Source organism: Cibotium barometz, chromosome 17 (genome assembly GCF_041138505.1).
Source record: "Cibotium barometz isolate CiBa-2024 chromosome 17, ASM4113850v1, whole genome shotgun sequence".
NCBI classification, from domain to species: Eukaryota; Viridiplantae; Streptophyta; class Polypodiopsida; order Cyatheales; family Cibotiaceae; genus Cibotium; species Cibotium barometz.
Genome location: NC_141062.1, coordinates 48,489,281 through 48,561,369, shown reverse-complemented (window position 1 = coordinate 48,561,369; position 72,089 = coordinate 48,489,281). Strand labels below are relative to the sequence as shown.

The 72,089-nt window shown below is 41.8% G+C and overlaps 1 protein-coding gene across 2 annotated transcripts; it reads right to left on the bottom strand.

Annotated features, from left to right (window-relative positions):
- Positions 1-46,666: 46,666 nt before the first annotated feature.
- LOC147630115 (uncharacterized) lies at positions 46,667-69,844 on the bottom strand. 2 transcript variants are annotated; one of them, XM_086811736.1, is made up of 7 exons: positions 69,554-69,844; positions 68,698-69,361; positions 68,115-68,399; positions 67,938-68,015; positions 67,797-67,862; positions 67,643-67,708; positions 46,667-47,897 (listed from the first exon to the last, which is right to left on the bottom strand). In XM_086811736.1, exons 2-7 carry the CDS (start codon positions 69,358-69,360, stop codon positions 47,052-47,054), a joined length of 2,004 nt encoding a protein of 667 aa, XP_086667862.1. In that variant the 5' UTR covers position 69,361; positions 69,554-69,844; the 3' UTR covers positions 46,667-47,051. The 2 variants fall into 2 exon arrangements, with proteins under 2 accessions (XP_086667862.1, XP_086667863.1); XM_086811737.1 differs by having other exon boundaries at positions 68,698-69,376; positions 69,554-69,730.
- Between the last annotated feature and the right edge of the window lie 2,245 nt (positions 69,845-72,089).

Below are 72,089 nucleotides of genomic sequence, written 5' to 3'. Positions count from 1 at the left end.
AGCTCCCATTGCATAAGATTTATGATTGCCCTTACATTCTGGTAGTGCATTGTGTAAAAAATGAATGGATAAGATTTGTGTGGTAGGAAGAAATTGTGAGAAATTGATTGTGATGTTGTGTATGTGTGTGGCGGAGTGGTCTTAGGATAGAGCTACACTGTTTTTTCTTGTTAATTTTGATATTTGCATCATTGGAAGCACCAACGTGAACGAACAGGTCGGTATTCTGTTTTTCTTCTTTTTTTAAAAATTCTCAAAAATCAAAAACATAAGGAGCCATTGATTGTGCCAAGAACTTGCATTCCATTCCTTAGGCGTGGTACAATCAATTTGGGATCAATTGGATAAGTATTTTGCACCACCCAAAAACATAACTTTCGACGTGGGAAGTTCCACGTGAAACTATAGAAAAACGTTCATGCCATGAACTTTTTCTATAACTTCACGCCGTGAATCGCTCCTGAAATCAGCGTCGCAAATCACGGGTTTGCCTTACCAAAAATAGGCAACCTTATCTTGACACCTCTGAAGCCACAAAGTCTGTCGAAATTTTTGATCACGTGAAAGTTCAGAAAAACGTTCACGTCGTGAACATTTTTCTAGAAAATCTTCACGGCGTGAACCTCTTTGAAAATATTCATGGAATGAACCCCTTTGAAAATCTTCACGGTGTGAATCTCTTGAAAATCTTCATGGCGTGAACCCCTTGGGTGTTCGCACGAGACAACGAGAACTTTTTCAGCAGACTCACGGTTTATTCCAATCTAACGAATAGTCAAGCCAAGGCTACGAAGGTCGGTAAGGGAGGACAACCTATAGTAAAGAGAGGGGGTCTAACCCAAAAAGCAAAAATCTTTGAGCACGTGAAAGTGCATAATAACATTCATGCCGTGAAGCTTTTTCTAACACTTCACATCGTGAACCATTCTCTATAGTTTCATAGCTTCAGAAACAGAGGGATAGAATCAGAAGCAAAATCAAATTGGGTGGACAAAGTAGCTTATCAAATCGTACATACATGCACTTAAGATTTGGAAAACTCATTGGAGACGATCTTACACCCGATGATAGTGCATCAAATCACCCAGGATCTTCCTATCAAAGAAGTGTGGGATCAGGACATTCTCCAAGCACACACCTGAGTGTGTTAAGAAACCTAACCACCACTGAAACTGGTAGCAAAGAGTCCATGAAAGAAGGGATAAGATACGCTGGGTTTGGGAAAGAGGAGAAACCACCCTCCCCAACCAGGTCCAGTGGTATCATTGATATTGCTCGGGGATTTTTTGGTTTCCAAACCAGTCATGAACGAAGAAGCGCAATCTGCGGGCATGGGTCCGTCAACCAGCACTGGACTCGGTCAAGGTCAAGAAGTGCCCATCCAAATGTCGAATTCTAGGCTGTCGAATACTGGCACTCCTCGAATGAGATGGGACATGGAAATTGTGGCCAAGACGGGTCAAATATTCTTCCCCCACCTCTGAGGAAGTAGAGTTAGATCTTAGAAGGAGCGAGGTGGAATATTCTTTCCCCATCTCTGAGAGGAAGTAGAGTTAGATCTTAGAAGGAGCGAGGTGGAATGACAGCTATGAGAATTGAGCTTAAGGAAACAAGAGCTTGATACTTGAAGGGCGAGAGCTGAGCAAAAGGAAACGGGAAGTTTGAACCCACTCCAATCATGAGGTAAGGAACCAAAATTGGCTATGGGAAGAAGTGAGGGAGAAATTCCAAACTTGGAACCCATAAATGAGGAATCCAGAGCAAAGGAAGGTTTTACTACCATAGAAGAAGAGGAGGATAACCTAGCAAGAGTGGCGGCCGAAGTAGAGGACTGTCTGTACACCAAAAAGGATATTGAGTAGATGACCAATCACCCTATGTTCCTACAAGACATGGAACTGCTGATTCAGCAAAGACGTACAGAGCTAACTAATGATGATGAGCCACTCCAAGGTACAGTGGGCAGGACCATCCCATGGACCAGAAATACCTAGAAGAGCCAATATAGGAAGGGGACGAGGTCTAGGAAGGGGGGAAGCACTTCCTAAAAGGCCAAGGATGGATCCAACCATGGACCTTAATGCAGCCACAAGGACAGACCTGCTAAATATGGCGGTAGAAATGGGTCGAGGAATGGTCAGAGAACTAGGCACTGCTCTAGAATCCCGACCCTCCTAGATGAAACCACATATCATTTCCAAACTTGTCTAAAAATTCTCTGGGGACGGAGATCCTATCCAACATGTAGAGATTTTTGAATCCACATGTGAAACCTGCAAGCATGTCAGTGATGTGACAATGATTCATGCCTTCTCACCTTGGAAGGGAAAGCTCATCAGTGGTTCCGAACCCTCAAGCCTGAGGATAAGGTTACCTTCGTAAGACTCAAGAATGTTTTTGTGCCCAGTTTTGCCCAAAATGGTGACAAATGGAGCCCTGTGGTACAATTACATAATATCAAACAAAAGAAAGTTGAGTCGATGAGAGACTATGTGTCTCATCTCTTAAGCACTTAAATTCAAGGTGCAAACTTTGGGAGAGGTTAACTAATGATCAGTTATTGCCTTGCTTTCGGAGAGGGGTTAGAGAGACCAAACACCTCTAACTTGGTCTGATCCATTGATTAGGGTCGAGATGTCCAAACAGATGCTTGATGACATGGAGTAGCAGATGCAGTCAATCCGCAAGGATATAAAAGCTACCCACCAGGATAGACAGAAGCAGTATGCAGATAAGAAGAGGTCAGATAGAAAATTCGAAGAAACAAATATGGTCTTCATTCGAGTACGTCCCAAAAGAAGTTCTCTATCTCTTGGGAAGTACAAGAAGTTATCCCCCAGATACTGTGGGCCATATCTGATTACAAAGAAAGTAGGTGACTTAGCCTATGAACTTCTTCTACTTCCTCATGTCAAAGTACATAATGTATTTCATTTCAGCCTACTTAAGAAGTATGTACCGAGCCCAAATCATGTGCTTAATGAGATGAACTCTTAACTTCTTCAACCCAAGGACGGATGGAACTCCAACTTGAAGAAATCCTTGATGTTCGAGAGAAGGTTCTCAAGAACAAAAATCTGAGAGAATTATTAGTCAAATGGAACTTCTATCCTTTTGAAGATGCCACCTGGGAGAGAAAGAAGCCGAACTGATGCGGGATTACCCCCAGTTTGCGAGATGAGGTCATCTCACGTTTTTCAAGTGGGAGATGATGTAAGATTCCTCCCCAGCCCCTCAAGATGTCTAGTTTCTTCCCCTGTAATCAATCCCCTTTTCAGAATAATAAAAGGTCTTGTTTCTAGTTGTTTTGGCCTAGAGAGAGAAAATATTCTAGAGAGAGATAATTCAATTTTTAGATATCTTTGGATGGAAAAATATCCCTTCTTATTAAAATAAATTTTCCCGAAACAAAAGTTTAAAAAGAAATTCCTAAGGTGCATTAGAAATAAATTATAATGTGCACAAAAAGGCCTTAGCCTAAGGGTCAAGATTTTTTGAAAATTTTGGATTAAGGTTCCTATGGACCAATAAGATTAATCCAAATGTAAGGAGGAGATAAATTGAAGAATAAAAGGAAAGCCCCTAAAAATGAGTAAATGCTCACATAAGATGAAGAGTGGACTAAGGACCAAAGAAAACAATTAAAAAAACTAAATTTTGACACCTCAAAGTGGGGATCTCCCCTCATGAAGTAGGCACCTTTTTCTCATCATTACCCCCAATTTTTAATTAATAAAATGAGATATTTTCATCTCTCCTCTCTCCTGTTTCAAAACTAGATCCAAAAAGTAAGCTGAACTAACCCAAAAATGGTCAAAAATTGACCGAACTGATCTGGAAAATTCTAGAATCAGTTTGCTTGGTTAGAGGCTCACTTTTCCTATAAGCATCCCCCTTTGAAAAAGCTTAATAGTGTTCATGCACTGTTACTCTACTCTTATCTTGAGCCATCTACATTGAATTTCTTAATAATTCAATTGTTTTTGGCCTAATCCTGGCCACTCTTGTTTCAAACAAGAGTAGAACCCTCAATCCCTCAAGCCAAAGAAGAGCTTACAAGCTCCATGTAAGCTAATTTTCTTACATGTTTAATGAAAAATGTATGGTTTTCTTAATTTTTATGTTTTGCAAATGTTGAATTAAATTCAAATGCTATGCCTTTGATAAAAAAGGCCACCCCCTTCTCTTCTTTACATTCTGATCTTTCTCAATCCTAGAAAGATTAACTAAGGGATTAATTACACTCTTCTTATTGTTTACACTCTTGAATTTAGAAAATTGTGTAGATTAGAGTTCTATAAATCTAATTTAGGTTAATTTAAGTTAAATAAAGAATGATAAAAATGAGAAATGGTCAACCATACAAAGGAGATTATGGTAAATTTTTTTAAAATTTTATGAAAAAGAAAGTTTTTTTAATGTTATTCCAAAAGAGTAATTCCCACCATTTTTGCATCTAAAAGAAATATTCTAATTACTCCATGTACATATTCACCTATGAATATGCATGGATATCACTGATATTAATTATTAAATTTGATTCTATGCATAGAAAGATGCATAATGGAATTTTTTTATTATAAAAGTGTTATTCTTATTAAATTTGATTTCTATGCATAAAGGAAATTTTTTAATTATAAAAGTGTTATTCTTATTAAATTTGATTTCTATGCATAGAAAGATGCATAAAGGAAATTTTTTAATTATAAAAGTGTTATTCTTATTAAATTTGATTTCTATGCATAGAAAGATACATAAAGGATTTTTTTTTAAATTATAAAAGTGTTATTCTTATTAAATTTGATTTCTATGCATAGAAAGATGCATAAAGGAATTTGCTTTTTTTATAAAAGTGTTATTCTTATTAAATTTGATTTCTATGCATAGAAAGATGCATAAAGGATTTTTTTTAAAAATTATAAAAGTGTTATTCTTATTAAATTTGATTTCTATGCATAGAAAGATGCATAAAAGAATTTGCTTTTTTTATAAAAGTGTTATTCTTATTAAATTTGATTTCTATGCATAGAAAGATGCATAAAGGAATTTTTTTAATTATAAAAGTGTTATTCTTATTAAATTTGATTTCTATTTGGAAGCTCCACTCCTCCAATCTCCACCTCATGCTATCACCACGGAGTCGCTCACACCATAATGCAAGGCAATCTTCCTCTCACTCTCCCACCACACACATGCATAGAAGAGGAACATGTACTAGAGTAGACTCTCTCTCTCTCTCTCTCTCTCTCTCTCTCTCTCTCACACACACACACACACACACACACACACACACACACACACACACACACACACAAGACAAAGCAAGAGTTCTCATAGCACAAAGGGGGATTGTCCGTTTCCATTATGAGAAAATGCCTTTTATACAACTAGCCCTTATTCATACTTGGGCACCCAAAACTTACTAACTAAAGCCTTGGTTGGCCGGTATCTCATAATGTAGAACCTTTATAGTGCCTTTACATAACACTTATTACTTTCCTCAAATGGAGGAGCATCTTTGTTAATCCAAAATGGGATTAACATCCCCCTACCTAATGTAGCTTCTATCCTGAGAACCTTTACCTAGGTCAAAAGACATGGTCATGTTGAAATATACAAGTGAATAGGGTGTGTGCGGGAACAAGCCCTTGGTTAGAGGCTGTAAAAGAGAATGTGTAAATGTGAAAGAACCTGTGAAAAGGTTAGAAGAATCTACTGGGAGAGAATAAAGGATAGCATGAGAAGATTTAGGAAGTGTGGAGATATTCTGGGAAGTGTGGAGATATTCTGGGAGATATTCTGGGAAAAGTGAAGAGGTGGAGAGAATCAGGGAAAAGAGGTGGAGTGAATCATGGAGAAATCAATGGGATTTGATGCTTGATGTAAACTCTATAAATTGAGGCATTGCCCTAATGAGAATTTGCTGGTTTTTGAGTATCCATGCCTACATTAATCTATTTGCTATAATTACCCACTAATTACGTCTTAATTACTTGCTAATCACTTTGTTAATGATGTTGATTCTAGTGTTTGATCCACCATAGCTCATCACATTGCTCAAATTTCAACATGGTATCAGAGCCATGCTAATTTGTGAGCCAATTATCTTGCTAATTAGGATTAGTAGAAAATTATAATTTTTCTCCTTTTTTCAACTCACCTCTGTACCCCCAGCCAGTGGAGGAGCTCCCCCTCCTTGCACACATAAAATTAGCCCAAACCCTTCTAGCCATAGATAGCCAACTCCTTGCTACTCTAGCCAATCGAATCAGAAGCGCAAACTGCCAACCGAATGAAGAGAAATCGCATTTTTATCAAGCTACGTTTTTCTGCAGCAAATCAGTAATTTCCACTTCATCAAATCAAATTGCTCTAATTTCTCTTAGCCCTAGGGGTTTTCAAGCATGCTCTACAAGCTGGTGAAGACAGAATTTAATTTCATCAAGTCTATGAGATCCAAGCTTTTCATCAATCAAATCTGCAGGTGACTTTGGTAAAATAGAGATTAAGCTTTCAATATTTGGTCAAATCTTGTGTTTCTTGGCTTAATCCTCTACTAGACTCATTGCTATTGATGGGTTTGAAAGCATTTGAGTTCATTTGAAGTCTAAGGCACCAGATCTGGACTCCCCGCATACTCTGTTTTTTGCACACAAAACAGTGGATTAATTTACTAATCAGTGATTAATCAGTACTAATCACTGTATTTTGGTACAATTGAGGGTTCAAGTTAACCATTAGGTATCTGATATAGATCCCTATAACTTCATATTGCAATTCGGAGTTGGTTTGATACTCCAACCATCCCGTACAAATTGGTTACCCTTGATTTAATGTAATTTCTGGTAAAATTGTGCTGATAAAATTGTGATAATCATCATTTTGCATTCAACCCTTGGTTAATGCCTGTAAATCTCAATCAAAATCAAGATTATTCACAGCGAGAGTTGCATTTGGGAATGTGCATGAGAATGAATGCTATACGCATTATGTATTGGGCACATTGCATCAGTGTAAATATGGGATCAGACACTGCCCTTGTCCAGAATAAGGCAAGAGGTAAGACCTCCCGCATAAATTTGGGTTTGCATTGCATAATGACACAAGATGAACATCAAAAGCCCAAAGAAACTGTCAGCAAATCATTTGAACATGTTGCTCACATGGAGCAAAAAGACCTTTCGGACGAGCTCATGGCCCCAGCCATGAAAGAAGAAGAATATCTCTTTCGAAGAAGAGGATCCACACCAAGCAAATCTAAAGGAAGCATTGAAGGAAGACATGGACATGAGAAGAGAAGATTCCCCAAGAAGACTGAAAGAAGGGAAAGACATGGACGCGTGGAGAGAAGATGCCACGACAAGAAGACTGAAGACAAGAGAAGATGTGAGGCTCCAAAGAGTGAGGAGCCATGTGAAAATCTCTGAGAGAGAAAGAGAGAGAGACCCCACAACCCAATGTAACCTGCCCCAATAAAGTAAAACCACCTCTGAGCCACCGATGATGTAGGTCACGTGGTAGATGTATGTGTGAGCACTTTAGTTAAGGTCGCGGGCACTTATAGTAGCCTTGGACACATAGAGAGAGAGAGTGTCAAGGACTATGGAGTTTAGGGACTTGAGGCACTGGTCACGGGCTATCAAGTAAGAGGGAAACTTGGTATAGGGTCCAGGTGTGCTAGGATTATTCACTTGAGGGGAGGTGCTGAAATATACAAGTGAATAGGGTGTGTGCGGGAACAAGCCCTTGGTTAGAGGCTGTAAAAGAGAATGTGTAAATGTGAAAGAACATGTGAAAAGGTGAGAAGAATCTACTGGGAGATAATAAAGGGTAGCATGAGAAGATTTAGGAAGTGTGGAGATATTCTGGGAAGTGTGGAGATATTTTGGGAGATATTCTGGGAAAAGTGAAGAGGTGGAGAGAATCAGGGAAAAGAGGTGGAGTGAATCATGGAGAAATCAATGGGATTTGATGCTTGATGTAAACTCTATAAATTGAGGCATTGCCCTAATGAGAATTTGCTGGTTTTTGAGTATCCATGCCTACATTAATCTATTTGCTAATTACCCACTAATTACGTCTTAATTATTTACTAATCACTTTGTTAATGATGTTGATTCTAGTGTTTGATCCACCATAGCTCATCACATTGCTCAAATTTCAATAGGTCACTAAACTCATGCCGATAGAAGTTGTGGCATGATTGAAGCTTTTTTAGGGTTCTTCGGAATGCTGAGTGTGATATCTAGAACCCGATGTCTACCATGTCTTCAAATGTGACATGCATATAACCTGACAGGCACCTGGGGGGGGGGGGGGGGCGAAGATAATAAAGCATCATTCCGCGTTCGTTTGGGCCTCTATTCATGTCGAAGCATAATTGCTCTGCCTCATATCCATCATACATTTCCTTTGGTTGATTTGATAAGGATTATGATCAACTTTAAAAATCTGATGGGCAACCACTGTCGGGATCTAGTATTCTGTGTCATGCTCTTATCCATGTCATCATCTGATTTCTTTGACCTTGTAATATCCTAAAATGTTGATGGTGAGAATTGAGGAAAGTTATAGCAAATGTGGGAATCCCGTTGCTTTGCCGAGGGGGTTTCACAGTTTTCATAAAGTCATGAAGGTCAAAGATTTCTTCTGGGACTATAGTGGGATATGCAATATGTTCATGATGAAAATGATAATTAACATTAGTAAGCATGGCCTCCAGATGTTTGTGTATCTTTTTATAGAGTTTTATGATACCCAAGATGGCATGTCATTTGGCATGAACAGGTCGAGTTTGTTGATGCTGTCATCCAGAATGACAGAGCAGACTGTTGTCGTAACACCCGACACCAACTACAAAGGTTGAGCACTATGGGGTGTAGGTAAAAAAAGAATATGTTAGCTGGGTTAGTAAGAATGATATTACCTCTTAATATTCCCATGACCAGTGTTGGGTCTGCGTCCCTTTTAGTATTTTGATGTATGAGAATGATATCTCCTAAGCTGAGGTCTTCTATTAGATTTATCTCATATTGAAGAAGAGAGAGGGTTAGTGTAAACAAAAACAAAGTTAGAGTTTGAGGGGCCCAAGGAGTCATCAGCAAAGAGCCCATCTCTGAAGCATGCTCGATGAGTTGTCGTAATTCATTAGATTGGTCCTCCCTTTGAGGCCGTTTGTTGGAGTGCCATCCTTCACTCTAGTTCTTGGATCTTGGTATCCTTCTCATTGAGGATCATAGAGATGGCTACCTCACGTACTTCCCTAGCTACTCCGCTAGTTCTGCATATCTTCTGTCAGCTTCCTCATCATGAGCTATCTCAGTTGTGGTGGCATGAGTGTGAGCTTCCTTGACTTACTTTAGACTCTCCTATGCCAAGGTTTGGCTACTGGTGAGTTGTCGATTTATATTCAAGTACCTGTTGGTGGTGGCTGACCAACATTTGTTCCATTTCTTGTGTCTTGGCACTGATAACCTCATTGAGGCTTCAAAACTTCTCTGCGTGTGCCTTGTTCAGTTGCTCCCTTTTTTCCTGGAGGTTAACCACTTTATGTTCCGAGGCAGCAAGGGCTTTCTTGAGCTCGTTGATTTTCTATGTATACCCATCTTCTTTATCTTGGAATGTGGTGTGTGCATCCCTTAGCTGTTGTGTGTGTTATACCTCCTTCTCTTTGGTGTGTGCCACCTCCTTTTGGAGCTATTCCTTTGCTTGATCAACTTGTGCTTTGAGCTCTTCATTTTCCTTGGTAGTTCTAACTATGGTCTTGCTTCATATCCAATTACGCTCCTCAATGCTTTGCATCCTTACTTCACGTTCTTCGGCTGCCTTTAAGCTTTTAATGATGCCTTCTTTATGTGTGGCATTGCTGTAGCTATTGATCTTTGAGAGCTTGTACCTGGTCTGTTGTGTCTTGGATTTGCTTCCACAACTCTGTGTTTCTATCATGCAGCATATGAGAGGTCAACAGGTGACAATGCCATACCCTTTGTTCCTGTGACCATATATTCAAACTTGTTGAGGCTCAGCCTTCTGAGTCGTGAAATTGGTGTTATAGCAGCATATCCAATCCTTCCATGCTTTCCTCGAGGAAGGTACCTGCATCCGTGGGGCATCTTTATATAATCAAAGAAGGATCTTGCACCATTGATGTTTTTGGAGTTAAGTCTCTGTCTCTTACTTGGGTTGGGGCCTTCTTCAATCCTTTTTTGCTTGTTAACCTCGAGTACTTGCTCTTCTTGAGTAGCTTATGGATGTTGTGATGAGGCTTCTTTGTCCTCTTGAATTATTGTTCTTATGGAAATTATTGTTCTCTTCCTTTTCTTGGGGCGCACCTGTTTCACTCGAGGATAGCATACTTGAGAGTACTGGGTCATGTAGAGGTGAAAGGTTTTTGAAAACCAAGGTGGCGGGTCTAGAAGGTGGTGTTGGGAGTACTGACTCTGGAACCATGGACTCCGAGGAAAATTTCTTTGTGAAGCTTATGCTTTCAATTCCCAATGGTGGGGGGTCAAGGGTGGTGGTTACCTTCACTGGTGTAAGGTGTTCTGCTATAGCGCTGCTTGATATGAAGCTATGTCTTTGGCCACCTCCTCTTCCAGGCGCTTGGTCTCTACTTCCACTTGTTGGAGGCTGCCTCTCATCTTCTTGGGTTTCCGTGGCTTCTTAACAAATTGGCTTCTTTGGTTATTTCCTTTAGGATCTCTTTTATGTCTTTAAAGACAAATTGTCCTTCCTGGCAACTCTGCTGTAAGGTGTGCCAGATCCGCCAAGACCTCTTGTTGTGCTTGGGCTTGTGATGCTTCCTATTTTGGAGTTCCTTGGGGTAGTGGAATGTTTCTTGCATGGCTAAGTATTTTGGTGAGAATGTATAGGTTGCAGACCTTTGAGACTGGTGTGACAAGGTAGTTTTCCATCTCCCTATGGATATATCTTTCTCCTTGTGGACCTTGGCAATTCTGTGAAGTGGTACCCTATTGTACTACCTGTCCCTGACTTTACCTGCAAGGTCATTGACATGGCGTGGCAAGTTCATTCATCTGCTTCTTCCTAGGATGTTTTCATATTCAGCCCCATTTGAATTATATGCAATCTTCTTGAGCATGTCCTCCATTGGCATTTGGTCTATGGGATGAACATGTGACTGGATGGGGGGGGGCAATTGCAGTGCCTCTCTTATCATCCCCTCGATGATGAGTACCTATCCTGTAGATCCATCTAGCTTTGTTATTGTTCCCCTCTTTGTATTCCTATCACATGTCTTGAGGAATTTTGCACAGAGTGATTTGTTGAACGCTCAGGGTAGTACCTCTGCCATCTTGCCTAGCCCCAACTTTTCTAGCTTATATATTACACGTCTATGTCATCTAGAATCTGGAGGCACTCGAGGTTGTGGTATTGGAAGAGAATCTTTCCTTGATCCATTTGAAAGTCTACCCAGAGCATTGTCCCCTTGAAATCCTGTGCATATGGTCCAAGGTATGTCAGCTTGGTACCTCTTGGTGCTCACTTCTTCTTTGTGGTTGGAGACCCTGTAGAGCGGTGGCTTGAGTGATGGTTGGTGGGTTTCCTTCAAACTTCAGGTCAGAGTTTTCTGAGGATGCCATTTGTAACATTATCAATAGAGCATCAGTCATTGTTGATTGGTAGGAGCTCGTGTGTGAGTGGTCAATTAATTAGTGATGTATGATGGGAAGAGTGTTAGTAAAGTGAGTAATGACAACATTTGAATGATGTGGTGAATTAGCAGGGTAATTAGTTTGTGTCGTGAAGCAGCAAATTGTAGTTCACGATGTGGAACACGTGAAAGGTTAAAGCATGAAAGGTTTAAACCATGAAAGGTTAAATTGTGAACTAGCAGATTCGTGAAAGGTTAAGCCGTGAGAGCTTAAAGCGTGAAAGGTTTAAACCGTGAACTAGCAGATTCGTGAACAAGCAAGTTATAGTTCATGGCTTAAAATTTGTAATGGTTGTTAGTAATTTTCTCTATTGTGTGAGCTACTTATTAGTAGGAGGTAGATGCAGAATCATCAGTTTAATATGCATGAAGTGCACATGAGGTTTTGATACCGTAAAAATAGCAGAATGCTATTTCACATGTTGAAAGCACGCATTTGTTTCGTGATGAGTGTAAGTGGACGAACTAATCATATGGGGAGAATAGCACATGGGAGGGGAGAGAATTGAAGGAAATGCATTTACATGTTCAAGCAATGCATGCATAAACTCAAATCACCGATGAGTGAAGCAAGTACAAGGCATTGAGCTCCTACTTGAGACAATTGTGGGAATCAGTATATGCGAAAATCTGGAGGATGGAGAGCACACGATGATTGCGAATTGAGCTATGGGGCGACAAAGAAGACTTGAAAATTGATGATGAAAATGCATGAAAGAGGGAAAATGTGGTATTTATGTTTAAGCCGTTCGTCACACCGGTGGCCATCTTTATTGGGCATGCCATGTGTCTGGGTTCGCGGAAGGTTTTTTTAACCATTTCACAGCATGAACTATCATGAGGCAGTTCACGACGTGAAATAGCTTGAAGTGTTTCATGACATGAAACAGCTTGAAGCGGTTCACGAGATGTGAAATAGCCGCATTCCCTTATGCATGCAAATGTTGATACCTTATGGAGTCCTATATGCTCAAACATTCCAAGGCCACATGATATGCATTTAGAAGAGTAGAATTGTACACGTGAAACATATGAACAAGTTGCACGGCATGAACTGCATAGCCCTTTACCTTAATATACCCATTTGGAGTTTTTGTTTGGAGCTAGGTACTCTTTGTGACCCTCCTTCTTTTGGGAGCTAGTGGATACGTGTTGTTGTAGCCGCTATAGTTATGAGTCAAAACTTCTAATTTTTCCTTCCATCTAGTGTAGGATTACATTTACCGAATCCTGGTGGAACCTATTTTGTTTCACGTACATGTGGGTGCACATCTACATTACCATGGTCCATAACTCGGCTCAATTTGATATCTTTGGTGGGTGACATTGGAGGTGTCATACTCCTTTGTTTGCTTGGTTGATAAGTTTTCTTCTTCAAACCCATTTTGGTGCTGTCTTTTCGACACTTGATTTCTCCTAGTCTTGATTCTGCTTGTGTTGATGGCTCCTCCTCTGTAACTTTGGAGGTAAATGCCACATTGGATCTTGTGTTGGTTTTTGGTACCCATACTTTTGCATTTCCTTAATAGTGTCCCTGTGGTGCTGTTTTAGTAAGTTTTTTCTTACCCACCACCACCTCTTCTGAATGCCAATTGGTGTTCAGGCGTGCTTGGGTTGCAGATCCCTCTCCCTGGTTTGATCCCTTTGTTTTTTGCATTTGGCTTTGTGTCGTTGCAATATCCATGAGGTTTTGTCACTATCATACTATCCTTGGGCTTGAAGCTGGGATTTGGGAACCCACTGTTGTCTAACTGGATACATTTGCTACCTTTTGTGTGGTCCTCTTGAATGGCAATGCTGGCTTGAGGTGGAGGCTTGATCTGTTGATTCTTTATTTTTGCTTGGCATTGGCGGCTCTATGTCACATGTAATTTTCGGCTTTCCCTTATTCAAGGGACTCCATAATAGGATGGTGATGGTGTCATTGCCATCATTGAGTTGTATAGCCCGTTTTTCCCATTGGATGTGACAGTTGCTGGCGCAAATTCAGGATCGTCCAAGCATAACAAATACCTTTCCAACCAAGGAATTGTCTCTGGTGGAGATGTTAACATTCAAAAATCCCATTGTTTGCATAACTAATAAATGCACACTATGAACCTATGCACTAGTTGCTTCTAGGTGGGGTTTGTTTAGAGCTACCCATGTTTCATAGGAAATCAAGTTATGACTTGATCTTGTATACAACAATCAATGCAATGCTCTTTGTGTGACTACCCTTTGTATAGCAACATTTACATTGAGGCATGCTGGCTAAATATCCAAGTCATCCTCTTCAAGCAAAGGTGAGTGAAGCCATGTTTACATGTAGCATTCTCTCTTGGAGTCTTTGTTTTGCTTTGGCTTCCCTTGCCTTGGATTCCTATTGAGCTTGTTTGATTTTTTCCTTAGCTAGCTCTTTCTTGTGTTTTAGAATATGCTCTTGTTCAAGCATTTCTTGGGTCAGGGGTCCATAATATTTTTTGAGCTTACTTCCATTGATGTATCCCTCCATTTCTACCCCATCGATGATTTCAATTCGGACTGACCCTTGAGGGTAATTTCGGACACTCTAAAAGGTTCGAACCCTCTGTATTTCAATTTCTTTTTCTTGGCACTTCCTACACCATACATGAGGACAAGTTCCCTTTTTCCAATTCTTTGTGTTTTAGGTTATGGTCAAACCAATGTTTTCTCTGTAATTTCTCGACCATAAGCCGATGCGATGCAATTAAGTAGGTTTCATCGAGTTTTTCTTAGTCAATCAACCTCTCGGCTAACGTATTTTCTGTAAGTTTTTCTTATACCGCAATACACAGGATCAGAACCAAGAATTCCATAGGCATTACCACATCAATGCCATGAGCTAGACAAAAGGGAGTGTATCCTGTTGCCACCTTATACAATGTACAATAGGCCTATAGTGCTACAGTAGTGAGCTTATGTTCCCAATCCGTGCCACTGGCTTCTAAGGTCTTGGTCAAGATAACACATAAAATCTTATTAGTGATCTCAGCTTGGCCATTTGCTTGTGGATAATAAGGTGATGATTTTCGATGGACTACAAGGAATCCCGTGAGTAAATGTTCAATCACTTCATTGATGAAATGTGGACTCCAATCATTGACTAATTCTAGTGGGTGGCCAAATCTGGAAATGATTTGTTCATACAAGAACTTGGATGTAGTTTGAGCATTAGCTTTTTTAGAGGCTCTTGCCTCTAATCATTTGGTGAAACAATCCATGGCCACGATCACATAACAAGCTTGGGAGACGGATGCACTGCTGGACTAATGGGTCCAACAAAATCAACACCCCACTTCTCAAAGGGTTGTCTCACATTTACAGGGGTAAGTGGCATTCTATCCTTCTGTTGTAGAATAGCAAATCGTTGACATTCCTCGCATCTTCTCACAAATTCTATGGCATCCCGAAATAACGTAGGCCACCATAGGCCTACTTGGAGTACTTTGCGAGTGGTAAATTCTCCAGCAAAATTTCATTCGGCTATTCCTAAGTGTGCTTCTTCTAATATCATGACAAATTCATCTTCTCGCACACATCTCCCAAGGATATCTTTGCCCATCTTGTATAGTTCTCCCACAATCAATTGATATGGTGTGACTAGCTTAATAAGCCAATGCATCTTATCTTTTCTCAAGGGCCGAGATCTTGTGGAAAACCATGAGCTAGGTACTTTGATATTTTCTTGCTCCACCCAGGCACCATATCAATTTTTAACAAACATGCATCTGGGAGGTCATCAATCAATTGCAGGTTCTCTGCTATTTGGGATTCTAGACATATGGTATGCCAAAACATGTTGTGTTCCTTTTCTCACTGGGAGGTCATCAATCAATGCCAATTGTAGGTTCTCTGTTTGGGATTCTAGACATATGGTATGCCAAAACATGTTGTGTTCCTTTTCTCACTGACTGTAAAATTGAATTCCAGGAGTAAAAGCAACCATCGTATGATTCTCCCAGTGGTGCATGGCTTATTCACTAGATATAATAAGGCATGGTGATCAATAAAGAATACAAACTTGTTTGCCAACAAGTAATGTCTATATTTTTTAACAGCATAAACCATGGCCAACCCTTCACACTTGTGGTGTAGTTTATTTCTCCATCATTGAGTTGTCGAGCAAAGCAAAGTGGGTAATCCAATTTGAATTCCCCAGGTTGTGCCAATACGCATCCTATAGCAAAATTCGATGCATCAATGTGTATATGGAATACGAGGTCCTAGTTGGGTGGTCACAAAATTAGTGCACTAGTTAGTGCTTTCTTTAACTTATCATATGCTTCTTGGCATTCTTCAGTCCACTCAAAGACGATGAGTAATCTATAGAATATGATGAATCTTTGATAATACCCAACGTGTCCCATAAACCGTTGCATACCCTTGTAGTTTGTTAGTGGGGCTAATTCCAAGATCAACTTCACTTTGCTCTCATCAATGAAATTACCATTCTTAAACATAATGTGACCTAAGATTACACCATGTTTGACCCAAAATTTGCACTTTAAAGGGTTTAAGGATACGCGATATAATTGACCTCTCTCAAATACCTTCCTTAAGCAAGCTAGGTGTTCAGTCCATTGTGAGTGTGCACACAAATCATCAATGAATACCTCAAACCACTTTTTCAAGTAGTCCTTGAAGGCTGTGCACATTAATTGAGGTCAAAAGGCATAAGCTTATAAGCATAGGTCCCCCACATTGTGTTGAAGGCTCTCTTGTGTTGGTCTTCTGGTGTAATGGTTATAGCCTGAAAACCTGTCTAAGAAGCTGTAAGCTTCGTCCCCTACTACCCATTCTAATACATGCTCCGTATATGGTAAAGGGTAGTGGTCCTTTCTCGTAGCTGCATTGACCTTTTTGAGATCAACACAAACTCTTAGCTTTCCATTCTTCTTTGGCATAATCACATGGGCAAAAGCCAATTGTGTACTCAATCTCATAGATGAAATCCGCAGAGCGAATGAGCTTATCAATTTCCTCCTTTATAATAGTTGCATATTTAGGGGGGGATTTTTTTTTGCGAGATTTTTTTGCCGAGCTTTTTGGAGCAATGAACAAGGAGTCCGAGCTTTGCAAAGGACCATGAACTTACTATGAGCTTTGTAAAGGACCAAGAACTTACATATAAATAACAAGCTTTGAAAGATCAACAATATAAATTTTAGTTTTTAAAGATCTAGTCCATAAAAATATTAATTACAAAGTCTTTTGATATATACATATATACATATACCTATCTAAATTCATGCACCTCATACATATACACATACAAAATATACATATACATATACCTATCTAAATTCATGCACCTCATACATATACACATACAAAATATACATATACATACATACATGCAAGAGCTACCTACATAAGAGCTACCTACATACTAACATATATACATAAATACATACATACATACTTTCTTACTTACTTACATATAAAAAACAATCCTTTAAAGATAAAAAATGTATATACCGATCTTTAAAGTTCCAAACCATGAAAATCTCGATTACAAAGTCTTTTGATCCACATCATACTTATTGATATAATTATATATATACATATATCTACCTAAATTCATACACCTCGTACATATGCATATACATACATACATACAAGAGCTACCTACGCAGCACTAACATATATACATACATTACATACATACTTTCTTACTTACTTAAATATATAACACAATATTTTAAAGATAAAAAATGTATATATCGATCTTTAAACTTCCAAACCATGACAATCTCGATTACAAAGTCTTTTGATCCACAAATTATAGCATTCTTCTACGTGTCATCCTGACCTAATGAGAAATCTCCCAGACATGCTTTGGCTACCTCCATGTCATTCTCTATGTGCCTTTTTAACTCTTGGCATGCACGTCCCAAGCCTCCACATCCCGCAAAAACGTCCAAGATACCATCTCCTTCACTTGAGAAGGTCTCCACTAGCCACCTACAATGAAATGCAATCATAAACGTGCATCTAAGTATTTTGAAAAAGTAGCTATGAAAATGAACACAATGAAAATTGTCTCACCTAAAGAACATAGGAGATCTTTCTGCACCACCTCGAATGTAGCGCTCCAAGACCATCGTGCGTTGGAATGGATGCTTCTTATTCTTCTCAAAAATGAAATTTCGTTGAGCGTTGAATAACTTCTTTGAAACATTTTGCCCAGCCTCACGATCAATAATAGGGACATGGCAATTTACTCGATAGAACATACTAAGCGCCAATGTATCCACCTACCATAACAAGAAAACATTATGTTTGGATATCCATACCACATAACATGTATACATAAAGGGAAATATTTGAGAGATTATGACTTACCTGTTCTCCATTCTCATACAAATAACTTGATTCCACATGAACAGACATTGTTCGATGCATGACCAATCCAACTTTCTTTCCCATGGAATATATTTTAGGAAGTTGATCCATTAGACTCAAACACACAAACCAACCCTCATCAGCCACCACAAACAAACCAACAAAACTAAGTGTGGCACGTATCAATGATGAAGAAACTTGATTCCATGAGGGACACCCATCTGTATCTACAACAACAACCTGTAAACATGTAGGAAAGTCAGCCCATACGAGGCGAGCCACTATATCTGAGGGAGCACCTCTATGAGATAGAGCCTTGGGAATCTTCATCAAGAACTCTTCCACACTACAAAAAAGATTTATGATGTTTGGTTTTGGTAAGTATAACTTGGAAAACTAATTATATGGCGAAATTATTCTTTTTACCTATCTGAGCCCTCCGAAAGAGTGTGGACGTCTACCAGCAATATGTGTGAAGAACATCTCTCACCTGCAAGTAAACAAGACAAAAAATGAGATGCATTTCGAAAGCACACACTTCTCAAAATAAATTTGGGATGGAAAGTACTCTTACTAGTCATGTCCATGATGTCACGTTTTCCTGACACCTCCCCCTCTTGAAGATGCTCTGGAGGGTCTCTCTCTTGATCTTCATTTGTGGGGTCTCCCTCTTGAACATCATGCATAATGTCAAGACGTCTCTTTGTTCGCCTCTCACGTTGCACTTGAGACGATGTAGATGTATGCTCTTGGTGTGATTGTGGCACTCGTGACAGTGGATACATATACATATACATTTACATGCATATAATTCAGTAGAAAGCAAAAAAGTACCTTTGTCTAGGAGCTCCTCACTTGGAGGCACATGATTTAGAGGATAGTCTAACCACCAACAAGGACATCTCTTATATTCCCAATCAAAAACCCCTCTCTCAACCCATTCCTTCGGGTACATTGTTTCTGAGGAATTTGGATCTACCCATTCTTTGATTGCTTCCGTCTCTTCGTCCACTAGACCTTGGCCAATGAGTAGCTGCACCCACCTACATATCCAAAATAAAACAAACAGCACTAAAATATTTTTTTTAATGCGTATATGTATTTTTTGCAAAAATAGAATGGCATTAGAAGATGTATACCTGTAGACAACCCTCTTTGCAGCATTCTCCACCTCATGTTGCTTTTGGCCTTCCTTCACTTTTCCAATCTTTGCCCACACCTCATGGAAGGCCCATGGTATGTGTTTCGATCGCTCCTCTTGCACCCATTGCATAAATGATGGGATGTAGATAACATCATCATATACCAATAAACCCTCCAAAATAGAGTCTGCCTCCCCTATTAGCTCTTCCCAATACAACTCTTTCTTCATATGCAGCAACGTCTTTTTGTTATCCCCAAACATCTCCGAAATTACCTTGTCCTTTTCCCTCTCGGTCATAAGCATTTGAAGCAATTCCGTCTTCCTATTTCAGCTCAGCATCATACCAAATCCATAAGAGATTAGATGTTAAGGTTAGTTTATATTAAGGGAGGTTTATTGACATGTGACATACCTTTGAGTTGAAATCCGAGATATGGCGACTGTGTAGAGCTTTTCTTTGGTCGTCAGAGCAACCAATCCCTTCTTAGACCAATCATAGTTATATACGAGTTGAAAGAATGCATCACCATTGGATGGGTTTGCAATTATGAGCATCTTGTACGCTCTATCTCGAAATGTTTGCTCTACACCACGTCTGGCTTTCTCACATTTTGTCTCATATTCTTGCAACCCCATGGCATGTCTATCAATGCATGATATAGCTTGCTTCACCGCATTTTCAAACGATGTCTACGTATAACGAAAAGGACTCATTATTACTCACACGATTAAAAAACATTGATAATCTGTCTATTAATAAAAGATGGGAAATGCAAACACTACCTTCCAACACAAGCTGTGCCAAGATTGTAGCTGGAGCATTGTACCATTGCTCTCCACTTCGTCGCTCCAAACTAAGCTCCATTAAAGCCCACCTCCTTACGTCTTCACCAAGGTAGTCCAATATGGATGATTTGTCCGCCATTCCAAATCGTTGAAACATGAAGATCTCATGTGACAATGTGGGTGTAACACTAGTGCGCACCAATCTGTTTTAAAGAGTCACAATGAGCCAAGAACTTAACCAATGACTTCACAATGTCCGTAATTAAGTAGAGAGAGATCACTTACTCATTTTGAGATCGCAAAGCCAATAGCAATTCTCCTTCTTGCTTCTTGTCCACAACCAAAAATTGACATTTGACCTAGACATGGCGTGAGGGGCTATGAGACCAAGCTAGAGAAAACAAAATAAAGATATTACAATATATTACTTTTAATGTTGCATAAAATCACTCTATGGCATTCAAAATAACATACCTTCATGCACTCGAGACATCCATGCCTTCACACGATGATTGCCATCCCAAAAAAGAAACTTCTTCCACTGAGATCCTCCCACTCAGTTCCTCTGATTTCATCCTTAAATCTGTCATGTTGTACCACCCAGTATGGTCCCCATTCTTGCAAGTATATTTGTGTGACCACGAAATACATAGAGCTTCCGAGACGTGTAAGTGAAACTAAAAAAGGAGGAGATGCTTCGACATAGCCATGGCAGTCAAAGGAATCACGAAACACCTCAAGTTGGCTAGAAACTGTACGGATGGCTTCATTTGGAATCAGCCTGCATAAAGGGACCAATGGGGTAGAGGAATTGCGTTGCACAAAAAACTTAGTGAATACATCACCAAGAAATCCCAATTCAATAGATTTTCCAAGAAGCCTTCTATGGGTCTCCCCTTGACCAGTACTAGATTCAGGCATCTCTGTGTGAGTTGGAGGAGGTGAGCTCATTGAGCCAATTTCGTTCTCCAACACAAGCACTTCTTCCTCATGAACAAGAGAATTATGCGCTTCTGTTTCCTCTCTAACAGGAGATACATGTGAGGACATAGGTGTCCGTGTGATTGAGCTTCATCGCTACTAAGAGTCAAACAAACACGCCCAGATCTAAGTGAGTATCCCCTGTTGTCTGTAAGACACACACACCAAGCCCAAGTAAGCATATCTAAAAACATTAAAACACAATCTCAGTAGAATCTTGGCTATTCACACCATATACCTTTCTTAGTCTTTGCCTGTTGTTTTCCTGCTTTTCTTGGAGCCATCTGTCTCTCTTTTGCCCTGAATATGAGTAGCAAACAGTTTGAGCTGAATGACAGAGAGAGATGATCAACCTCACACATAAACCCTACTTCATGTCTATAGGAAAACATCAACCTCACACACAAACCTTACTACATGTCTAAGAAAACATTCAGGATGGTGAAAGCTCTAGAGGCTAGCACACAACTTCAAAGAGTAGATCAGTAAGCTCACAAGGCCAGATACCAAAACCAAGATCGGCGGGCCGTAACTATAGGCCCTATTCAAAGAAGCCTCTAGGAAAGAAACATTCACCCATCATCAACTAATGGGCCCCACTATGCTGGATCCACCATGCCCAAACCAACCCCAATAGTGCGAGGCCCATCTAGTTTTTTGGAAACCATAGAATTGGACTGGGATGTAGGGAGTATTAGATTACTTGAATAAATGCATGACAAATGTCCCCAAATAAATGTCCAAACTACAAACAATCATAAGGAAAAAAGATGTGGCATGTTCTTAGAGCACAAAGTCACAGAAGAATTGAGGAGCTAGCAAGAACCACTATAGGAAGAACTGCACAATCTTGAGGAGAGCATAAGCCAATCAAGTGGAAAACCTACAAAGGCAGCTAACAGAGATCCAAGAGGCTAAGAAAGGGCTAGGACAAGAGGCCTCCTCCCCCTCACCATCGCCTCATCTCCATCCTCCACCTATAGTAGCCGAGGGATACTACTAAGGGAAGAGTCAAATATGGGTACCAAGGAAGGGGGGTGACATTCATTTTTAAAGGTATCCTTATAAGCTTAAATAGGGGCCTGTTAGTGAATCCCTTGGGATCTCATCAGATCAGTCTTGAGTGAAATTGTCCAAGAGTAGGATTGTTAAGCTGAGTGGAATCACTGAGTTGAGTGGGATTGTCATGATTTGAGTTCACAGAGTGCTACGATCCTAGAAAATAGAATCTTTATGGAGCTTAGATTTAAGAGGGTCCTCAACGCAAGTTGAAAAAGGCACGACACTTGTTTATAATGCATGGCTATGATTATTGGATATATCAGACACTAATGCTAAATAAAAAAACAATACCTATCTCTGTACATGTGCCACAGCAACAAACTTAAAATCATAACAGAACTGAGCATTGTGCAATATACCCCTTTCAATATTTTGTCTGCAGTGCAAGACTATGCCCGAATAAGGTTGAAACATGTTTTACATACATTGACAGGAGGTTAAGCTTCAATGTTAAAATAAAAGCCACACAAATAAACAAAACATTGCAAGTATGTTCAGCTTATAGTAAGAGCGCACATAATATCAACGTTGGCTTGTAGCATCTCTGATCAAACTATCAAACCACAGTAACTATGAACAGCATATGTAAATAACCGTGAAGTGCTTGACCAGTTTTCCATGCAAATAGCAAAGGCATATATCTTATATGTCCACCTCTTTAATCTCAACCATCCTCTCCAAGCACCACTTCATTTCTTGAAATGGGAGAGCCTTCGGAAAAGTGAAAAGATTTAATGGTTCTTCAGATAACTTTAAAGCAGCAGATTGATTGCAAGGCAAACACTGCATCTTTCAAGCTTTGAAGCTCCCACATTGAATAAAATTCATAAACATTGCTTCTTGAGAAGCATGGGTCCAATGTTTGAAATTCCCACATTGAATGAGTTCACCTTAAGAAGCATGGGTTTTTCAAGTTTTGATGGAACAAAGGTTCTCTTTGGATTGACAGATAGCCTCATAATCTTGAGAGCTAGCTCAATCTGCATGCACAACCTGCTTTAGAAAGCGCCACCACCTCCATCTCGGCCTCCAGCGCCACCGCCTCCGCCTCCATCTCGGCCTCCAGCGCCACCGCCTCCGCCTCCATCCCAGCACCGCCGCGGTCTCTCAAATTTCTTGGACAATGCCTCCCTTGCCCCCGTTGCTCTAGCCACTCCAGGCTCTGCTGGGAGCCTGGAGTGGCTAGAGCAACGGGGGCAAGGGAGGCATCATCCATCTTCGCCTCCATGCACCACCGCCTCCTATGCCTCCATGCCTCATCTCGACCTCCAGTGCCATCTCCGCCTCCAGTGCCACCACCTCCATCTCGGCCTCCAGCACCACCACCTCCGCCTCCAGCACTGCCGCGCACAGCCATTAAATTGCTTGGACAATGCCTCCCTTGCCCCCGTTGCTCCAGCCAACTCCAGGCTGAGGCATCATGACCGGTTAAACCGGTCTCCTCCTCCACCTCCACCTCCACCTCGCCCTCTCTCTCACCATCGCCGCCGCCACCAACATAGCCGCGCCACCTCCAACATAGCTGCAATCTTCTCCACCGCCACCTCCAACATAGCCGCAATCTTCTCCACTGCCGCCACCTCCAACATAGCCGCCGGCTCTAAATTTAATAGAAAAAGAACAGCAGAGAGAACATTACCTCTTTTCACAGATGCATTTGCCCGTTCGCCTGCTAAGTTGAGAGTATCCACACCTTCACAGCAAAATACATGTACCCTAAAATATGTGTACCATATATGTGTGTGTGTGGCCTAAAATATATATAGCCTAAAGATAGATACATACATATACACACATATATATGGCTAAAAATTTATTAAGCTATAGATAGACACACACACACACACACACATACACACACACATTTTTCAATGGTTCAATATGTGTGGCATAATTTTTTAAAACTTTTCTATTATTTATGTTATTGAAATTGTGTGTGTGTGTGTGTGTGTGTGTGAGAGAGAGAGAGAGAGAGAGAGAGAGAATATGTGATGTACAACAAAGAGAAAACTCATGCTCTTTTAAAACTTTTTTAAACATTTAGGCTCAAAAGAGAGAGAGAATATAGTTTAGGCTATGTATATATGTACATATATATATATTGACGTATATATATATATATATATATTAGTCTAGGTATTTATTAGGTTACACACACACACACACACACACACATATTAAGCTATATGTATTTTAATAAATGTGTGTGTGTGTGTGTGTGTGTGTAGCCTAATAGATATATAGTCTAATATATCTATATATCCTAAAATAGATAAAAGGCTAGTCTCTTTGTAAATACACACACACACACACTAAAATACATATATCCTAATAGATTCAAGCTTAGCCTAAAATATATAAAATATAATATATAAATATAAACATCTGTGTGTGTGTGTATTTACAAAGAGACTAGCCTTTTATAAAAATAATACTTACCAATAAATGTATATATTTGTATATTTTTTATATATTTGTAGATACATATATATTTGTATATTTTTTATAAAAGAAAATTTATCGTGACCATTCTCAATCGTGATTGCTCCACCTTGTTTTATCATTTCAGCCGCCCTCATTCTCAATCGTGATTGCTCCACCTTGTATTATCATTTCAACCGCCTTCATTCTCAATTGTGATTGCTCCACCTAGATACCTGATCTTCTATTTTTGTTTCATAAAGTACACCTGTTCCTTAGTTTTTATATTTTCATTTCACATTTTCGTCTCTCCTGTCCTTTCTGCATCTTCATATTGCCTTCCCTATGGAGCACACTGTCACCTTTGAGTGGGAGCTTGATGGCTGCAGCAAAAAATCTCAAACTTTAATACTTCTCCACCAGACCATGCTTTTCAGTCATGGATATCTACAAGGGTTTCTGCCTTCATCACGCCCTTTTTGGAGTGAAAGCTACTAGGACCAATGGAAGCCTATAGGAAATCATCGCTCATTATGATATGGAGGGCAATAAAAACTACCTCGTAGATATTACTCGAAGTAAAACATATATGCTACAATGTAGTCCTCTCTGTGCTGCTCTGATAGTCTTGATTCTAGTGCTAATTACATTGCCCAAGATGTCCAACATTTAGAGACTTCAGTGGATAAAGAATTAGGGACACAAAACACCCATGTTCATATCTCGAGCTCCTCCTCTGAGAGCGACTTGAATGGCTCAGCAACAACTGTTTTGCAACCAGGTGAAGGCACGAGCAATCCAAAAGGTTCAAAGCACAATATCTCTGAAGATGAATGTATTGCTTCAGAGAGTATACTTTCAGTTCTTCGTAAGAAGGAGGAACCTTCTCTTCTACGTTCATTGTTGGAAAAAGTTACTCGAGTCATCCAAGTCCAGGAGGTGCCAAGACATTATGATGGTGATTCCATCCTAGAGTTTCCACCAACATATGGCAAAATAGGAAATATGGATGGAATGGAGCAAAAATATGATGGTCACCTATGGACACGTCCAGTAACATCAAACATGTCTGTAAGTTGTACCGTGCGTATTAGCTATTGTGTTGGTACTTTGGAGTGCCATAGGCTCAGCTGTCCAACACCTTCTTTCATGGACATCTGACAAAAAAGATTGCAGTTGGACTTCTAACAGAGGATGAGAAAACTAAAATAGTTTGTCACTTTTGTCGCAAAACTGCACACTGTGTGCAAGTGTGTAGATGTGTTGTGTATTACGTAATGCCTCATGACACAACTATTACGACACAACTATTACAAGAATGTCAACATGCATCTTTCTATGCATAGAATTTAAATCTAATGAAAATCACTCTTTTATAATTTAAAAAAAATCAATATGCATCTTTCTATGCATAGAATTTAAATCTAATGAAAATCACTCTTTTATAATAATAAAATTATCAATATGCATCTTTCTATGCATAGAATTTAAATCTAATGTAAATCACCTTTTTATAATTAAAAAAATTATCAATATGCATCTTCCTATGCATAGAATTTAAATCTAATGAAAATCACTCTTTTATAATAAAAAAATAATCAATATGCATCTTTCTATGCATAGAATTTAAATCTAATAGAAATAACACTTTTGTAATAAAAATATTTCTACTACACATTTTTCTATGCATAGAATGAAAATAACACTTTTAGAATACACAAACGATGGGGATTACTCTTTTTGAATAATAAAAGGTAATACTTATTTCACAAAATTTAAGAAAATTTTGCCATAACCTCCTTTGTATGGTTGGCCATTTTTAAAATTTTTCTATTCTTAATTTACTTAAAAATTATCCCCAATTTGTTTAAAGCATTCTAAACTAATCAAATTCCACTTTTAAAAGAGAAACAATATGAAAAATTTAATTCAAACAATTTGATTACTTAACTAGGATAAAGAAGGGCTGAATTTAAGAATGAGAGAGGGGGAAAGCCTTTCTAGCAAGGCATAGCATGAGATTATCATTTTAAAGATAACAAAAATTTAGAAAACCATTAAAAGAATAAGAAAAAGTAGGATTTCTAACTTACATGAATTTCTGGGAGATTTCCTTTGGCTTGATGGTTTGAGGGATCTACTCTTATTTGCAACAAGAGTGGCCACCAATTCTTTAGAAGAGGGAATGGTCAAAAACTAATGAATTATTAATAAATTCACAGTTTTTGGCTCTGGGGAGGAGTAGAGGAACAGTGCATAAAACACTATTAAGCTTCAACAAAGGGAGAGGCTTCTATTTATAGGAAAAAAGTGAAATTCTTACCAAGCAAACTGATTCTAGAATTTTCCAGATCAGTTTAGTCAATTTTTGACCATTTTGGGTCAGTTTAGCTTACTTTTTGGAACTAGACTTGAATTAGGAGAGAGGAGAGATGAAATATTTTAATTTTTGGGAATTTAAAACTCCACCACACATGTGAAAAAGGCGCCGAGGTGGAATCCCCTCTCTTGAGGTGTCAAAAATTTATTTTTTAGTATTTCCTTTGGTCCTTAGTCCACTCTTCATCTTATGTGAGTATTTACTTATTTGGAGGGAATTTTCTTATTTCTTCTATTTATCTCCTCCACACATTTGGATGAATCTGATTGGCCCCCCACCAAAACCTTAATTTAAAATTTTCAAAAAATCTGAACCCCTAGGATAAGGCCTTTTGAACAGATTATAATTGATTTCTAATGCACCTTCTGAAAATCTTTTTGAACTTCTGTTTCGGGGGAATTTATTTTAATAAGAAGAGATTTTTCCATCCAAAAATATCTAAAATCTGAATAATCTCTCTCTAGAATATTTTCTCTCTCTAAGCCAAAATAGGTAGAAACAAGATCTTTTATACATCTGAAGAGGGATTTGATTACAGAGGATTTGATTACAGGGGAAGATACTCGACATCTTGAGAGGCTGGGGAGGAATCTTACACCTAACATTTTTCAATAGCCCCGTTGGTCTTGAGGATGTTCCATCTGCCATCTTGACGATTAGGTTTTCTCTTTCTAACTTTGGTTTTTCCCAATTCTCCCACCACCATCGCTTGGTGATAATACTCATACCTGCCCCTCCATCTAGCATAGCAAGTGCTTGGTACCCATTGTGGTGGATTGAAATTGTAGAATTTGTATCATCACTCTCATAATACCTCCCCAATTGGTTGATAGGTATTTTGATGAATCTGGGTGTTCCCCCTTCCTTAGGCACTAGGTTTTTCTCTGCCAAAGGTGAGTGGTTCTCCTCTGTCGCGGTCATTGGGTTCATTCTTCCTTCTACCCAGTCCTTGACATCTTCCCACAATGCCGACGTGTTACTACGTAGCAATGCTCCTAGTGGCATTTTGACGGTTGTAGATAGTATTGTTGAGAGAATGCCTATGTCTCTAGGTTCTCTAGCAAGTGAGGGCTCCTTCCATGTGTTTGTCTCATATTCAATCCTAGGGAATGAATGGACCGACAATTCTTGATCTGCCTCCTCAAACATTCTTGCCATCAGGTCACTATGAGTTCCTTCTTTGGACCCCTCTGGAATTGGAGTAGGTAAATCCAACTTCCTTTCTTTTAAAAGCTCATTTTGTGGGTACCTTGTATCCCTAGCCTTGGGCAGCTAGCCTTTGAGTGTCGTGTAGTTATTATGTAAGCTGCGCCATTGCCTCTTAATGTGCCAACTCTTTTCTTTGTACTTCGACCTGGCTTGCACTTATTGTTTCATTAAGTGTTTTAATATTTTCTATATATGGGCCTTACTTGTTTGTTCCCTTTTGTGATGTAAATGGGTTGCCCTTTCCTCCTTTGCCTTTAGCTGTCTTGTTAGCTACTAGATTTGGCATTGCAAATCTTCTTCTTTGGCCTTGGCATTGGCTTGGAGCTCCTGTATTTGGTGTGCATGAAGTGTAGTGAGCTCCTTTATGTGGGTGACCTCTTTTTGAAGCTGCTCCTTCTCTTGTTCTAATTTGGCGTTGAGGTCCACATTTTCCTTGATTCTTTGCACGATTGTTTGGCGGTTGAGGACCATGTTATTGCTCTCCAGGGCGTTATACCTTTTCTCTTTCTTCTCTATGCCCTTCAAGCTCTTCATGATGACATCCTTATGGGTAGCTTCAGCTGCTTCCAAGTTTTCTTTTAATTTTTGCACTTGTGTGGATGCATCATTTACATGTTTCCAAAGGGCGGCGTTATGGTCGTGGAGCATGTGCATTGTCAAGAGGTGGCACCGCCAAACAGACCTTCTGTTCTTACTCCTAGATTGCACTTGTGCTTGCTTCTTCTTCCAGCCCAATCTGCGGTTGGTTGAGCAGCTCATCTAGTCCTTCCATGGTCTCTTGCAAGAATTGTTGATAGTCGATGTTCTGTAGGGAGGCCAGCTAGGGTATTCTTACTTCATCTTCCAACTGTCTTCTCTTGCTTGGACTGGATGGCTCTGGACTTCGCTGTCTTTTTCTTGCATCAATTGGGGCCTCTTTTTCTTGTATTGGAGCTGTGGCTGCCTCAACGCCTTGTCTTTCCTTAGCCTGTATTGGTGTTGCTTGTTCGGGCGCTATCTCTATTGGCATATCTTCCAGAGTTGATTCTTTGAGGGGTGATATATTGTAAAGATTAGTTGAGTCGGGTTTGTTGGAGGAGTAACTTGTTGTATGGGCTTTTGTGTGGCTTTATTGAGAGTGGTTTCTTGCAATGCCTCTTGGTATGTGCGGATTTCTTGGGCCACCTCCTCCTCTAATCTCTGTGACTCAGCACAGCAGCTATATCTGGAAGCACTCCCCTCATCTTCTTATCTGTCTTCTTTTTTTGCCCCTTCTTGATCTGCTTCATGATTTCTAGGGTCTCCATCAAGATAGCATGCCCTTCTTACATATCTTCAGCTGTTAATTTGGGTTAGTCTGGTAGCAGTGCCAACTGCATGTGCTCCTCTGGTTCGAGCTCCATGAGAGGCCTTTTTGCTATGTGATTGAGAACCTGTGTGAGTAGGTATGGGTTACATATTTTGGATTGGTGGGCCTTTAAGTAGTTCTCCATCTCCTTATTTTATGGACATAGTATGCCCAGTCGTCTTCTTTCTCCTCATGTGCTTTTGTTGCAATCCTGTGTTCAAGGTGACCCTGTTGTATCTGTCCACGGGCTTCACCTGTAACATCAAGGACATGGCCCTACAAGCTTTTTTTGTAGTCTCATCCTGAATGTTTTTGTACTCAGCCCCATTTGAGTTGTAAGAATTTTTCTTGAGCATTACATCCAGAGGCATTTTGTCAATGGCGTGGACCTTTATTGCGGGCAAAAGTTGCAGAGCATCCCGTATGAGATCTTCTGTAATGAGGAGTTGCTCAGAAGTGCCGTCATCTTTGGTGATATTTCCCCTTTTGGTCCCCTTGTTGTAGGTCTTGAGGTACTCTGCGCAAAGTTCTATGTCGATACTTCTTGGGAGTATCTATGCCATCTTCCCCAAACCAACCTTGTCCAGCTTTGCTTTGACTTTGGCCTCCTCTAGAATTTGGCGGCATTCTAGGGGGCTGTGTTACTAGAGGGCTACCTTTCCATGGTCTATGAGAGCTTCTTTGTTGCTGATGATGGTCCCATGGAAGGCTTGTTGGATAGGTGTCATCTCCAGATGGTGTCACGCTAGTGGCACACTCTTTAGCCTCTAGGCATTTTTGGAATTTATAGCATTCATTTCCATTTTTTCCTATTTACACACATTTTTGGGTGGAGGAAAGGGTGGAGGAACTTTCCTATATATATGAGGCATTGTAGTTCATTTCTAATGAAGTTGGCTAGTGGTTCATTGATGAGTTCTTGAGTACATTGTCTCTTCTCTCATCTCTTCTTTCTCACATGGTATCAGACCAAGGTGGTGGCGCACATAGAGCCTCCTTATCCTTCTTCCTCTCTACCTCTAGTCCTCTTCAACAACCCCGCTTTCAATTGCATTTTTTCATTCTTTGATTTTTTGCTAAACGAATGCGTTTTTTAGGATTATGCCCATGCCACCTACAGGAATCATCGTGGTCTACAACTTTGCAGAAGAAAGTTTTCGCAAATTCCTCACCATTTTTGAGTTATTCTTAGCAGACTGCCTGCATGCAGAATTTCTCCTTGCATTTTTTGCAGAAGCCCTTACTCATCATCCTTGCACTCATTCAATGATGCAAGAGGCTTCAAACCAGCCCCTTACCATCCTCTACAAGTGTGTTTTTGAAGCACTTCAATCCGAGTCCTACAACTCTACTTGCGGCGGTGAAAACATTTCATCAACTTCAGCCCTCTTCATGGTGTTTTGAGGTACATATTTGTTGAAAATACAAGTGAATAGGGTGTGTGCGGGAACAAGTCCTTGGTTAGAGGCTGTAAAAGAGAAGATGTAAATGTGAAAGAACCTGTGAAAAGGTGAGAAGAATCTACTGGGAGAGAATAAAGGGTAGCATGAGAAGATTTAGGAAGTGTGGAGATATTCTGGGAAGTGTGGAGTTATTTTGGGAGATATTCTGGGAAAAGTGAAGAGGTGGAGAGAATCAGGGAAAAGAGGTGGAGTGAATCATGCAGAAATCAATGGGATTTGATGCTTGATGTAAACTCTATAAATTGAGGCATAGCCCTAATGAGAATTTGTTGGTTTTTGAGTATCCATGCCTACATTAATCTATTTGCTAATTACTCACTAATTACATCTTAATTATTTGCTAATCACTTTGTTAATGATGTTGATTTTAGTGTTTGATCCACCATAGCTTATCACAATGCTCAAATTTCAACATGGTATCAGAACCATGCCTAGAATCCATCAGATTTATGAGCCCATTATCTAATTAATTAGGATTAGTAGATAATTAGGAAATAATCAAAATTTTAGTTATTTTTCACTTCACCCCTTCACCCCCAGCCAGTGGAGGATCTCATTCACCTTGCACACATAAAATTAGGGCAAACCCTTCTAGCATATGGTAGCCACTTCAAAGCTCTTCAAGCTCATCAAAAAAGAAGCGCAAACCGCCAGCGAAGGAGGGAGAAATCGCGTTTTTACTCGGCGCCATTTTTCTGAAGGAGATTGGAGATTTCTTCTTGCTCAAATCAAATGTCTCTAATTCCTCCTAGTCCAAGGTGTTTTCAAGCATGCTCTACAAGCTGGTGAAGACAGAATTTAGTTTCAGCAAGTCTACAGTGAGATCCAAGCTCTTCATCAAATCTGCAGAGGTGACTTTGGTAAAACAGAGATTAAGCTTTCAATATTTGGTCAAATCTTGTGTTTCTTGGCTTAATCCTCTACTAGACTCATTGATATTGATGCCTTTGAAAGCATTTGAGCTCATTTGAAGTCTAAGGCACTAGATCTGGACTCCTCGCATACTCTGTTTTTTGCACACAAAACAGTGGATTAATTTGTTAATCAGTGATTAATTAGTGATTATCACTGTATTTTGGTGCAATTGAGGGTTCAAATTAACCATTAGGTATCTGATACAGATCTCTATAACTTCAGATTGCAAATCGGAGTTGGTTTGATACTCCAACCATCCCGTACAAATTGGTTACCCTTGATTTAATGTAATTTCTGGTAAAATTGTGCTGATAAAATTGTGATAATCATCATTTTGCATTTAACCTTTGGTTAATGCCTGTAAATTACACTCAAATTCAAGATTATTCACAGCCAGAGTTGCATTTAGGAATGTGCATAAGAATGAATACTATACGCATTATGGCACATTACATCAGTGTAAATATGGGATCAGACACTGCCCTTGTCCAGAATAAGGCAAGAGGTAAGACCTCCCGCATAAATTTGGGTTTGCATTGCATAATGACAAAAGATAAACAGAAAAAGCCCAAAAGAACTGTCAACAAAATGTTTAAACATGTTGCTCACATGGAGCAAGAAGACCTGACAGACGAGCTCATGGCCCCAGCCATGAAAGAAGAAGAATATCTCTTTCCAAGAGGAAGATCCACACCAAGAAAATCTAAAGGAAGCATTGAAGGAAGACATGGACATGAGAAGAGAAGCTGCCCCAAGAAGACTGAAAGAAGAGACGGACGCGTGGAGAGAAGCTGCCACGATAAGAAGACTGAAGACAAGAGAAGATGTGAGACTCCAAAGAGTGAGGAGCCATGTGAAAATCTCTGAGAGAGAGAGAGAGAGAGAGACCCCACAACCCAATGTAACCTGCCCCAACAAAGTAAAACCACCTCTGAGCCACCGATGATGTAGGCCACGTGGTAGATGTATGTGTGAGCACTTTAGTCAAGGTCGCGGGCACTTATAGTAGCCTTGGACACATAGAGAGAGAGAGAGTGTCAAGGACTATGGAGTTTAGGGACTTGAGGCACTGGTTGCGGGCTATCAAGTAAGAGAGAAACTTGATACAGGGTCCAGGTGTGCTAAGTTAACTTGAGGGGAGGTGTAGACACTAGTCGCGGACTATCAAGTAAGGGGAGGCAAACTTGGTATAGGGTCTAGGTGTACTAGGAGTATTCACTTGAGGGGAGGTGTTGAAATATACAAGTGAATAGGGTGTGTGCGGGAACAAGCCCTTGGTTAGAGGCTGTAAAAGAGAATGTGTAAATGTGAAAGAACCTGTGAAAAGGTTAGAAGAATCTACTGGGAGAGAATAAAGGATAGCATGAGAAGATTGAGGAAGTGTGGAGATATTCTGGGAAGTGTGGAGATATTCTGGGAGATATTCTGGGAAAAGTGAAGAGGTGGAGAGAATCAGGGAAAAGAGGTGGAGTGAATCATGGAGAAATCAATGGGATTTGATGCTTGATGTAAACTCTATAAATTGAGGCATGGCCCTAATGAGAATTTGCTGGTGTTTGAGTATCCATGCCTACATTAATCTATTTGCTAATTACTCACTAATTACGTCTTAATTATTTGCTAATCACTTTGTTAATGATGTTGATTCTAGTGTTTGATCCACCATAGCTCATCACAATGCTCAAATTTCAACAATATTCATCCTCTTTTCTACACCTTTCTACCGGCTGAAAATTTCACTTTGCTACACACTTTGTGTTTGCGTTTTTGTGGACAATCAACTCCTCCATACTCCTTCTACCTAAGGCTACATTCTCAGCCCTGGTTTCTACGGAGTCTATTGGTTCATATATCGGCTGCGTTTTGTGGCTGCGTTTTTGCACTATCTTTGTGCATATTTTGGAGATACTTCCTTGGTGGACAGCCCATCTATTGGCTGCGTTTTTGGAGGTACGACACTTCTTCCCTTGTGTTTTCCCACCCTCCTCTCCCTATGGGATCTCGGAAGTCCTCTACTCCAAAAGACAAAGGCAAACTTGAAGATACTATGGATCCTACATCTCCTACGACGGTTGGTGGACCGGCAACGACTACAACGGAAGTTGGTGCAATTCCTTCTTCGGTAGGTGCTTCTACTTTCTCTTTTCCGTCATATCCATTACCTTCTCCGGATCCTTTCTCTCTTTCTTCTTTGTCCTTTATGCCTTCCTATCCACATACTTCTATACCCTCTATGGTATATCCCCCTACATCATCTATGCCTTTTATGGCAACTTCATCTACTATGATTCCTCCTTCTACTACTTCCACTACAAAAGCTTACCCCAAACAACTACCACACTTGGTCCTTGTTTATGCAACTTCTTTTGGAAAGCGCCGGGGTGTGGTCTATAATCACTTCTCCTCATATGGTGCCTTCTCAATATCAAACCTATATGGATGCTCGGGCCAAAGCTTTACTTGTGCATGGCATGTCTATCGGTTGTGTCTCAATTCTCTCTACAAGGAGTACGGCTCAACAATTATGGCACGCTATACAAATGCAATATGGAAGACTTTCAACGGTTAAGATGGCTAAGTTGGAAGAAGATTTGGATAAGCTTTCTATCTCCGAATCCGACAACATAGTGGAGAAGCTTGGAGAATTCAATCGAATCAAGCGGCAACTTGAAGAGTTTGGTACATTGGTGAGCAATCCGGTCCACAAGCTACTTGGTAAATTGCCTTCTTCTTTTGAATCGTTCAAAGATAACATCTTTCTTCGAGTTCCTTTCCCTTCCTTTGAAGAGACTATGGGTCTTCTTCATGATAAGTGCCTTATTCGCAAGCAAAACAAAAAGGACTCGACTTTTGTAAGCCAAGGCAAGGGCAAAGGCAAAGGCAAGGGGAATGATCAACGCAAAGGCTCTAATTCCACTGCTAAAGATTCTTCAACCAAAGGCGACAAGGACAAATCAAAGGATTCTTCCAAGGAGTGCACTTTCTGTGGTCGTAGTGGCCATACGGAGGATCGTTGTTTTGCTAAGAAGGCGGCATCCAAGAAGGTAAAATCTGAACTTGAATCCAAATCTAAGGGTTCTTCTACATCATCTTCTCAGACAAAAACAAAGACAAGACGAAAGACGGTAACGCCAAGATTGCATATGTTGCTATGTCTTCTACTTCTTCATGTGACACATCACTTGTGGTAATCAAAGATCTTGATACGCATACTGTGGATGAGTGGATTGCCGACAGTGGTGCTACCTCTCACATGACGAATAGTTCTTCCTTATTGGAAAACTATAAGTCTATCTCTTCATCAGTACACATTGGTGATGCTTCGTCTCTCCCTGTGATTGATATTGGTGATGTTTCTTTTGGAGATGCTATCTTACATGATGTTTTGCATGTGCCTAAGATGTCTGCCAACTTATTTTCTATCTCTAAGGCTACTTCTAAATGTCTTGGGGTTTACTTTGATGATGAAGTGATTGAAATCATTGATAGACAATCACTTTCTTGTGTGGCACATGATTATCAAAATGCTGGGCTTTATCATATAAGCTCTTTTACAGCACAGTTGCCACCACATGAGTCTCATCTTCATCAATTATTTGCTTCTCCTAAAGCACTTGTTTCTAATGAAGATAGTGATCTATGGCATTTCCGCTTTGGCCATGTTCCTCTTGCTACTTTGCAACATCTTGTCTCACATGACATGGTTACAGGTCTACCAAAGCTTCAGAAACCTCGCCATCATATTTGTTCTTCTTGTGCTCAAGGAAAGCAACATCGAGCTTCTTTTCTAGAGGAGGCTACTCATAGGGCCACATGCATACTTGAGCTTATTCATGCTGATCTTGCAGGACCTATGGAAGTACAATCGCTTGGTGGATCCAAGTATTATATGCTTCTTGTGGATGATATATGCATTCTTGTGCTTTATGTGGATGATTTGACACTCACTGGCTCTAATTTGGACCTACTCAAATGGGTTCAAACTCAACTCACAACATCATTTGCCATGACTGATCTTGGACTACACTATTTTCTTGGTTTAGAAGTGTGGCAATTTGCTTCTGGCATCTTTATTTGTCAAAAGAAGTATACTTTAAGGTTGCTTGAGAAATATGGCATGCATGATTGTGCATCACTCACTTGTCCCATGGATCCTAATTCCAAATTATCCAAAGATGATGATTCTCCTGAGGTTGATTCTACAGAGTATCGCCAACTTATTGGTTCTCTACTTTATTTGGTTAACACTCGGCCAGATCTCTCCTATGCTATGAGTATTCTCAGCCAATTCTCTTCACAGCCTCGTCGATCTCATTGGCAGGCAGCTTTGAGGGTTCTTCGATATCTTCATGGAACTCTTGAGTATGGCATTTCTTATGTAGGTGGAGATACACTTATTGGTTACTCAGATTCTGATTGGGCAGGGTGTATTGATACTAGGCGTTCCATGTCAAGCTATTGTTTTATGCTTGGTAAAGGACTTGTTTCTTGGAAATGTCAAAAGCAGCGAATTACTTCTTCTTCATCGAAGCAGAGTACAAGTCATATCTTGATGCCACTTCTAAAGCACTTTGGCTTCAGCAAATTCTGAATCACCTTGGATGTTCATCTCCGACACTCATCTACTCAGATTCACAGAGTGCTATTGCTTTAGCCAAAAATCCAGTTATTCGAGGACGATCCAAACACATTGATGTTCATTTTCATTTTGTTCGTGATTGGATTTCTGAAGGTCGCATTCAGCTTGAGTATTGTCCTACCAAAGATAATATTACTGATTTGTTTACTAAGCCTCTTCCTCGACCTACCTTGGATTATCTCTTCAGCGCGTTGGCGTTGGTCCTCCCATCTGGACCTGAAGAGGAGGTGTTGGATAGGTGTCATCTCCAGATGGTGTCACGCTAGTGGCACACTCTTTAGCCTCTAGGCATTTTTGAGATTTATAGCATTTATTTCCATTTTTTCCTATTTACACACATTTTTGGGTGGAGGAACTTTCCTATATATATGAGGCATTGTAGTTCAGTTTTTCTAATGAAGTTGGCTAGTGGTTCATTGATGAGTTCTTGAGTACATTGTCTCCTCTCTCATCTCTTCTTTCTCACAAGGCTTGGGCATAAGGGCCCAAAAAGTTCATCTTTGGGCCCCGCGCTGGCCTCTTTCTCTGACTTGTTGGGGATCCAGTGGTGTTGGCTTGAGTCGCCCAGCAGTCGGGGTCGCGAGAGCTTCTAACTCTGAAGCCGACATCTCTACATGAACATCGCATCAGTCTACCGACTGGTGGGGTTGATATCATCTTTTCTTTTCTTTTAAAATTAAATAATGGCTAATAGGTTAGTTGGATTGAGGAGTTTGTTAGTGTAGGAGCAATCATGGGATGTGTAATAGTCAGGGGAAGGTTGTGGCGTGAAGGTGCATGGTTAGAGTAAGTTTGTGAATCTGCAGGCCGCGAAAAGGTTAGGCATGAAAAAGTTAGGAGCGAAAAGTTTAGGCGTGAAAATGATAGGCATGAAAATGTTAGGCATGAAAAAATGAGTTTCTGTGAAACTGCAGGTTCCGTGAAAAAGTTGATTTCCATGAAAAGGTGAGTTTATGTGAAACTACAGGTTCCGTGAAAAAGTTGATTTTCGAAAAGGTGAGTTTACGTGAAACTGCAGGTTCACAAACCTGAGTTTTTGTGAAACTATAGGGTGTTATTGTGAATCGTTTTGTCAAGTTAGTTTGCTATGAGGGTTTTTTATTTTTAATTTTATTATATAGATACATATGTGAGGATACCATGAAGAAATTGTTTATACTAATTACAATGTATGTACACAAGATTTTGATGAATCTTTGAAGATAAAAAATATAAGAAGAAAATGAAAATGAAAAGAAAAAGGATCAAGCTCCCACCTCGAAATGAGATAGTCGAATAAGGCTGAAATCCGGAATGGTGGGTTGGGAGATGCAAACGGAAGCGATACGCAATCTAAGATTCAAGGGACACGATGCAAAATGACGAAAGAGGAAAGAATTTTGATTTTATAATGCAGCCGTCAGACAGGGGGACTGCCTTAATGAAGAACACCACATGGCGTTGCTTGTTGATTGGCCCATGAGAGATTACCGTTTCACGGCGTGAGCGTTTTTTAAATTTTTCATGGCGTGAACCTTTGTGAATTTGTTCACGGCGTGAATGTTTTGTTAGAATTAGGGTTAGGGTTTCAACAATGCACACACACAAGATAGAGAAGCTTCAGAGCACACAAACTCACTAGAATAGAATGAACAAATGTGTGCCAGATACAAAAGATAAGTACACACCCCAAAATGAGTAGATAAGAGGGTGTACATATGCACGGGGAAAAAAACCTCCTAGTGAGGGAAAAAATACCCCGGCGGTCCTAAGTGTGTTCACACACATCACTACCATATAATGCTACAAATCCCCCCTGGAGTGATGATGTGAACATGTACAGGGTATGGTCGATCAATCCTGAAAAGGTAGTAAGCACACAAAGCTTTACGAAAAGCTTTGAACTTTTAGCCTTCGTGAATAAATTTGTTATGTTGTCATGTGTAGGCACATAGATCAAGCTGATCTCTCTGCTACAGAGAGTCTTTCCCTGACATAGTGGTAATGCACCTCAATGTGCTTAGTGCGAGCATGAAACACTGGGTTCCTCACAACTGCTAATGCGCTTTGGCTATCAGTGAAAATGGTAGTACTAGACGACTGTCCAACACCCAAATCAGCCATAAGACGTCTGAGCCACACACACTCAACTGTAGCTGTAAAAGCTACCCTGTACTCAGCTTCACAGCTGGAAGTGGCCACTGTAGGCTGCTTCTTGTTGAGCCATGATATACATGAATCACCAAGGCGAAAGCAAAACCCACTAGTGGCATGTGTCATAACATCTAGCCCAATCTGAATCACTAAAAGCATGCAACTGTGACTCACTCCCCTTTGAATAAAACAATCCAAAATACTGAGTGCCCTGCAAATAGCGAAAAACCCGCTTGACAGCCTGCCAATGCTTCGTACCTGGGCTATGCATAAATCTGCTCAACTATGAGACCGCATACTGTATATCTGGCCTCGTGTTGCATACATAAAGAAGGGATCCAACAACCTTCTAATACAAACTACCATCAAAAGAGTCTCCTACTTCTTGAAGACTAAGTCGAGTACTTGTCTCCATAGGTGTAGCCATAGGTTTACAATCTTCAAGATTAAACCTCTTCACTAGCTTCTGTATATATTTAGACTGCAGCATAACAATGCCATCATTGCGCTGCATAAACTGAATCCCCAAATAATAATGCAAGGGCCCCAAATCTGACATCTCAAGCGATGACTGCAAATCAGCCTTAAAGGCTGAAATCTAATCTATATTGGGTCCCGTGATTGAGCAGCATGTCATCAACGTATAGAACGATGACCAAAAATGTGTCCTTACTCCTCTTCACATACAGGGTACTCTCCGTTGGACTGTTGCAAAAATCATTTGCAACCAAGTATGCATGAATCTTCTCATACCATGCTCTAGGAGCCTGCTTAAGGCCATAAAGAGCCTTTTTTAACCTGCATACTTTAGACTCTTCCCCTTTCACATCAAAACAACTAGGAGGCTGCGATACATACACCTCCTCATGTAAATCACCATTCAAGAATGTAGTCTTAATGTCCAACTGATGTACATTCCACCTATGATGTCTGCCAAAGCAATGAGACACCTAATGGTAGTCATACGAGATGTGGGTGCAAAGGCCTCATCATAATCAATGCCCTTTTGCTGGGCATACCCCTTTGCAACAAGTTTGGCCTTGTAGTGATTAATGCTACCATCTGCTTTGCATTTTAACTTGTAAACCTACTAGGTACCAATGGCCTTCTTGCCATGAGGTAGATCTGTCAAATATACCAGGTGTCATTTCTTGAGTATAGAGTTATACTCATCTTGCATAGCATGCATCCAATGATCATCATCCTGTGCTTCCTCAAAGGAAACAGGTTCCTCCTCATTACATAAAGTAGAAATGAGAACATGATCTAGATGAGAATAATCTGCATGATGAGAACCTACACGGGTTTTGCTAGGTAAAGGAGCTGCCAACTTGCTATCCCTTAATGTCTACACAAGCCATTTTGGCATACGCCTAGATTCTTCTATGGCTGCTCTCTCCTCATCCACTACATCCCCAATAATTGCCTCATCAAAAAGCTAATTTGCAAGCTGATTTTCCACCTGCAAAGGCTAAATTTCAACACTTGGTTGAGCATTCAATTGCTCTATATATGGCTGCCCTCCATTAAACAAAGGTAGGAGCGAATCAAACATGTCCTGTGAGCATACATTCTGCTGTTTTTTACATGAAAGCATGGGTTGAACTGAGTTTTTGACAAAAACAACATCTCTACTTACTAAAATCCACTTTGAGGGGCCGGATGGTAGAGTCTATATCCCTTGCTTTCTGAAATGTATCCCACAAATATGCATTATCATCAAGCCTACTACGTTGTTGCTCAGACACACAAGAGCATAAGCAAGACAACCAAAAACATACAAATGAGCCACAGAAGGCTTCCTGCCATGCCAAGCTTCATAAGGAGTTTTAGACTGCAAGGCCTTGGTAGGGCATTTGTTCAACACAGTGTTTGTACACATAATGGCCTCTAACCAAAAACCATGAGGTAAATCTTGGGTTTTCACCATACATCGTGCCATCTCCATGAGAGACATGTTCTTTCTCTCAGCTACACCATTTTGCTAAGGTGTGTATGGCATTGTACATTGATGCCTTATGCCTTTTTCAACCATATATGCATGAAATTCCTTGGACATATACTCCCCCCCTCGATCTAAACGAAGGGTGCCAACTTTACATTCACATGCATTTTCAGCCATGGATACGAAGTGCTTAAAGCACATAAAAACCTCTGACTTTTGCTTTAATAGATACACCCAGCTATATCTAGAGTAATCATCAATAAAAGTGACGAAGTAGAGATATCCTCCAATAGATGGTGTCCTCATAGGACCACATACATCACTATGTATAAGCTATAATTTCTTAACAGCTCTCATAGATCCATCCTTTGGAAATGATGCCCGATGCATTTTACCAAGAATACACCCCTCACATACATGTCTAGTAGGGGTCTCAAGAGTTGGCAACTCAGACACCATATTATGCCTTTGAAGGCGTAACAAACTGCCATAATTTAGATGGCTAAATCGTGCATGCCATAATTATGCATCACTCATAGCACTAGTCGTGAGACTAAGCAAGCATCATGCTGCAACTTCTCAAATACATCCATCTTATATAGGCCATGAAACAAGGTACCTGAGGCAATGATAGAATAACCATCATTTCTTTCCTGAACTGTACATTTGTCGTCCACAAATTTCACCATCAAGCCTAACACAAGGATAAGGCTGAAACTGACAGCAAGTTCTTCTTAATGCCTAGTACATATAAAACTTTCGAAAGAGTAAATGCGCCCTCATTTGCAATAGTGAGCACAGCTCTACCCACTCCTTTGACATGATATGAGGAACCATTTGCACATGTGATAGTTCCTGCACGATTCCAGAGATGAGAACAAACCTTTTTGTGAAGTAATGTGCTTACTAATACCACTGTCAAAGTACCAAGCATCCTATTCTGCCACCACTGACATGCATACATCATGAACATAAGGGTCATAACTGCAATGTACAGTCCATGCCCAATCATCTTGAGTAAAACTTACAAATTTCTTCTTCTCTGCACTTGGTACACATGCATCAGCCACACAGCCATGCCCGATTCTTTCTTTTTCTCCTTCTCTCTAGCCTTTTCTTGCACTCATGTATGTAGCGCCTTGGTTTCCTGCAATAGTGTCACCTTCTTTCTCTGCATCCTTACCTAAGGATTCTGATTTTGGCTTATAGCCACCATGCGAAGAAGCTTTACCTTTACCTTTCTAATTGGCAACAAAAGCTTGGTCACCAAGTTGCATATTATATTTGTTTTGCCTAGACTGCTCTTCTTGCAAGAGTACTGAAACCAACTTATTAAATGTAAGGGCATTTGGATTTCCCTTCATCATGAGTCTAAGGGTAGAGGCAAAACTCTGATAAGAATCCGGCAATGCATTGAGAACTGTGGACACCAATGTACTATCAGGATATATCTCATCCACACTAGCAAGATGCTCCTTAAAATCTTTGATCTTGGTCAAGAAGCTATCCATTGAGTCTCCCTCATTCATGTGCTCAGACTCCAATTGTTTGCGCAGATATGCAACACGTGCTTCATTGTGCACCTAGTATAATGCAACAAGTGCATCCCATGCCTGTTTTGAAGTCTTACATGACCGAATATGAGGAATAATGCTTCGCTTCACAGAAAGTGCAAACAATGCATGTGCCTGTGCATCTCTTCCATCCCATCTCGTTTGAGTAGCAGTGGGAGATACTGGTGGTGCATGTGGAGGAGCCACATCTGTATCAGATTCTACTTCAGATGTACCTACAGCACCTGGTTGCACTGGTAGTTGTGAAACAGGACGAGTTTCACTACCACTGACACATTCCAAAGGCCTTTAGCAACCAGTACATGCTTCATCATATAGGACCACAATGGGTAGTTAGTCCCATCAAGTTTGTCCTCAGCAGACAACATGTTGGACAATCTGCCACACATGCCACAGCCCATGAGAAGTGTGAAGGAAGGGAGGCACATCTCTCTCTCTCTCTCTCTCTCTCTCTCTCTCTCTCTCTCTCTCTCTCATTTGAGGTTATTGATTTTTTATTCAATTTTAGGAGACTCTGCTAGAGTCTGTGAGTGTTTCGCTACAATTTCTTATTAGCCCAATCTTCAAGGCATCCATGAGCATGAGCTTAGTGCGTAGGTGTCTAGTAGCAGTACGATGTATGAGGAGACTCACCCACATGGGACAATTTGCGCCACAGGGAGTTTTTGCTACAATTTCTTATTAGCTCAATCTTCAAGGCATCCATGAGCGTGAGCTTAGTGTATGGGTGCCTAGTAGTAGTATGATGTATGAGGAGACCCACCCACATGGGACAATCTGCTACACAAGTTTAATGGTGATGGAAATTTGTCGTTTGGGGTTATTGATTTTTTATTCAATCTTCTGCATAGATTTAACCGTGATGGGAATTTGTCATTTGGGATTATTGATTTTTTATTCAATTGTGGGAAACTTTGCTAGAATATTTGTGAGTTTTCTTGGCGCTTGTTTTAAGCATGATGGGAATTTGTCATTTGGGGTTTATTTTATTCAATTGGAATTTGCTTGGCACTTGTGTTTTGACCGTGATGGGAATTTGTCATTTGAAGTTGTTGATTTTTTATTCAATTGTAGGACACTGCTAGAATATGTGAGTGTTTTGCTACAATTTCTTATTAGCTCAATCTTTAAGGTATCTACCATGAGAGTGAGCTTAGCGCAAGCATGGGTGCCTGGTGCAATACAATGTATGAGGAAACCAACCCACATGGGACAATCTGCCACACAGGCCGTGGCTAAGAGAAGTGTGAAGGAAGGGAGGGACCTCTCTCTCTCTCTCTCTCTCTCTCTCTCTCTCATAATAGAAGATATATTATTAAAATTTACTTTACAAATGGCCACATGGCCGCCAGGTGATGTACTAGCTTTCCCTCACTAATTACTCTGAACCACAGGTGTAGCTTGGAGTACCCTCATCCAATATATAGCCGTGTCATTCTCCACCAAATGAGCTGACCACAAGGAAGAGACTTGCCACAATAGTAGCCCTTTTATACGACCTATGTGAGCTGTAATACCAACTTTTGCATATGAAGGCATTCCCAGTTAACAAGATATGAAGACATCTCTCTCTCTCTCTCTCTCTCTCTCTCTCTCTCTCTCTCTCTCTCTCTCTCTCAACTAAGACAATCTGTTGTGCACTCTGCTAGAATATGTGAGTGTTTTGCTACAATTTCTTATTGGCTCAATCTTCAAGGCATCCATGAGCGTGAGCTTAGCGCAAGCATGGGTGCTTGGTTGCAGTACAATGTATGAGGAAACCAACCCACGTGGGACAATCTGCCGCACACAGGCCATGGCTACGAAACGTTTGAAGAAAGGGAGGGACATTTCTCTCTCTCTCTCTCTCTCTCTCTCTCTGTGTGTGTTTATTTTGGCATTTTATTTTTATTTTCAATGTTCGCGCTTATGCGCACTTGCGCCTAAGTGCACCCCAAAGTGGATTGTAATGATTGTGATGTCATGTCTTTTGGTCCCATATGCCTTCAAGGCATTCCGCGAACGTTAATATGACTTTCTTTCTTTCTTCTTTCTCAGGACAATCTACTACACAGGTTTAACTATGATAGGAATTTGTCATTTGGGGTTATTGGTTTTTTATTCAATCTATCGCACAAGTTTAACCGTGATGAGAATTTGTCATTTGGGGTTATTGATTTTTTAAATTTGTCATTTGGGGTTATTGATTTTTTATTCAATCTATCGCACAAGTTTAACCGTGATGAGAATTTGTCATTTGGGGTTATTGATTTTTTATTCAATTGTGGGAGACTGCTAGAATATATGTGAGTTTTCTTGGCGCTTGTTTTAAGCGTGATAGGAATTTGTCATTTAGGGTTTATTTTATTCAATTGGAATTCGCTTGGCACTTGTGTTTCAACCATGATGGGAATTTGTCATTTGGGGTTATTGGTTTTTTATTCAATCTGTCGCACAAGTTTAACCGTGATGGGAATTTGTCATTTGGGGTTATTGATTTTTTATTCAATTGTGGGAGACTCTGCTAGAATATTTGTGAGTTTTCTTAGCGCTTGTTTTAAGCGTGATAGGAATTTGTCATTTAGGGTTTATTTTATTCAATTGGAATTCGCTTGGCACTTGTGTTTCAACCATGATGGGAATTTGTCATTTGAGGTTATTGATTTTTTATTCAATTGTAGGAGATCTGCTAGAGTATGTGAGTGTTTTGCTACAATTTCTAATTAGCTCAACCTTCAATGCATCCATGAGTGTGAGCTTAGGGCAAGCATGGGTGCCTAGTTGCAGTACAACGTGAGCTTAGGGCAAGCATGGGTGCCTAGTTGCAGTACAATGTATGAGGAAACCAACCCACGTGGGACAATCTGCCGCACAGGCCATGGCCACAAGAAGTGTGAAGGAGGGGAGAGACATCTCTCTCTCTCTCTCTCTCTCTCTATATATATATATATATATATATGTATATGTATATGTATATGTATATAAAGGGAGGACTCAAAAGTCAATGCAAGGTATGTGGGACAATGCTTCTATGGTTTCACTTGAAGTTTTGGATTAAGCCTAGAACCAACTCATATAGATTCTCCGAGACTTGAGGAAAATAATTTAGATGATTTTGTGAAGCCTTTAAATGTGCAAATTTGGGAAGATGACCAACACATGATAAATTTAAGGACCTTAAGGAGAGATTCAATGATTTACTCTTTTATGTGGGACCTAGTTCTTAGATCTAAATTCTTAGTTCCATTGCATTGAAGTTTTGGGGGGCATTGACCTGTTATGAGGAAAACAAGATGTGTGGAATAAAGTGTGCTTCACATACTGCTTGCATGTGTAAATGTATCATTCTCCATGAGAACATAAGAGCCAAGCACCCTTATAAGCCAATGCCCACTCGTCTCTTTGATTGAGACATAGAACAAAGAAGTCGGAGAGTAGAATCTCATTATGGAGAACAAGTCTCCCAGAGCTCCTTGGATTGCAACAACCTCACACAAGTTACATGGATGGCCTCTTCAGAATTTGGAGAAACTGAAGAAGCCAAGAGGAACCCAAAGGACAGCATGCAGTGGGCAAAAGTTATGGGTGGCTTGATAAGTTTATTGATGCTTTGAATTTGGTGATCTAGGAGTGGGATGCAGGCCCCTCTAAAGTTCCAGATATAATGTTGTTTTCACTTCTTTTGAAAGAGATGCTTTCTGTAGAACTGTGTTATGACTGTAATAAAGTTATGAAACTTTGTATCGCTTTTAGAAATAAGAAACTATGTGGAGTTATTATGGGCTCCACTGCGGTAGTTGATGGCTGACATGCTATTGCTGTACATGCCACACTTCTACAGGAGTGCTTTTTCTTAGCAGAACTGAAAGGTAGTGGCAGTTCTCGGCATATCACGCAGAATGAGAGCCTGATTGCGAATCCTCACTCTGAATCCTTCCATTTCATGATAATGGAGGCACCATACGGTCTAGAGGGCAAGATCACAGAGAGTGAGAGCCTCATGGTGCTCTTGTATGCTGGCTTGCAGACGCCACATGGCTGGGTCCAAGGGGCCTTTGGCTTTGAGTGCAGCCAGCAGGTTGAGCTTTGTGATGAGCCATTTGCTTGTGATATTTAAATTTTAGCATATGACATATAATCAACTGATAAATAGCTTCCATCCCCACCTTACATGTGCAAAACCCTCAATGCTCCACTCATCGATCAAAGTGTCAACATGGTCATCTCAGAATGATGGCTATGCACATTTGCATTGCAAGTTTTCACCAACAATCTAGCATTGCAACAGAAAAGGTGGTGATAAGATGACCATAATGGGTTGGTTTGCCCATGCAAATTATATTTCCAAAACTTTAAGAGAGACTAAAATCTAAAGATAACATCCACTACAAACTCCAATATCATTTCCTTTATCACAATACAAAGCAAAAGACTTAGATGATCCTAACCTTTGAACTTCTCCATCTGCGTGTGTCAAGCAGGAAACTTCCATGCTGATGATATAGTACTGCTCCCACAAATGTGTCAGATAAATTGGATAGTGGGGACCAACCTGATCCTGTTCCATCACTGAAGAGCATTTCTGACATTGGCATGACACTGCAGCTAACTGACTTGCTGCACATGGAAGGCCAGCAAGCCTGGATTGTGGAACACACAGACTCCATAAACATCAACATTCAACCGTTGCAATAAATCGTTCTTTATATTGTAGACCTCATGGTCTATGTAAATACGGGCTATACCAGTTATATCAATGACAGCCCAAAGCCTGTGAGTTTACAAATAATAGTATAAAAATGCTAGTTATAAATATGCCTTGAGGGCCCCTCTCTAGAAAGAATATCTCAAAAGGCTCTATTCAGCCCATTCACAAAACTTCTGTGGCCTTGTGATGCCCACCTCTACTCTATGTACATATATCAACCAGCCAAGCCACCATCCTCACAGTAATGACATCCATTCCAAACACATCCACCACTGTGGATGTGTAATTGTTCAATTCTTCTATGTGATCAAATGTAATTAAAAAAAGACCATCTTTCAATCAACCAAATGGTCCTTCACATTATCAGCTATGCAGCAGCCGGAATGCCCGAGAACGCGAAAATTTGCTTCGAGTGAGCTCCTTCCTTCTCCTCCTGGCTTCAGCTGCAGCCATTGCTGCCACATAATTCTTTCTCCCAGTACACAAACTAACCTGCAAAGGTCCTTTCATAGGGACTCTTCCACTGCTACCATTACGGGAAAAGCCATAGCTAACCGTCTGTGCAATCTGTGGACCCATATAGCATTCCATGCTCTCAAAGGCCATTGATGTGCCATGCACATCGTCAACTCCAGACTTACTTGTGAAAGGTAAGACTGCAGAAGGCTGGGATGATGAGCCCCTTGCTTGCTCAGAAATCTCGCCTGCTGGTTTTCTCATTGAATCTACACCATTCACGCTTTCCAAACCCTGCTGAGCATCTGTAGCAACTGAGTCAGCATCACAAGGTGCCCCTGTACTTTGAAGAGTACAGCTTTCCACACAGGCTCCTGCGGTGGAGCATGTTTCTTTCTGAGACAAACTTGTCAATGTGGGAGAGCAGACAACATTAGAATTGTGACTATGTTTCTGTTCTGGGACTCCGGTAGCAGAGACTTGAGTCCTTGCAGGCATGCCTGGGAAGACAAGGGCAGTCGTCTGATGTTGCATGGACTGATCATTTGTGTTTTCATCCATCTTCTCATTGTTAATGAGCAAGCATGGCTGATTTGCAGTTGCTGCCTGTGCCACACCCACAGCCCAGACAAAAGAATGCAGAGGAACACCCGTACACGGCAAGCTGGCTACTCGCAAAGCCGGTAAACTAACAGGTTGTGAAGACATTCTCAGTGATTCAGGTCCCACATTGCCAGAAGATCCCCTTTCCAACTGCACACAGCACAACAGAGCTTTTGCTACTCTCTCTCTCTCTCTCTCTCTCTCTCTCTCACACACACACACAAGCTCATGTTGCTTATCCATTATAACCGACTTGCTATATATGTGTATGCTTCTCTGAAGATCATTATGGACATGCATGGAGTTACCCTCTTAATGCATTTGCATGTCATTTTTCCTAACTCGTATCTGCTGCAGTTTTTCTATTCCGAAATTAGGAACAATATCACACATATATTATGTAGTAAGTGGGCTTCTGTAATGGTTACAGTGCTAATCATTTTTGTATTAAGCGGGCTCCTCAGTTAATCTTAGACTGCGTACTATAATTCGTTGACTGAGTATTATGTTGGGCTTTCGAAATAAGCATTACAGGTCTGATTGCAAAACAGATATTATAAGTGCTTTCTGATTTAAGAGTGGCATGTCTCTATAATAATAATAAATTGAACCCTTGAGGGCGCTGTCTCCACCATTGAGTACTAGTGTTAATCAATGTAACTAATTCGATTACAGTCCTATTACTAGGATAATACTCTATGTACGTTGAACCCACTATTGAGATTTTTTTACACACCTGTGGATCAGGGTATATGGCAACGTGTTCTCTAACCAGAATACCACGAGATGCCATTCACAAGTACATTCGACTGCTAGAGTAATAGGTTTAGTGCTTAGGTCTACTCTGTTGACCTCTTTCATGGGATATGGTATAAGCTACTACATGGTGTTTAGGGCATCTATCTAACTATGCCTCTTACATGGTGTATAGTATAAGCAACTTAATCTTCATAGTGTTTTTTTTTTTTTTGGGCTGGTTATGACTAATATGATGAACACCCACTTGGTAACTAGCAACAGAATAGTGGTTAACATGTTCATGTTTAACATTGCATATACATACATGGTTTATTAGTGAGGACCATTTTGCCATCTAATTGGGTTTACATTCTTTTGAAAGGGTGTTAAAAAGATACTTGACCACTTTACCTGAGGCATTTACTTGTGAAAAATTGGTTACCAATTCAAACATAGAATGATACACACAGAAATTGTATCCTAAGGTTTAACCAAAAACTTGAAATGGGTTAACTGACCCTACCATAGCTTAAATCTAAGGCTCTTTGAGTGACATCTACGACATGTGGTAGATCTTAAGACACCTGTAATACACACACAGGCTAACAAGTTGTTTGTCTGTCTGGATGCAGGATCTACCCTCTCAAATGTCTTGCAATATCAAGCTTTGCAACATATTTCACTATCTGAGACAATCTCCTTTCATTTATAACATGATTATTGTAAACAATATTATTGTTGTGTAATCGTGTTATTTATCAAGACTGATTGGGTTCTCAAACTTTTTGTTCGGCTGTAGATATGTTATTAAATGTAGATTAAACACACACACACACACACACACACACAGAGCTAACACTCTTGACTACTGAGCACCTCATGAGGCACCAAGGCTCTCTCCCTCTCTCTCTCTCTCTCTCTCTCTTTCTCTCTCTCTCACTCACACACGCACACACACACAGAGCTGACATTCTTGACGACCAGTAGCACCTCATGGAGCAACAAGGCACAAGCAGACAGCACTTGAACCACACAGCCCCACCTGGACTACATTGGATACATCTGCATCTTTTACATGACAGCTTCCTTGCCATGAGAAAGGAGACTTTTTCTTGTTTTCTTTCTTTCTTTCTTCTTCTTCTTCTTCTCTCTCTCTCTCTCTCTCTCCCCTCTTCCTGCTTAGGAATCTGTAACTGGCCAGGATTACGTCACGAAAGGGGGTGCTGACAGAGATTACCTACTCCTTCAAGATACATCACCATTCCACCTGTTCCTAAAGTAGCCAGAAGGCAAACTATGTGAATCCTATCTGTCAAGGGCAGGGGGTGAAAAACACAATAGCACAAGCACATAATTGCTATCAGAGCCCTTGAGTATTTTCATGCATAAGGGATACCTCCTAGATCTAATCATGCATGAGCATCAGCATTAAGTTCCTCGAGATTGAGAATAGGTGGTGAAACAGGGTATGCAGCCTCCAGATCAAGGCCACTTGTCTTTGCCTAGTACTGGATGTGTCACCATTTGGTCATGACCTGTTTTTCCTGGACGGTGCCTAGTGAGACTGGAAATCCAGATGCAAATATTGAGAATGGAAGATTTCCAAGTTTATATGCATTTGCACTATTCATGTTTGCATGCTTGAGTAGTGGATTTTTTCTAGAGGTTTGACATGTCTTTGTATACTGCTTCTGATGCCGTGCCAAAGTCCTACAGTGCTGGGGACGTCCGCCTGTTGGCATGTGCAAGTGTTCCTGCTTGTTGACAAGCGGGTTGTCATTTTGCAGGACTCCAAAGTTGTGCCAAAAAACCTTGTTACGGACTTAGACAAATCTTATAACTTGATGTGTTCACACACTTCTTAATGTGTGTGAACACCTTTATGTGAGCACCAGCGTTTATGGCAGTTGGGCACCCTCTACACTCCTTTTGGTCCAAGCGCCCTCTTTTGGGCGAGTTTGGGGTGCCCAGGCATTCTATCAGCGAGTGTGGGCTCCTATGGTGGGCTGGCCAGCCGCTTGGCCAACCTCTCCTGCATGAATCACCTACCCACCTACTACCCTCTCCAATCTCTCTCTCCTAGGAGCTAGGCATCTCATTCAGCTGCCATCCACCCCCATGCTGCTGTACCACCTGTACCTGCCCCTGTACCAGTTATACAGACTGTACGGACCAGTGCGGGCAGGCTGAGCAGACATGTACTGACATGTACAAGCAGCGGTCAGACTGTACAGATAGCATGTATCACCTGTGCAGAAAACCTAACTCGCTATTTTGAGAGTTTTGTAGCCAAAAAATCAGTTAAACAGGCTACTTTATCACTTTTTACTTCTGGAAACCTGTATTTGACGAGTTACAGGCTGCCCCCTCATCTTTGGTGCTGATTTGAGGTTTGGTACTCATCAAAACCCTATTTTGGTTTACCAGGAAGGTGTATCGATTGACCAGAGGAGCCTGGTGGTTTGCTGATTTGAAGACAACCTTGTCAGGTGTAAGAATGAAAGTTGCTTGAGAGGTTCACACAAGTAGTCTTGTGTTCTCACACAGGTAGTCTTGTGTGAGACTGGGCAATCTCTTATGCTCAACGCCCTAGAGTCGACTTCGATGAGACCTTCGCTCCGACGGCCCGGATGACTACCGTTCGCACCGTTCTTGCTCTTGCAGGTCATCATAGATGGCCCGTTTTCCAGATGGACGTCAAGTCGGCTTTCCTGAATGGAGAGCTTACACAGGAGGTTTATGTTGATCAGCTGCCGGGATTTGTTGTTCCAGGCAAACAGGATCACGTGTACCGGCTGAAGAATGCTTTATATGGTTTGAAGCAGGCTCCGCGGGCTTGGTACCAACGGATTGATGAGTTCTTTCAGAAGCTCGGCCTGCTCCGTTCTCGTGCAGATTCGAACCTTTATATCCTCCTTGAGAGGGGTTGATTGTTATCATTGTGGTCTATGTTGATGACCTCATCTTTACAGGTTCTTATTCTGTGAGGATCCGTTCTGTTATGGATGCTTTGGAGACAGAGTTTGAGATGATGGATCTTAGCCTCGTGCATTATTTTCTCGGCTTTGAGATTTGGCAGACCTCGAAGGGCATTTTCTTCTCTCAGCAGAAGTACACACAGGAGATTCTTGACAGATTTCAGATGACTGGGTGCAAACCAGTATCTTCTCCTATGGGTATTGGTGAGAAGCTTTCTTCACTTGATGCTTCTCCAGGGACTGATCAGGGATAGTATCGGGTTCTCGTCGGATGTTTGGTATGGTTGACCTACTCCCGATTGGACATATGCTTCGCAGTCAATTTATTGAGTTCTTTCTCATCCAAACCCCGTCAGCAGCATTGGACTTTGGACTTTGGCATCTTCTATGACCAAGGATGCACTCTTGTTGGATGGTCTGATTCAAACTCGGCTGGAGATCCAGATACTCGGCGTTCGACCACTGGCTATGTTTTTACACTTGGGTCTGGAGCCATTTCTTGGAGCAGTAAAAAGCAGCCTACTGTGGCGCTTTCCTCTAACGAGGCGGAGTACCGTGCAGTTTGTTATGCTGCATGTGAGGCGATATGGTTGCGGAGATTATTGGAGGAGCTCGGCTGTCCTCCTACTGGATCTACTCTTCTTTGGTGTGACAATCAGAGTTGCATCGCCATCGCCAAGAACCCTGTGTTTCATGCTCATATGAAACACATTGAGATTCAGTATCACTATGTTCGTAAACGTGTTCTTGCTGGAGATTTGCGTTTGGAGTATTGTCTTTCCGCGGAGAATGCTGCAGATTTGTTCACCAAGCCGGTTTCTCAGGCTTCCTTGGCTCCTCATCTTCGGATTCTCAAAGTTTGTTCAGCATCTGGTGCTGAGAGGGGGTGTTAGCACATTCATCCCCAGTTTCTGCTCGTTTATGGTGTCCATTTGGTCCCTTTTGCATGGCCCTTGCTTGTGGGCTTGCTTGTGGGCTGGGCACCCCTTTTTATGTATTTTTTTGGGATTTTTCCCAGCCTTTCTGGCATTTTCCAGTCCGCCAATCCAGTAGCTCCAGTCGGCCTATTTTGCAGCTCCAGTCGGCCAGCTCACCACAACTCCCTCACTTATGAGACTTGTAGTGTCTCTTGCTTGGGACTGTTTTGCTTCACTATATTCAGCATAGTTTGCTCCATATCTCTCTCTCTCTCTTGCACTCTCTGTTCAGCACATTCTAGTGCCCCTTTGCTTCCGCTCTGTGCACTCTTTCACTTGTAACGTGAGATAGACTATAGGGGCTCTCTCTCTCTCTCTCACTATTGTGTTCACATTAACAAGTCATGTTTGCATGCTTGAGTAGTGGGTTTTTCTAGAAGTTTGACCAACCTTTGTGTCCTGCTTGTGATGCCATGTTAAAGTCCAACAGTATGCTCGAGCGGCTCTTCACACATTCCTCTGCATTGAAATAGCTTGTTGCTAGTGATGAATGGAATCAATGGCTATTATCACGGAATGCACAAGGTAGAGCATGTGGCACTGATTGCTTATGTGATGCATTTTGGGATGATGTGAAGCACATGAATATGTGGTCAAGCCTATTGTGTGCACAGATGGCCGTGGGCAAGGTGTATGAGGGGCTTGACAAGATGGTGGAACACATGGCAGAGGTGAAGAATGTCATGTGCATGCACATGGACATGCTAATCCCCAGGCAAAGACAGCGGATCAACAATAGATTTAGGGCATGAGCAAGGCACAAGAGGACCCCAGAAGGCATCCTATGGGTGTAGAAACAGGTTGGCAGGGTACTAGAGGTGCTACGAGGCTGCTTGGCAGCAAGAGGATATTTAAGTATCTTTTCTGCTAGCCGACAACACGTCGGCCTGTTAGGGATTTCTCATGGGGCCCGTTTAAGTCTTTGCCAAGAACCTTTTTCAATCATCTGACCCCTCACATGGGGTAGGTCTAGGATAGGGTTTTGTTACCCCTTTTGGGAAGGCCTAAGGCCACATACATTGTAGCCTTTTTGATATACTAGGAATACACTGAAAATACAGCTCTCTCTCTCTCTCTTTTCTCTCCATCTCTTCTTTGCATTTTGCATCAAATGTTCCTATGAAAGGTGTTTAGGGCTGAAAAAAGACACAGCCTCCGCGCATGTAACATTGGTATTAGACCTTCAAGCTAATTCTAAGATATTTTTGCTGCCCATGTTGCACCCACCCTTACTGCATCACGCATGGATGAAACCATTGCCCGTGTCTTGATATTTTGGTGGTGTGGTGAGTAGGCAACATTGTACCAACATTAGGTTCAGCAATGCTAAGCACTAATGGTGTCCCAGATGAAGGTGCACGGTCCAAGGAGAGTAACACAAGACATGGAAGAAGTTCCTAGGAGGTTGGCTAGTGGTATTCCACAAGACTCAAGGGGAATGGCAACCCTGTGAGTCGGATGCCACTTGGGACATACCAAGAAAGGCTTTTAGGAAAATGGTTCCAAGGGATCCAAGGGGCGGAGTGAGGATGCCAAACTCAATACTCAAGAAAAGAAGACCAAAGAAAGTGTTCAAGGAGAAGGCATGTGAAAGAAAGTGAAGCAAATAGAAAACACAGATGTAGGCCCCGGTACAAGACCTGAAAATGCTAGAAACTGATGTTTATTGCTGAAAATTGAGCACGAGGGAAGCCCATAGGTGCTGTACAAACCGCAGAGGAAGCAACTCCAAAATCCACCAAAGGTACGCTAGATGAAACTACTATCTACGGTAAAGATTCTCCAACAATAGGAGAAAGATGATCTTCACACAATGAATCCTCCTTTGGAGAAGAAGGAAATGAAGTAACCTTTGGCACAAGAGGATCATCAGGGATAACTAAATCCGCCAGGGTTGAAGTCTAAACCAAAATAGACTCTAAAATAGTGGAAGTAACCATCAATGAGAACTCCATCTCTGAAGATGCCTCCTCTAGAACATAAGAAGCGGAGTCCTCCTCTCAAAGCATATCTTGTAGCATGGGAGGGGAACCCAGAGAAATATCACCAACACCATGGAGAGCGAAGGCATGATCATCTGCAATGTTAACGGAGGAAGAAATCAGTGGATGATCCTCAACCTCATCCGATGTGACCCTAACCTCTACTGAAGAAGTCATAGCTGTGGTCACTAGGATTGTGTCTAGTGGAGAGGGAGAAAGAGAATTTGAAACTGACAAGGGGGCCACTTTGGCTTTAGTCTCCTGATGTTGTGAGGCAATGCCTGAGTCCAAATACCGCCTTTGAAGTTCAAGCCACAGCTGTGTCAGAATACGCAGTGGAGATGATGACCAGATCTGGGAACATCCCGGAATGATACAAAATGTGGCAAGGGACTGGGGGCCATTTTATATGGCCCCCCTACAACAGTCCTGTAACTTGGTTGAACACAATGCTAATCAATACACTTAAATACACTAAGCTTTGATGGACACTTGTTCAAATACAAGAAGTAAATTGTTGAATTGACAAGAGACACACAATGAGCCGGAACGGTCGACCCCTCTCTCAAATAAAGTATATTGATCTTGGGAGAATCAAGTACATAGTGTCATGGGCATTTTTGACCAGATTTCCATACCAATGCATATGAATACAGTATTGCAAACAAGTGGTTGTCGATGTAGACTTGCAACCCACACTACCCTCTCAAGTGCCCATGTTCCCTACCATCTGCTCTCTATTGTTCCACCAACACATGGTAGCAACAATCTGTAAGAGAGCACGTAGGACAAGAGAACACTACACAGGGTATGTGATCGTGTAATCCGGTTCCTCCCTCCTGCTACTTGCTCCCATATTTAAGCATAAAAGCTTACCAATAGCAAGTAGAGTCAATGACAGCGAAAGTCTTCGCGATGGAAGTCCTTGGAGTGTTGAGATCTTTGATTTGTCGCCTTTCTTCGCGACAAAAGTCTTTAAGAGGATGAAGGGAACCTTGGGAAAGCTTCCCCTGTGGTTCAACTTGAGAAAGGAAGACTGAAATTAGGGTTTTCAGCAAAAAGACCAAAAATTACAGCAAAAATAAGAGCTGTTTTGCTGAATTTTAGTCATTGGGAGTGAGTAGAAGAGTGATTAGCACTTGAAAACAATCTTGGAAGCTTGGAAAACACCCTAGCAAGTTGGGTATGGCTATGGAGAGCTTGGAAATGGAGAGAAATGGTGGAAAAACAGAGTTTTTTGTCTCCAAAAATCTTCATGAAGAGAAAACACGAATTTTCTCTTAATAAGTAAGTGAATTGGGATCTAATCACGTGAAGGGACATGGGGAGATGCCCATTTATGAGTAAAAGGGGAGGATCAGGTCCTAGACATTGAGTCTTGTCTGCCTCGAGACTTCAGTGTGTGTGAACTTGGAAGCGGTCATAATTTATAAGTGACTTTTGGGCGCCCAAACTTTAATGAAGTGGGAACGCACTCACTTATAAATATTGGCTAAATCCTAAGGGCTATTTGAGCCTAGATTGGGTAATACTTACCACCTGTTCACATGCCGCACAACCATGTCAGCAGACAATTTCACACACACGGTTCACGGGCGGGCGTCCCCTTACCCAGAACTACACATTGGTCAAGCAAGCATGAAAACAGCATGCAATTTCAATTGCAAGCAAGCACATAAAGATGCTATGCAATGCAACATTGGTATGGACAATCCCCGTTCATGAGACTATACCAAAATAGACGTGCTCCAGGCAAGTACACGAGGTACCAGACCCAATGAAACACCAATCCACCAAGCATTTCCGGGCATGTACACGGAGGCACCCCAACGGAAAGCCAAGTCTACAATATCACATGAGCGGCATCAATCCCCGGCATAAACAACTGCCATGGACACCAGTCCAATGTACATACATGATAAGAAAGCACGGGTGGACCAATTGGCTGGCCAAATGGTGACATCCCTCCCGGCTTCTAAACAGTTGTCCGCAAACTGAAAAGCATCCAAATATGTCTGAAGCACATGCGGGCATTGCATCTACTTGTAATCTTATATAGATAATTGCCATTGCATGATCCATATAAGATTCAGCTTTCTTGGCCTTCAAACGCTCATGTACCAATGAATCCTCACGCCGGTAGAGATTCAATTCTTCTTGTTGTGCATGGAGAAGAGCCTGCATACGAGTAAGATTCAGCCCTCAAGACTATGGACTCTTCTTCCTGCATCTTCTCTTTGCCACGCGACACGACTGTCCCACATATTCATGTTTCCTATTGTGCACCACATGAGTTTGCTCATCATCCTGTAAAGCATTGGAGACATGCATTTCATTGTCCCTGCCTCTTGTGTTAGCATCTCCAATATTCATTGTATGGCTGTCCATAATGTTCTAAGTGTAGAGATAGCTAGTGTTCACGGTGATCGTCTCTCACGATAGAAGTGAAAGATAACCGTATGCTCTGATACCAATGTAACTTGGTTGAACACAATGCTAATCAATACACTTAAATACACTAAGATTTTATGGACACTTGTTCAAATACAAGAAGTAAATTGCTGAATTGACAAGAGACACACAATGAGCCGGAACGGCCGACCCCTCCCTCAAATAAAGTATATTGATCTATACCAATGCATATGAATACAGTATTGCAAACAAGTGGTTGTCGATGTAGACTTGCAACCCACACTACTCTCTCAAGTGCCCATGTTCCCTACCATTTGCTCTCTATTGTTCCACCAACACATGGTAGCAACAATCTGCAAGAGAGCACGTAGGACAAGAGAACACTACACAGGGTATGTGATCTTGTAATCCGGTTTCTCCCTCCTGCTACTTGCTCCCATATTTAAGCATAAAAGCTTACCAATAGCAAGTAGAGTCGATGACAGCGGAAGTCTTCGCGATGGAAGTCCTTAGTGTTGAGATCTTTGATTTGTCGCCTTTCTTCGCGACAAAAGTCTTCAAGAGGATGAAGGGAACCTTGGGAAAGCTTCCCCTATGGTTCAACTTGAGAAAGGAAGGCTGAAATTCGGGTTTTCAGCAAAAAGACCAGAAATTACAGCAAAAATAAGAGCTGTTTTGCTGAATTTCAGTCATTGAGAGTGAGTAGGAGAGTGATTAGCATTTGAAAACACTCTTGGAAGCTTGGAAAACACCCTAGCAAGTTGGGTATGGCTATGGAGAGCTTGGAAATGGAGAGAAATGGTGGAAAAACAGAGTTTTCAGCCTCCAAAAATCTTCATGAAGAGAAAACACGAATTTTCTCTTAATAAGTAAGTGAATTGGGATCCAATCAGGTGAAGGGACATGGGGAGATGCCCATTTATGAGTAAAAGGGAAGGATCACGTCTTGGACATTGAGTCTTGTCCGCCTCGAGACTTCAGTGAGTGTGAACTTGGAAGCGGTCATAATTTATAAGTGACTTTTGGGCGCCCAAACTTTAATGAAGTGGGAACGCACTCACAAATAAATATTGGCTAAGTCCTAACGGCTATTTGAGCCTAGATTGGGTAATACTTACCACCTGTTCACATGCCACACAACCATGTCAGCAGACAGTTTCACACGCACCGTTCACGGGCGAGCATCCCCTTACCCGAAACTACACATTGGTCAAGCAAGCATGAAAACAGCATGCAATTTCAATTGCAAGCAAGCACATAAAGATGCTATGCAATGCAGCATTGGTATGGACAATCCCCGTTCATGAGACTATACCAAAATAGACGTACTCCAGGCAAGTACACGAGGTACCAGACCCAATGGAATACCAATCCACCAAGCATTTTCGGGCATGTACACGGAGGCACAAGTCCCAACGGAAAGCCAAGTCTACAATATTACATGAGTGGCATTAATCCCCGGCATAACAACTGCCATGGACACCAGTCGAATGTACATACATGATAAGAAAGCACGGGTGGACCAATTGGCTGGCCAAATGGTGACATCCCTCCCGGCTTCTAAACAGTTGTCCGCAACTGAAAAGCATCCAAATATGTCTGAAGCACATGCAGGCATTGCATCTACTTGTAATCTTATGCCATTGCATGATCCATATAAGATTCAGCTTTCTTGGCCTTCAAACGCTCATGTACCAATGGATCCTCGCAGCGGTAGAGATTCAATTCTTCTTGCTGTGCATGGAGAAGAGCTTGCATACGAGTAACTTCAGCCCTCAAGACTATGGACTCTTCTTCCTGCATCTTCTCGTTGCCACGGGACGGCTGTCCCACATATTCATGTTCCCTATTGTGCACCACATGAGTTTGCTCATCCTGTGAAGCATTGGAGGCATGCTTTTCATTGTCCCTGCCTCTTGTGTTAGCATCTCCAACATTCATTGTATGGCTGTCCATAATGTTCTAAGTATAGAGATAGCTAGTGTTCACGGTGATCGTCTCTCACGATAGAAGTGAAAGAGAACCGTATGCTCTGATACCAATGTAACTTGGTTGAACACAATGCTAATCAATACACTTAAATACACTAAGATTTTATGGACACTTGTTCAAATACAAGAAGTAAATTGCTGAATTGACAAGAGACACACAATGAGCCGGAACGGCCAACCCCTCCCTCAAATAAAGTATATTGATCTTGGGAGAATCAAGTACATAGTGTCATGGGCATTTCTGACCAGATTTCCATACCAATGCATATGAATACAGCATGGCAAACAAGTGGTTGTCGATGTAGACTTGCAACCCACACTACCCTCTCAAGTGCCCATGTTGCCTACCATCTGCTCTCTATTGTTCCACCAACACATGGTAGCAACAATCTGCAAGAGAGCACGTAGGACAAGAGAACACTACATAGGGTATGTGATCTTGTAATCCAGTTCCTCCCTCCTGCTACTTGCTCCCATATTTAAGCATAAAAGCTTACCAATAGCAAGTAGAGTCGATGACAGCGGAAGTCTTCGCGATGGAAGTCCTTGGAGTGTTGAGATCTTTGATTTGTCGCCTTTCTTCGCGACAAAAGTCTTCAAGAGGATGAAGGGAACCTTTCGAAAGCTTCCCCTATGGTTCAACTTGAGAAAGGAAGGCTGAAATTTGTGTTTTCAGCAAAAAGACCAGAAATTACAGCAACAATAGAGCTGTTTTGCTGAATTTCAGTCATTGGGAGTGAGTAAGAGAGTGATTAGCATTTGAAAACACTCTTGGAAGCTTGGAAAACACCCTAGCAAGTTGGGTATGGCTATGGAGAGCTTGGAAATGGAGAGAAATGGTGGAAAAACAGAGTTTTCAGCCTCCAAAAATCTTCATGAAGAGAAAACACGAATTTTCTCTTAATAAGTAAGTGAATTGGGGTCCAATCAAGTGAAGGGACATGGGGAGATGCCCATTTATGAGTAAAAGGGGAGGATCAGTGAAACCGATCCCATCAAGTGGGAATAGACTCTGTTGGACACCCACACGCGTAATAGCACAACTTAATATCACAATTTGAAATGGACAACTTAATTACAACTTAAAATTGAAATGAAATGAAATGTTGAAAGATGGACACCAGCACTGGGGCCGGAACGGGCCGACCCCCCCCTCAATATATGATATATTATTGGGAGTATTTAACAAATACAATGCTCCAAGGGTTCAATGAACCAGATGATGTCCATGTACAAATGAAAAAAATACCAAACAAGAGGCTCGAAGTAGATGTTCGAAGGAGAGCGACCACTTGAGTGGTCCAATCTCTACGGTCATGTGCCTTCACTGGACTCCACGGAGAGCGCCCCACTAGTGTTCCAGGACCACGCACAAACAGGCGCTCCCGTACTAACGCCTGGCTCTCCCGATCTCAGCACCTTTGGACCGTGGTTCTCCAAGAGCTTGGACTACCCGGCACCGAACGGGTGTTAGCCATAGAGAGAGAATCCTTTATCAGATTTACAACAAAGTTCTTTACTTAAATCTGAATTCACTTACTTGTAGCTCGTAGATGGAAGACCAATACCCGAGGTGTCTGTGTGCATCTACTTGAAAGGAACACCAGGGCGCAGCAGCCTGTCGAGGAGAAGGAGGAGGAGCTGCCTGTGTTGAAGGTGTAGCCACCTAGGAGGTGCAAAATCCACTTGCAGCCGCCTATGGGAAGGAAGTGCAACCTCTTGCAAAAAGGAGATGGAGCGGCCGCCTTAGAAGAGGTAACGCCTGGCTGTAGGAACACAGCCGCCAGATGAACAGGAGAAGGTGACTCAGCCTAAAGAGGCGTGGAAGAGCAGCCTGTATGGTCGCCTGGCTGCAGTGGAGAAGAGGCAGCCGTCTGCTGGAGAAGGAGAAGGGAACACCCGGCTGCAGCCTGCTAGTGAACAAGCACAGCCTGCTGGAGATGGAAAACCTGCTGGAGATGAAGCACCTGCTGGAGATGGAAAGCCTGCGCAGCCACCAGTTGTAAGTACAGCAGCCGTCTGGCTGCAGTGCACAACCGCCTGGCTGTAGGAGAGGAGATGGAGGCGCCCAATCGCCTGCAGTAGACAGGCGCAGCCTGATGTGCAGCCGCCTGAGAGCAGAAGCGCAGCCTGATGAGAGGAGGAGACGCAGCAGTTCTGAAGTGGAGGAGGCACCAGTTTGCAGAGCACAGCCGCCGCCTGTATGCAGAACACAGCCTGCTGGAGAGAACACACAACCGCCTGCAAGAGGTGATGCGCAGCCTGCTGGAGATGGAGCGCACAGCCACCACCAAGTGGTGATGCATAGCCTTGCTGGAGATGGAGCGCACAACCGCTATGCTGAGTAGGCAGAACACAGCCGCTGGGGGATTAGAGGTAGCCGCCTGGCTGCAACCGCCTCTGGGGTGGCTCAGCCGTCTGCAAGACAAAAGCAGCCGCCTGCTGTGATGTTGAAGCGCACCCTGCTGGAGATGGACAACCGCTTGTAGAACTGCCTGGCGCGCGACAGCCACCTGCTGGAGGAGGCAGCGCAGCCTGTGCAGCAGACAGTTTCACACGCACGGTTCACGGGCGGGCGTCCCCTTACCCGGAACTACACATTGGTCAAGCAAGCATGAAAACAACATGCAATTTCAATTGCAAGCAAGCACAAAAAGATACTATGCAATGCAGCATTGGTATGGACAATCCCCGTTCATGAGACTATACCAAAATAGACGTGCTCCAGGCAAGTACACGAGGTACCAGACCCAATGAAACACCAATCTACCAAGCATTTTCGGGCATGTACACGGAGGCACAAGTCCCAACGAAAAGCCAAGTCTACAGTATCACATGAGTGGCATCAATCCCTGGCATAAACAACTGCCATGGACACCAGTCCAATGTACATAAATGATAAGAAAGCACGGGTGGACCAATTGGGTGGCCAAATGGTGACAAGTCGGCCTGCTATAGGGCAGCCGACAGAGCATAAAGCTCCACGACTAGCCATGAGGACCAGTCGGCCAGAAGCATGGTGTCGGCCAGCTCATCTAGGAGGGTCGTGGACCTAAAGCAACACAAACAGCCACCAGCAGCATGTCAGATGCAGTCAGTCAGCTTCAGAGGTCCACCTTCCACCACAGGGCTACCACCCAAGCCACGGAAAAATAAGAAAAAATGGAAAAAAAAATACGGGGAGTGAGGAAAAATGAGAAAACACCCACAACGGCGTGCACACCCACAGCAAAGGCCCTAGTGTCTACAAAAAGACAGGAGATGACTTCTAACATCCCCTCTTAACTCCTGGCTGTGAAACCAACCACAGGGAGCTGGGATGCCGCCTGACCAAATCCTGAGATAGCGACTTCGTGAAGAGGTCCACTGTACTGTCCTCCGTCGAACAAAACTCTAGCAAGATGTCATTAGCAACGATCTGTTCACGAACAAACTACCTCTGGATGACCATGGGTTCCTTGAGTGGAAGCCTAAAAGATCCCTGCCCCCTCCGCGCAACGAATTTGAGGGTGCTAGCAGCGGAAGTAGCACTTCTTGCACAGGGTAGAGCCTCTCACTTGGGGCCTCGCCCATGGATGTCCGAACAAGAGACTAATCCCTCGGTTCTTCCAAAACCGAACTCGGAAAAACTTCCCTCGCCCAGAAAGCACGGGCGATTCCTCCAGGATATTTTTACTCTAACGTAGTCAAGAGCCTTAACTAACTGAACTGATCCGACCGAACCCATAAGTCCCATGGTCAAATCAAGGAAAAGACTTGCACTTGGATCATAGAGACCAACGCTTTTTTCCTCATTGAGAGGCACAGCCATTGATTCTTTTCCATAGAACAATTTCTATCCAGGATTTACTTCATCTATCGTACCATAACAGAGTTGAGTCTCATTTTAGGGATCCATCAGTCCAGTCTAACCCCATCCAGTCCCATGGGTTAGCCAACCGCCCAACCACTGTAGTGATGGGATCCAATTAGGAATTTGGTTAGGTTTTGTCCAGGATACCAGGGAGTAGTTGTTCCCGTCCAATTGACGGTCCACCGGGAACGTGGGGAGTGTAGGGATCTTCACATGTCTCTCGGCCATCTCTAACAGATCTACCATTGCGGGGATGTACTCTGAAAAAGGGTGGATGGGTGGGAACAAAGAAGGGTGGGAACAAAGAAGAACTAACACCTGCAAGTGGCTGTCCAGCAAATCAGCCCGCCGTCCTCTTGCTTCTCCTCTTCCCAAACAATCCCGAACAGTCCACCAATCAGCAACACAACAGTCCCCCTCTTGCTCACACAAATCCCAAGAACTATCTAGAGCCTAGGCTCTGATACCATGTCAGAATACGCAGCGGAGATGATGACCATAGCTAGGAACAACGCAATGCAAAAAATAACAACACAAGAGATAGAGAGATAGAGGCGTGTAACTCTGATCTATATACACAAGAAGAATCCCGGAATGATACAAAATGTGGCAAGGGACTAGGGGCCATTTTATATGGCCCCCCTACAGTAGTCGGCCTGCTGTGGGGCAGCCGACAGAGCATAAAGCTCCACGACCAGCCATGAGGACCAGTCGGCCAGAAGCATGGTGTCGGTCAGCTCATCTGGGGGGGTCGTAGACTTGAAGCAACACAAACAGCCAGCAGCAGCATGTCAGATGCAGTCAGCCAACTTCAGAGGTCCACCTTCCACCACGGGGCTGCCACCCAAGCCACAAAAAAATAGGGAAAAATGGGGAAAAAATACGGGGAGTGAGGAAAAATGAGAAAACACCTACAAGGGCGGGCACACCCACAACAAAGGCCCTGGTGTCTACAAAAAGACAGGAGATGACTTCTAACAAGCTGAGAGGCATCATAAGAAATAGATAAAAATTACACCTGTATGGAAGGTGACAAAGATTGGATGTTAACCATCCTACCAGAAGCATCATAAACTCCCCGATAAACAGGATCCAATAACTGAGGAGAAGCAACAACAGCCCAAAGACAAGAGGCCTCCAAAGTTAACTGAGTCTAGTATGACCAAATTTGATAGTTGGTAGAAGTAAGGGGAGGGTTTCCAGAAGCCATCACCACCAAGAATCCAAACCTCCTCAAGAAAGGCTAGAAGAGAGGGTGGGTGGGAGATCCAGGCACTGGAGAAGAAATTGTAGAAGGAGCAGCAGGAGAGAAATCTCCTAAAGTCATGTCCTCTCACAAGAAACCTTCTCTTAAGAAAGGGGCTGAAAAAATCAGCAAATCCTCCTCTCAAGCTATGCACAGCAAGAAGAAAAGGGAGGGGGGGTGGGAAAAAGAAGGAAGATCTCTCCAAGATGTAGATCTCTGACCTCAGCACCTACAAGAGGGCTTCAGCAATCCAATCAACATAAAAATCAGCAATCTTTGCTGAAAATTCAGAAACACAACAGTCCCAAGCGTCAAATGAAGAAAACGCAGCAATCTTGAGGAAGCCTCTGCTCCCAAAAGAAAACACAGCACCTTCTATATATATATACCTAGATGAATCCAAAAACATGCCCAAATTCACCTTTTAGGAACGTGCATGTTATATACTCATGGTAGTCAACCCACAAGACTATATAACTATCAACTCCATTATGCATAGTATGGACTAGATACGACATCCCCACTAACATCATCAGTAGTACAGCAAATAAGTAGTTGATAGGGAAAATGCCCCTAGAAAGAATAAGCACAATATCAACTCGCCGCAACTCGGACGAAAACTTCACAATGTGAAATCTGCATGTCCACTAATACGGCTGAATTATATACCTAGACGAATCCAAGAACGCTGAAATCTGCACAAACTGTCGAAGCCTGTGCTCCAAGACAGAAAATGCAGCTCTCTTCTGCTCACAAGTTAGCATTTTTCTCTAATACCATGAAAGAAAGTGAAGCAAATAGAAAACACGGATGTAGGCCTAGGTACAAGACCTGAAAATGCTAGAAACTTATGTTTATTGCTGAAAACTGGGCAGCACGAGGGAAGCCCGTAGGTGCTGTACAATGGTAAGAAGTAGAAGCAACTGCTAATGACCTCAACAAGATGCTGAAAAATGAGATAAACTGGGGGAAAGGGGTTCAGCCCTTATATATTCCCCCAAAGTGCTGGTCGGCCAGCTGTAGCAGGCCGACAGCAGGACGGTAGCATAAAATGCTATAAAAATGCGTTAAATATCTAAAAGATGGTAGAAAAATGCTGAATAGTATCTGCTAAGATATGCCAATGCAAGGCCTCATAAATGGCCAATACAAGCATGAAAATGGTGATGTAGACCATCTAGAGATGATATAATCCAACAGCATGAAGGGCCAAGGGACAAGTGGAACAGATGCACAGATCTTCACACTACTTTGGAGAGGAATCAAAGACCTAAGGCAAGGTTTTCAGTGAAAAGGTTGCAAGGAAGGGAAGGATGACAAGTGTGGAAGACCATATGTGGAGACAGATGATGATGATAGAATTGTCCAAGGTCAAGGTTGGAATCCCATCATCAAGTCTAGCAGAAGGGGATGTCATGTGCATGCATATGGACATGCTAATCCCAAGGCTAATCTCTGAAAGGTAGCAAATAAACAGTAGACTTAGGGCATGGAGGACCCCGAAGGCATCCTATGGGTAAAAGAACACGTCAGCAGGATACTAGAGGTGCTACAGGGCTAGTCGGCATCAAGAGGATATTTAAGTATCTTTTCTGCTGCCCGACAACAGGTCAGCTAGTTGGGGATTTCTCATGGGGCCTATTTAAGGCTTTGCCAAGAACCTTTTTCAATCATATGACCCCTCACATGGGGCAGGTCTAGGATAGGGTTTTGTTACCCCCTTTTGGGAAGGCCTAAGGCCACATACATTGTAACCTTTTTGTGTTGCATGCGAGGAAGACTATGGTGTACTGATCCACAGCCCTAAGCTTGATTAAGAACAAGATGTTGATTTATACATGATTAAGATAGAGGAGAGAGAAGAGAGAGAGATTGGTGTCAGGGTTTTCTTTCTATTTTACATGGTACAAAAAGGTTACTGATGAATGTACATGGCTTGTACATGCTTGGGCCCTTGAGGAGTCGACTGGATACTGACCAAATGATTATCTTTTAGCTGAATACCTGAATGTTTGATGGGGACTCAAGCGCCTGTATTTATATGGCTTCATGCTGCTCGGCTGCCTGAGGAGGCTATCGGCCTGCTCGAATTCCCCACGACTAGTGAAAAGGCAATAAATATATATACCAGATGAATCCAGGAACATGCCCAAATTCACCTTTTAGAAACGTGCACGTTATATACTCATGGTAGTCAACCCACAAGGCTATATAACTATCAACTCCATTATGCATAGTATGGACTGGATACTATGACATCCCCACTAACGTCATTAGTGCCCAATAGTGGGTGTAGAACTCTGTATCAAGATATGCTCTCACACACGCACTCCACACACACACACACACACACAAGAGCATATATTCACACAAAGCCCTTCGTACTGAGTTTCTGTCAAACCTCCGGAGATGCAGGGCAGACTCAGCCATAATGAAGCCTAGCACTAAGGGAAGTAGCAAATAGAAAGAAATATGTAGTTGATAGGGCAAATGCACTGCTAAAGATAGAAAGAATTAGCACAATATCAACTGGCCGCAACTCGGCCGAAAACTTCACAATGTGAAATCTGCATGCCCGCTAATACGGCTGAATTATATACCAGATGAATCCAGGAACATGCCCAAATTCACCTTTTAGGAACGTGCATGTTATATACTCATGGTAGTCAACCCACAAAACTATATAACTATCAACTCCATTACGCATAGTATGGACTAGATACTACGACAAGACTATATGCCCAGTTCGGCTGATTGTTGCACTGGGTCGACTGTTGTCCAGTCAGCTGATTGTTGCACTAAGTCGGCTGCTGTTGCCCCTTTGTCGGCTGTTGGCTGGTCGGGGCTGCTGACCGACTGGTTGTCTCACCTCGCCTAGCCGACTGTTGCCAAGCCCACCAAAGGGGCTGCGGACTGGCCTAATTGAATGGCTAGGGGTTGGTTACCCCTTGCAAGGCTAGCCCACATTGGGGCTGGCCTTAGGGCTGGCCCCTTCTACATGCAATGAACCTAAAATGCCTAATCATGCATCTATAGCTATGGCTACCCTATTTTGGTTGCCAGGAAGATGTGTCAGTTGCTAGAGGAGCCTGGTGGTTTGCAGATTTGGAGACCTCCTTGCTAGGTGTGAGACTCAGAGTTGCTTGAGAGATCCACACCGATAGTCTTGTGTGAGACTGGGCAATCTCGTGTGAGATCCACCTTAGTTAGAGTGAGGCGTGGAGTTCTCCCCTTGTTTAGTGGCTTGGGTGATGGTGCCTCTACCCTTGCTGAATGGCTTTAGTAGGTAGGCATCTCCCCTGCTAAGTGGCTTGGACAGTGGTGCCTTTACTCCTACTGAGTGGCTTGAGTGTTGAATATGTTTAGTGGCAATGTGTATGAACCTTCCCTTAAGCAGTATACGTGTGTGTTAGGACCCTGACCAAATTGAAAATCCTGCTTTTAAAAGATTATTAAAAAAATCTCCAAAGTCAATTGCTAACGCATGTTACACCTTGCATGGCCCATAGAGTATTAATCATAGCCCTTAGCCAATCCATGCAAAGAATGTCACAGCAGCCACCTCCCTACACAGCCCTGGCCTGATGCAGTGGGGCATGAAACCTTTTGAGACAAATTGAGGTTAGAAAAGAGCCCCACAAAGCAGGAAAAAGACAATAATGGAAGCATGCAGCAAATTAAAAAGCCTGGCACAACTGTAGTTCCCATTGCATTTCACCTGTTGTTTGAGATGGTAGTTATGACCCTTCAGAGAATACAGCTCCTGCATCAGTAAGTCTCTCTTCTGCAAAAGCAAGACATGGAGTTGAAAAGATGACTAGATGGAGCACATGCAACCAAAGAATAAGAAATGAATAGTGAACTTGACCAACCTGCTTCATGCCTTCATTTTCCAAGGTAAGATTAGCAGCTTTCGAGGTTAATTCCTCGCACAAAATCTGCACATAGTAGAACAAACAACATTAGCAGTAGCATAACCTCTGAAAAGATCTAATCTGTATAACAAAAAATACCTGCTTCCTCCGGATGGTCTGCCTTGCTGATTCTCGGTTGGCCTGAATTCTGCGCAGCCTGCGAGCTTCTTTTTCCATCTGATAACAAAAAATGGAACCTTACGACTCACATGATTTCAGAGTATCAATCAACCAACACATGTGGTCTCAAAGTAGAGGTACATTAAGCTAACACACCTCAGTTAATGCAGCCTTGGGCTTGTTCATTACTGCCAAGCCAACTTCCTGACTCAATTCCACAAGTTGTGAAGCTATATTTGCCATGGACTTCACTGCTGACTCTGCTACAGTCAGACCCTGACTTCCCGCACCCTTCAGATCCTTAGTGTCTACATCTTGCTCACCCAGTGGCTCTGTTTTGACTGGAGCCACTGATAAAGTGGGCTTACGAGCCCTTGGCTTCCGTCTAACCGACGCTTTTTGAGGCCTTGCAGCTGAGCTTTCCAGATGCACTTCCTCAATCTGGACAGAAGCCAGACAGCACATTACATGAATACCCGTGGTATTTAGTACGACTAGCATAATTTTCCATGTAGCCACAAGGACAAGTTTCGAAATGCAAGCAAATTGAATGACTGACAAAACAAAATAATACACACACACACACACATGCATGTGCACTTGCACCTGCACACATGCATGCAAGCAAATTAAATTTATTAACAAAAACAGAATCACATGCACACATGTGCGTGCACACATGTGCGTGCACACAAACACATTATTCGTGTAATTTGCAGCTGAAAATGCAATTGACAACCTCTGTTTTGACTGGCAGAAGGCAGGGCTTTTGCACAGGCCCCAATGGAACTACCCTCTGGAAAGCCGACTTTGCTGGGGGATCTCCACCGACCAAAAGGGTTCTGCATGCCAGTTGCAAGGAGGGCAGTGGAGAGCTCGGACTTTCTGCTCTGGAATCGAATGGAGGAGACACTGTACCACCCCCAGAAAGCATTGTTGTGTTCTCAAGCTCATCCCTGTTCACTGTTGAACAATCCCTTTGTAGGGCACAGAAAGATTTGTTTTTTTTAGCAGAAAAATGAGCATTTTCTGGTTCCTTCTTGGGACCAGATGGCTCAATGACATCCTTGTTATATTGTGTCGTCCTTTTGCGTTTGCCAGACCACTGTAGACCAGCATCACAGTCTTTCCTAAGATTTCGCTGATGCGGCAAATGCGCAATGCGTGAAAATTCTGCCAATGCCTCAGCCGCATCCAGCTCTATTTTGACAAGCCTGTTGGCAGGCTCATCCTCTGCAGAAAAACCCTTTACGTACCCCTTTTTTGAGCTGCAGCCTTCTGGCACTCTACCTTGATGAGGAATTGTTGTCTCACCATGGCTGAGCCCTTTTCTGCGTTTAGAGATCTTACTTCGCAAATACCGGTCCTTTGTGCCCATTGCCACCTCCTTTTTGACAGGCATCCTGCGGCTCAAAGCCCTAATTTTTTCATCAGAACAAAAAACTCAAAAAGAGAGGTGAACTGTGAGAGCATTGGCACAGTAATTTCAACAGCCCACATACTGCAAAGCCCAGTTATACTCTCTCTCTCTCTCTCTCTCTCTCTCTCTCTCTCTCTCTCTCTCTCTCTCTCTCTCTCTCTCTCTCTAAACTTACCCTTCAATGTGCAGACATTCCAGGCCGAGCCGCTCTTCAAAACGCCCTTCTTCCTGCGTCTTCACAGAGTCGCTGTCAACGCCGTAGCCAAATCTTCAAGCACAGAACGCCATGCCTAGAGAGGAAAAAACTGAGCCAGTGTGGTGCCCAAATCGGATCACAGAAAAAAGGGGCAAAACACCACAATCCTGAGGAGAGTGAGAGGAGAGAGAAGGAGGACGATTTTAGGGCAATTTGCGGAGGAGAGCAAAGTGGCAAGGAAGGAGGAGAGAGACTACTTGTCAGAAATGGAGAGAGAGAGAGAGAGAGAGAGAGAGAAGGCAGTTTCCGCAGCTTCTCTCTCCTCTCACTAGATTCGATTCGCCTTTGCCCTTACGAAGGGATCTTGCAGCCGTCCGATTAAAGAATCGGACGGTGCTGAACCCGATTGGCACCTGGCTGTTCGGCCCCGCCGTGGTGTATCGAGTGCCACGTGGCGGACGCTGGTGCGCTTCAAAACACTTGGCGTGCCACGTCGGATAGGGGCTTGACTCGCCAGCTGGCGCCCTTTTGCCGTTTCCCGCGATTTTTGTAGCGGGGGATTATTTACACCACATTTTCATTTCATATCTACAAAGCCCTATCATTGGCATAGGACGTTACACACCCATGTGCCATGACATTATCAAATTATACCCATGTCCCCTTGGAAGAGCCTCAACCCTCCCAAGCCTTTCCCAACACAACTTTGCACTGTCAGTAGACACGCACCCTTTACTTTGATGCTTGGCCTCATTGGTTAGCACTCAGACCCTCTCTCGCTTTCCCACACTTGTAAGCTGGCAATCTTTGCCCTCCATTCGAAGTCAAGGGTACAATGCCACATTTCTCTGATGCCCCCCTCATCTCTTCTCACTCATTTTTGTACATGTGCTATAAGTACATCCTTACGCCCCACAGCTTGGTAAAAGGTCTAACCCCCTCTTGCACATGTTCTCACCAGTGGATAACATTTTACAATAAATGACACCTTGCATCTTTATTCAATTTTAACTCACATATTATCACCAGTTTGGCAACATTAAAATGCTCTCCCATACACCTTAAACAAGTGACACCTCACATCTTTGAATTATTATACTCTCCCAAAAGCACTATTGCATAACATGTTCGATTCAAAAAAGATTCCATCATTACTTCCTTGCCTAAATCACAAATCTTTTTCATCTTTTGTATGCTAAATAAAACAAGGATGTCACTAAACTCCACAATGATCATTGGCCCTTGCCTCTTTCTTATCTCCCTCAGCAACCATTCTAAAAATAAAGAATTGTCTTCTCTAAGAAAAACACTTACACCTTTGAACATCTATGTCTTCCTTATATGCATCAACAACCATTCTAAAAAGAAATAATTGTCTTCTCTAAGAAAACCACACGTGCCTTTGAAAATCCATGTCTTGCTATACAACAAACAACTTATGAAGGGATTGAGTTTGGCATGCATAAGTGTGCCCACTTAATAATGTTAGATCATATGTACAATAATATATCAAGTGTGCCCACTTGATAATGTTAGATCATATGTACAATAATATATCAAGTGTGCCCACTTGATAATGTTAGATCATATGTACAATAATATATCGCATGCATTCAAACAAAAGACTAGTTTTCCCCCTTTCAAAAAAAGAATAAAAAACACCATCTCCCCCATCCCAAGTGGTGAGCTCGCCACTTGGGATGGAGGAGGAGGGGTTTTTTAAAAGAATTTTCTTTTCAGTTTCTCTCAGAGAGAGAGAGAGAGAGAAGGAGAGAGAGAGAGAGAGAGAACTACAAAGAAAATTTTAACTTTTTTTGGGAAAAAAACCCTCACCTCGCCAATTGGGGAGTTCTCTTTTTCTCTCAATTGTTTTTCAATTCTCTCTCTCTCTCTCTTTGTTTTACAGGTATATATTTATTCATATGTTTGATGAATTAATAATCTTACAAAATTATGTTTATTAATCTTACAAAATTATGTTTATTTTTTCAATTCTCTCTCTCTCTCTTTGTGTTACAGGTATATATTTATTCATATGTTTGATGAATTAATAATCTTACAAAATTATGTTTAATTTATGCAGGATTCAGTTTAATGGAATATGCAAATGGGCACAAAATTAATTGTGCACATAATCATAGATGTAAATTGTGCACATCATCATTTTATGTAAAAAGGCCCACTAGCAATTTTAGTTGGGCAAGGTTTATTTTATTTTGATGAAATGCCTTAAAAGCATTGGACTAAGGTTCAAATTTGTAAATAGCCCAATTTTGGAAAAGCTATGCTATTAATGGCTCCAAGGGATAAATTTATGAATATGATTAAAATACCGCGTGTGGGAGTGGAGCCACACACGTCGGGGGGAGATTGCATCTAGTCTTGTGTTGATGGTGATATTATTCTTTCTCTCTTGCCTTATGTTATGTATATGTGATTTGGTTTTTCAATTCTATTCAAGCTCAAGAGGAAGTTTTATTTTAGTCATTGAGACATTCAAACCAAAACTTTAATC

Coding starts and splice junctions, on each gene's coding strand:
- LOC147630115 (XM_086811736.1), bottom strand. CDS start 69,360: ATGCCTGTCAAAAAGGAGGTGGCAATGGGCACAAAGGACCGGTATTTG. Junction 67,863..67,937: donor AGACCATCCGGAGGAAGCAG/GTATTTTTTGTT, acceptor TACTATGTGCAG/ATTTTGTGCGAGGAATTAAC. Junction 67,709..67,796: donor AAAATGAAGGCATGAAGCAG/GTTGGTCAAGTT, acceptor TTGCTTTTGCAG/AAGAGAGACTTACTGATGCA.